This window comes from Hyalella azteca, unplaced genomic scaffold (assembly GCF_000764305.2).
Source record: "Hyalella azteca isolate HAZT.00-mixed unplaced genomic scaffold, Hazt_2.0.2 contig4943, whole genome shotgun sequence".
In the NCBI taxonomy this organism is placed as follows: Eukaryota; Metazoa; Arthropoda; class Malacostraca; order Amphipoda; family Hyalellidae; genus Hyalella; species Hyalella azteca.
This window is the reverse complement of record NW_025935151.1, coordinates 388,540-460,628: the sequence shown is the minus strand read 5'-3', so window position 1 is coordinate 460,628 and position 72,089 is coordinate 388,540. Positions and strand designations below refer to the sequence as shown.

At 37.4% G+C, this 72,089-nt stretch overlaps 1 protein-coding gene across 3 annotated transcripts; it reads left to right on the top strand.

Annotated features, from left to right (window-relative positions):
• The first annotated feature begins 32,782 nt into the window (after nt 1–32,782).
• LOC108680113 lies at nt 32,783–54,472 on the top strand. Of its 3 annotated transcripts, XM_018168870.2 has the most exons (5): nt 32,783–32,843; nt 33,480–33,736; nt 46,603–46,940; nt 49,630–49,907; nt 50,438–54,472. In XM_018168870.2, exons 2-5 carry the CDS (start codon nt 33,701–33,703, stop codon nt 52,147–52,149), a joined length of 2,364 nt encoding a protein of 787 aa, XP_018024359.1. In that variant the 5' UTR covers nt 32,783–32,843; nt 33,480–33,700; the 3' UTR covers nt 52,150–54,472. The 3 variants fall into 3 exon arrangements, with proteins under 3 accessions (XP_018024359.1, XP_047736150.1, XP_018024358.1); XM_047880194.1 differs by lacking the exon at nt 32,783–32,843 and having other exon boundaries at nt 33,308–33,736; nt 49,633–49,907; XM_018168869.2 differs by lacking the exon at nt 32,783–32,843 and having other exon boundaries at nt 33,308–33,736.
• The last annotated feature ends 17,617 nt before the right edge of the window (nt 54,473–72,089 follow it).

Here is a 72,089-nt window from a genome sequence, read left to right as displayed (position 1 = left end):
GATAATTCTCAGCAACGTTTTAACTTTACGGTAATTTTTTTCGGGAGTTTTAGAACGTGATTGTAAAGTAGTACGCGAAGCAATATTTTCCAGAAAGTTGTTTTGAGATTACATCTTCATAAACAAATTTGAGCGATGCATCAACAGAATGTGCTGGATGTTCTATCAAATTGTGAATAATAACAGCAAAGTTATTATGTCTCTCCGAAAGTCTGTTGTGCAATTTTTAATTAGATTATTGAAATAACATCTAATTTTATGTTCGTACAATTCATCGAATAATAAAACCTGCTCCATTATAATTAGGGATTAAACAGAATAGAAATGATTGCGTGCTCATTAATAGAATAAAAAAATCAATCATCATAGATGTATGAGAAATTATAATTTGCAGAATAAATTTGTACTGATTAATTTATACTGATATACTTCATTGAATGGACTTGCATCAATGGATATTATATTACTAAAAATCTAAAATTATACTTGAATCTGGGAAATATAATTGGAGGTACATACTGTGAACAAAGCCGTATTATTTCTTTGCTTGGATTTCCGAGAAAATAATTCAGCCCCTTAATTAGTTTCACTACATTTTTCAGGTTTGAATAATCAAATGAGTAATATTTATAATGATGGCGTGCGCAAACGAGCATTTTTATTCACTTGATCCAACACGTGTCAATTTGTATGGCTTAATTAGAGCGAACAGCAAAATATTCTCCTTAATATTCTATAAAATCAAAAATAGTTGTGTGCGGCCGGCCCAAAAATCGAAGAAAAGCAAGAAAACGAGTCCTTAAAAACAATGCACCATCGATAAAAATGTCCACACAATTTAGATCAAAACTAGATTGCATGATCTAACGAGTAGCATTGAAATTAAATTTGTTTTCATTTTTCATTTTGAGATCTGATTTATCTTGTCGGTTCGAAGAAAAATCGAGACAGACATAAAGGGAAGACGTAGCGCGGCCGAGATGGTTTGTTCCATTTAGAGCGAGAAGCTCGACGTTGCAGTAGCCTCGCCATTGTGCTGCTCTTAAAAGGAATTGACCTAAAACTCTGGTCTCTCAAGGAAATTGAACAAATGCGAGCCTGCAACAACTGGATAGCTCCCAGTCACTCGAGCTGCTCTGCCGCCATGACTTCGCTACAATAGGGAACCCGTTAAAAATTGTTGGCAGGTTTACCGCGGGCCTCCGAAATTTCCTCAGGATTTGGACCGGGAAGCGCTACATGCTCGAATGAAAGTCAATTATGGATCTCGACGTAAATGGACGGGGAAGATGATCCTGCTGGAAAAAAACTACGATTGGTGGCGTTATAAATGCCGGAAGAGCTAACTTTAACACTGGACAGTAGGAAATTAGAAGGAAAATATGGCAGGACCAGAATTTGAGGAATAGAGACATGGCAGGACAGTATAGCCTAGGTATCCTGGCAGTGTGACAAGGAGGTCGGGTTTGTGCGAGTGACTTCTAAATATTTCATAACGGTAAATAAATTGCTGGAAGAATAATTAAAAATAGTTTTTTATGGAATAATTTTATGGGGGAGAATTCATAACTTTAAAGCCTATATGTAAGAAGTGGCCTTATTTTTACAGTTGCATTAGTGAAGTTGCTTTTCCAACAAACCTTTTCCATTTTTCTTAATTCCTGCTGTTATGAAGTTGTAATTAGTGATAAAGGACAACATTAGAAATAATTTCAGTAAACCAGTTAACTATTGTATATTTTTCAGTTTAATATTCATTTTGTCCTAACTTTATTTTCGACAAATGACACGAAAATCGTTTCCAATTCAGAACTAGTTACCAGTGTACGAGTTCAGAAAATGAAAATAGTTAGCATGATCTAACAAGAAACGTGCAAATATACAGCGGAGTACACGTGGCAATTTCCTTACAGAGAATTCTATTGCCCGAGAATGAAGGCAGTATGGAAGCAGCTCATTGTGCACAACCACTTAGGAATTTCGTCGGAGCTTGGCTGCCATTTCATTTGTAGCTTCTCTTCCCGACTGCGATGGTCTTCCTATTGAGCTTCTCGTGCAACTGCCCACATTAAATTCTCCCAGAGATCTGGAAAAAATTCTGCCATCGCACCAAAATAGCCTATTATTCAGGGCGAAAGCCACTACCGCGAAGCTCTGGGTCGACCTCTGCATACTGATGTCCGCTTGGCCGTTCAGTCCGACATCTTTCCGCTTGAACTTTTCCGCGGATCCAATGCTGTTCCATATGAGCATCGTGATTCGTGAAAACCGGTCTGGATATAAGAGGAGTCTTATGCTTTTCATTACTAGCAGATGTGCTCTTCGATAAATCGCGTTTCGTTTCATACAGCAAACAAGCGAATAATTGTTAATAGGGAGAACTGAATGCTCAAAGAGTAAAACAATGTCTTGAAGTTTTGTGTTAACCGTAAAAGTTTAAAGTTTGTTTCTAGATCAAAACTGTGAGAGAACTGAGCTCTCAGTTAGACAATGTTATGGACTTCCACTTCATCACCGTTGTGTAATTCAACATTCGGAACCTCACGACAAGTTTCAATAGTGAGTTGTATTGATTCTGAAACCTAATTTAATTCTGAAAAGTAATTTTAGTCTTTTTAGGGAGTATATAATATTTTTATCTTATCTTATTGCAGAGAAATCGACAATGAAGACGATCCAAACTAACTGGAAATGCAAACATTTTGAATAGTTGTAAATTTGTATGCTGGTATATAGGCATAAATGCACGGCGATAGTGCAACCATCAGTTCCGGCGCTTCCTAACCAAATTTAATTGTTAACCAGAAGGGTTGAAATAGCTGCGGCAAACCGCAGGGAGAATGGGTTTTATTGCCATAGCTGCGGCTCCACGAGCCAAACTTGCCAGTTTAAAAACCGCAGACCGGAAAGCATAACCACGCCATGTTTTTGTTGTTTGGTCCGCAGCGCTTTACTTGTCCCCTAGAAAATAATTTTACACTGGATAGGGATTTTACCTTAGTGAATAATTTTTCCCTTGAAAATAATTGTACCCTAGGAAATGATTGAGTCCGGCAAATTATAGTCCCGTAGCAGTTAATTGTTCCCTAGCAATCATACTTAATAATCAGTTAAATGCTTAACATACTTAATATTATTTAACATACTTAATAATCAGTTTAAATGTTAAATCATACTAAAATAATTTTTTAAGTAAAAAATTATTTTAGCACATTTATGAGCTCGACGAACCAAACAGTACAATTTGGTAGTCATCTACAAGCAAGTGGAGCGCAATACCTTCACATGGATACTGATTGTGCCCACACGTATAGATTTTAATAACTGTCATTTCGTTGCATTTTTCTTATTTTCGTCGTGACGTCCGGGACCGAAAGAATCGCGGGCTGCAGGCGACCTGATTTCATGGGCATTGGGCGGCAGCGGCACGGACGACTGACTTCACCGGCCGAGCGGCGGAAAGAAAAATTCTAATAAAAACGTCCGTGAAATGCGATTGCTCGGTGGCTCGCCACGCTGCCCAGGAGGGCATTTTTGTGACTCGGTAGGTCTGCTCATTATTGAGACATTGCAGTTACGTCATCTGCGAGGGTAAATGGAGCTTTATGAGCCCTTTGTCGGTAGTAATTAATGCAGAATATAATCCAATTAACTATAATTAAATTGATATATTAACAAGATAATTAAGTGTATTATAACCGACTTTAAAGATGATAATTTAAGCGTCTTGCTACATCAGAAATCTATAGCAAGCAAAGGTTCAAAGACGAACTTCATTTTTTTACAACACTTCTCTTTAACTTCACTTCTTGTTTGTCTGTCTGTTTGTCTGTCTGTCTGCTACAAATCTTATAATTGATATTTAACACACTTCTACCTGTCCAATCAATTTGAAATTTGGCACATTTGCGTAAAGTTGGAGACAATGCATGAATCAATTGAAAGAATAAATAATTTTATAAAATTTTTTTTTCAGTATTAATAAAATTAAAAAAATAATTTCGTCTCTTACAAATCTTATAATCCATATATGACACAATTTGACCTGTCCAATTGATCCGAAATTTTGCACAATTGCATAAAGTCAGAGACAATGCATGAATCAATTGACAGAACAAATAATTTTTAAAATTTACAAAATTTTGAAATCTTGAAAAAAAAATTGAAGAATAATTTTTTTTAATATCTGAAAATGAAATTAGAAATTCATTATACATGTGTAACATCCAAGACACTGGATTGTTCAGAAGTGTTGTCTTTAAAAAGCAATTTTTAAACGCATATTATTCGAACTTAAGTAATTTTGATTAACACTTCAAGAAAATGTGTTCTAGGCGGACCCAAAAATTTGTCGCGACTGCAATAACTGATTCATAGTATTCTGTACTTTGTGCTTAATTGCACGAATGCGGATAAATTGAGTCACCATTGTTTTTACGTCTCGTTGAGAACTTCATGATTGAAGGCAACCAAATGTTCGCTTGATCATCATTATTTTGTATACTTATCCAAATACACATCGACATAAAGTTAACTTCGGACTTGAGAAACTTTGGACAATTGAACTTCATCGGATCCGTCCCAGATTGTATGGGCATATCAAGAAAGGTTCGCATAAAATGCGTGAAAATCTAATGAGCTGGCCGAGCCCTGAAACTCAAAGAGTAGCGTTTGCTTATTTTCATTTATAAATTTAGTTTGTTCGATTGTTCGTGATTAGGTGAATGTGATCGCGTCGCTGTTACAAAGAAAACGGGATGAATTTTTAATTAATTTTGAAAGAATTTAGATTCAAGATTTTCGTAGAAATTTAAAATATTCTATCTTGAGTTGAATGGCTAGAAATTAAATACACGGCAGTTTCTCGTCTGTTGTTGCGGTCTAGGCTCATTTTATTTTGTAAATTTTTGTTTTCAATTTTAAAACTCTAGCTTTAAGGTAGAAAATTACCTTCATGAATTTGTTTATACATTTTATTCGCAAATATGATTTGATACTTCATTCGATTGACTTCTTAATTTCATTTAAAAGCAATGCCTGTTGTGCTTTATATGAGCATGTCTGCTTTCTGTACTAGAAAGTATTTCTCTGGGCATGGAACGTCTTTTCTCTAATCTACCCGTCGAATATTAAAACAATTCATAGTATAGTTTACCGTACAGTCAATTACCGCTCAGCCACACAATTTATGTCCATATTAGAGCTCCAGATGCCTGATGAACCATGTTGTGACAATTGGATATCGCGTAGCTCAACTGCTCACTTCTCTGTACTTATAGTGCAGGCTCTTCATGATTGCTTGAACTTCGGTCACCGCAGGACGACATGAACTGCCCGTTTTATGGCCTGTCGAAGCCTGTGCTTCCCGCAGCGAACGGGTATGAGGCTTTCATGTGCCTCAACAGCGCGACTTTACGTTCCGGTCTCACAGCTAACGTGATGCGCGCGCTATATCTTGTGTTTGTGCTGTTTCCTATGTTGCTTGATGCCTTCACTCGGCTTTCTTTGTGTTGTTTGGCAATATTTTAAGAGAATTCTTAATCAGTTTTAGCATTATTCTATTAACGTTTTAGTAACTATTGGCCTTTCTGAGTCCAAAGACAATATCGTATATTTTGTTCAAAAATAAGGGTCAGTTGTATTTTTTTAATCGTTCATAGATTACTGTGAATCTCTTTTTAATCAATTATTCGGAATGCAAACCCGAATTTAATCAAAAAAATTAAAATTAATTTGTAAGTGTGATTTAATAATCTATTTAAACAATGTCCGTAATTTTTTAATCGAAAATTAGCGAAGAAAGCTGCATCGACTGTCTCTTTTTTTGTAGTACATGTTTCGCACACATAAAAAGTTGGATGCTCTAGTTTCTTAAGAGTTTTGGCTTCTAAAGCCACTTTCTCAGGATCCTGAAGTAAGGGCAATTCGAGGCAGAGGGGAGAGAGAAATCTTTTCTTTATCAAAGCCCTGGAGCGATGTGATGTCGTCTGGAATACCAATCAGATCGAGAACAAAATGCGGCGTGTCTATGCCGAAAAAGTTCTTCCATGTAAAAAGGATGTGAAGCGTTCTTCAACACTTCACTGCAGCATCTTCAGATAAGTTAATCAATACACACTTTGTGAACGCATTCGATTCAATTATGATAAGAATACATCAAAGATATGCCTGTCTCTGTGAGTCAATTTAGAGTAATCTCTTCTATTGGGCACTACATTTTGTCAAACTAACAAGTTTTATAACAATTGTGTATAAGAAAGCGTCCCGCAGGCTCATGTTATTACAATTTTCGTCATTCAACTAAGTTATTTCAATTAAAAGTAGGCTGTGATCCAGCCCATTGCATAAAATTTGTCACCCAAGAGTTTTCACACATGACAAAAAATGGAACAAAAGGCAGGATTACCAGACCATGGACGTTTATATTTTATGACCTTAAACAAACTATGGAGAAGAATAGCAGCCTCTACCGATGCCTCTCGTGTGGCTAAACTCACAGAAGCCCGCTTAACGCACCATACAAAACTAATTTGATCAACGTCGGTCCAGTAAAACAATTGAATAATTTTTTCGATGAAATTTGAACAAAAGGCGGCACTGCTATAGCTGAGGTGGCGAACCACTTATCTCCGAGACTATGAAATTTTTTTTAAAGAGTCCTTACTTCTGAAGTTTATGTGATGGCGTCTTGTGATCTTCTATAGTAATGTATTCTATTTTCCATTTGAAATATATGATAATACTTTGACCTAGATATTTTAAAAAATATTTATGAAGAAATTCATTGAACAGAAATATTGAGTCGAACGAAAGGCATTGCATCTAATACACATCAGCTAGGCTTACCATGCAGTTTAATGCCTGTAGAAGTTTGATATGCCGTTTGAAAAAGAAAATTTGAAAATTTAACGATGAAAAATGTATTTTATTAAATGTAACTGATTTATATTGCTATTGAAGACTAATGAGTAAACGGACAGTAAAATTTTTTGAGCAAATTTCCCTAAGACACATGCAGGAACCTTTTTTCACTAACCATTCTATAGCTAATGGCAAGAAACGAATATGAAAAAGTTTAATTTTCTGCAGCAACATCAAGTATTTCCTATGACCCAATTAGGCGGAAAATATGTTGGTGTTGTATGCAAGAGAGCTCTGAGCTCCATTTAGCTAAATAATAGTGGAACAATGTAAGAAATCATTCATTTGACGTGCCGAATCTTTATATCACTTCATATCTAGCTTCATCTTCGGCTTCGTGTATATTACTGAAGTCTGCGATAAATATGTCTTCAAAATTAAAACTTTTCTTTTTAACATTGGCACCTATCTCAAGCTAAAATATCAAGCCTTCTAAAAATCTCCGCCGATGTTACGATAAAGTTCGAGGATTTATCCGATTGCTAAAACTTCCCGTAAAAATAAACCCCTTAGAGGGTACAAGAAATCTCAGCGAACCATTACCCTCAGATCAATCCAGGGGCGTTGCGGGAATAACTTTTGAAAAATCGACGTCCCAAACTTCGACCATAAAGTAGCCATTGGTTAGCGGGAGTGAGCTCTCGGCTGGGCCTCGCTCGAAACATTCGGTGGCGCGTCTTTGAATTGAAAGCTGGCAGCGCGAGAAACTTTCCTCAGGTTCGTGGTTCGAAGTTCTAACCGCAAGCCAACGTTGCCGTAAACTTTTGCTTCTTCAGTTTTACTGAGCGGGAAAAAACCTGCAGATGTGAAAAGGCTGAGTTAGTCGTTGGGGTTATACCGATGCAAAATTCTTGTAAATAATTTATCTGAACCAAGTCACTTTTAGATTTTTTCCGACCACTTGCCAATGTGACCAATTAGACTATAGATGGTGGTATCAATAAAAGATTGCTGCTTAATAATGCGATATACTGAATTAGAAAAGCAGCTTATTTCAGTTATATCGTTTAATTAGGTTACACTGGAAGCGTAATTTCCTGTAATTGTCGCATTTTTACCTATTATTTGATGTCATGTATTCTTGCCGCTGTAAAATAAATACTCAGTCTGTCATTTATGCTGATCAACAAAAATATATTGAAAATGACCTAATTTTCTAATCGTAAATAACTGAAAGAAAACAATGACTTTGAACTGCCATAAATAAACTTGCATCGAGATCTTTACGTTGAGTAGTTAAAAGCAACAATGTCGCAATTTACATCAGTAAGTTATTAAGCTTCAAGTAACAGTCGCAGGCAACAAAATCATATGTAACAGTCACAATTACTTAAGTCGCAATTAGCAGTTATAAGAAATACATTCACACACAACAACTTCAAGTTCCTAAGAAACTTTTCAGTTATATCAAGACCAGAGGTCTGGCATGACTAACCCTGGTCCGCTGAGGTGGCCGGGACGACAGCCTGCATGCATCATGCCTATGAAGCCATCTCGAGGAACGGCCACCTTGGGAGCAGGAGGAAACATGGTGCAGGACTGCGAGCATTTCTGTAGGGACGCGTTTAAAACAATCCAATAGCCTACAAAGACGAACACCGCTGGACAAACATCTCACGTTATAGTCCATTGTTTGCAGCGCTGCAGGCAAGACTCGGATGAGAAAAGTTGAGAGATTTTTAGTGAGCATGAAATTAGAATTGAAGATGCGCAACCGCACGTATGCTTGGAAAAAAATTATAGAACGTGGCTTGTAAAATACGGGGATTGACTGCTGTTGCGCCAACGCGTTCACGCCACGGCATTAAGGCTTTTAGTCGATCTTAAGATTCAAACTAAAAAAATTACTTGATAAAAACTTATGAATACTCATTTCATTGACACTTGCTTCTCGGTCGCAGTCTGCAAGTAATACATATTCTTACTTATTACAAGATAATGAGTTACTTTTGTAAATTTAAAATCAAAGTAAAGAAGTACCTGAGCATGCCTGACAGATCTGTTCTGTATGAACGCGGCCATTGCTGCAGGAGCAATGGACGGGAATCAACGGCGGCTGATGAAATTCCTTGATGCGGATTATTCGGTGAGTAAGAAGAGTAGGTAATTATTCAGCGAGTCAGATGAGTGAGTAATTATTTGCTGAGTTAGTAGAACATGTAATTATTCGGTGAGTTGGTCTGTTGGGTAATTATTTTGTATGTCTGCAAAGTGGGTAATTATTCAATGAATCAGTATAGAGTGAGTGAATATTGGATGAGTCAGAAGAGTGGATAATTACTTAATGAGACAGTAGAGAAGGAATATATATTCGATGAGTAATTATAGTGAGTAATTATCCTATGAGTTAAAAGGGTAATCTCGCTCGCTATGAGTTAAAAGGGTAATCTTCAGCGAGCTCGTAGCAAACGCTATTTGTTTGTGGTTTTACACTATAACGCTGTTCAATTTATTGTTTGTTTTCTCTTCCATTCTGAACGATATTTTTTATCGTTTAACGTGAAAAAATCATTTTTGCACAATGCTAATATTATGAAAACAAAATTTGAAAAGATCGCTAACGAGTTTCCTATCGTTAAGCTAACATAAGGAATCATGATTCGAAATTTATGCATAACCTGTGGACTGTGGTATTGTATACGCGATTCACTCGACGGACAACCTTATATTGATGTTCTTGAATTTTGAATGCTATGTAAAAATTTTCTACATTTGGAAGAATTCGTAATTAAATTTTGTTAATTTTATTTATTGTTTGGATATTGGCTAAAGAGATAAACCTATATTAATTGATTCCCATAAAGTGGTGCATCCAAACCAACATACTCTGTCATAAGCTGCCTATTAATGTCTCAAGACATCGTGTGACGCTTTCAAAAGTCGGAAAGTAAGGGAAACTGATGAATAACCATAGAAATACACAGAAATTTTCTTTAAACAATTGAAAAATTCCAAGTAAAATGATGTTATGCAATACAATGTAGAAATTGAGAATTTTTGTTGGCACAAATTTCAAAATAATATGCGTTCATAAGGACAAAAATGAACTGTTAACCGTTTAACTAAAAGTCACTGTGAAGAAATCTGTTGATCGATGCATAATATCATCTTTTCGTTACTATAGACGAATAAGTATACGGGTGTATACCATATCTGACATTGAACTGTGGAGATACTTCTAAGTTATCACAAAAAAATTTAAAAACTTTCCGAGCCCTGCAATTATGATTTGCGTTGAGTTCGCTATGTGATCCCTGTGGGAAAACTTAATTGGAAATGAAAAACTGATTAACAAGTCAAATAAGTTTCAATTGTGAACCAAAAGCAGAAATTTTGACATCGAAGTAACTGTGAAGAAAATCTCGTCTTTTGTACTGAAAATATTTATTAAATTCGTTGTGTAGACATAACTTCTCGCTGTTACGCAAGAGTACTTCTTCAAAAGCTTCAATTACCCGCTAAAGAAACCAATATGTAAGCATAATTACTGGCCATTGTGATGCCACGAGCTTCCTTGTCGTTCACGACGACTACATCCTTTGAAGAAGACGATCGACTATCTCCCTTCAAAGGAAGACAACTTGGAACACATTCTTCCGAGCGACGACCATGAACCATGACTCAAAGACAAAATTATGGGTCAAAGACGCATATTCTTCGAGAAAAAGAGTGTTTTGGTGCGCCGAACTATAATCATAATGGATCACTGTCATTAGTCTGTCAATATCTAATTTAGGCCGACAATCCTTGCGAAGTGGTCGATTATCCTAGTGACAGGAGACCACTTCCCGCTGTTTAGGTTACGACTCAATCCACCTTCTCCCAACCAGCAGTTTAGAGGCAGCAAAAATCACCGTGTTTCATTGCCATTTATCTCATGTAATTTCCTTGTCGCGGTATTTTATTCTGGACATCCCGTACGCTTTATTTTGATTCTCTCGAGTATGATTGAGCCTAAAATGTGCGGCTGTTCCGGGACAATTATTTGCCGTCAAATTTCTTTGGGGCTTGAGGGCATAAAAAGATTCAGTTCTAAAGAAGCGAAAACCAGTTTTGCTGTAGAGAATCCAGGAGCAACTTCATGCTGCTTCCTTATGTTAGTCTGAAAACATATTATTTACGTCAACTCTTCGGTTTCAGGTGCACAGTAAGAAATCCAACAGAACTTGCTCCTTTCATTTAAAAGATTTTTCCATGAATCTTCCGCATTTCAACAGAGAAAGTAATTTAATATGTCGCATCACGCACTCAAGAATGTAGCAAAGTTTTACAAAAATTCGCTTTAGAACTCAACAAATTTGAGAAAAACATGTAAAGTATGAATGGGAAGCCGTTGTTGTGCAGTCAAACGTAAAAGGCACATCCGCTAGCTGCGAGAAGAGGAGCGTCGGTGGACAAGTCTATTTAGCGGGAACATTTTTCCTTGACAGCTCGGGTACCTGGGTAATTGTGGGGTAACACTCGCTCCTCCACTCGCCCGCTGCTGGACGTCCCGTCCAATATGCCAGGTTACACGCGGACCCCAGATTTTTTTCCCTAGGCGGGGATTTTGTTTCCCTAAAAATACTCGGCCCAGGTGATATTTTTCATTGATATTGAACATGCATAAACGGAAAGGTTTGTGATGTTGTTCCGTGAAATTAATTAGAACGCTGCTGGACGCCCTGCCCGATGCCAGGTTACACGGACTCCGGATTCATTTTTTCAGGTAAACAAAACGATTTTATTTACCTGAAAATACTTGGCCCAGGCGACTTATCTCTCTCATTGATATTGAACCTGCATCAACGGAAATACCTGCGATCTTTCACACAAAATTAGTCATGAGATGTCCTTAAACAGAAGAATTAATTTTAAAATTGGGAAGTATTTATGACTAGCGGTTGTTACATTATTGATGTTAATAGTATTTTTGCCGATACTGTTGATTATAGTTATCGCGTTAGGAAAAAAATTGGGAGATCGATGGTTGTTCTCAATCCTTGCAATAATCTAATTACATGTGACTTTAAAAGACTTTAGGAAAACAAAATATTTTTTACAGTCACAGCATCGATGCAATTTTTTCACAGCATCGATGAGTAGAAGCAATATTATAATTTCAAAACCTTTATTATAGAAACTGCAAACGCAAAATTTTTAATCACTCTTCTTTATATAGATCGCACACTCCGCTGAATCCTCCTAGCTGTTCTCAATTCAAAAACATTGGAAATTCAATTGTACATCTACATACTAACAATAATGAACTTATCCCATGCATACGTTAGAAAATAATTCCACCCTCCACTCCAGTTTTGTTGACGATACAATGTGTGAGAAGAGCCCGTTTTGCATTGAATGCTGATTTTTGGTTTAAGTTTATTGCTTAACATAATCTCGATTAAAGTTCAAAAATGGTCAAACATAAACCGTTTCCTCTTGTATTTTGTGAATTAAAAAACGTGCACAAATAATGTGATCACATATATGGTACAAAATATGGCACATGGCTGTCAGGGGATAATTTCTTGCTCGTAATTTCAATTCCAACTGAAGAAATGTCCGTCGAAAGAATCGCTAAGGACATCTTGCTGGCATTTGGTGCTTTTATAGCACAAGCACTCCATTTGATCTGTGGTGCTGGTGGTAATATCCTGGGATGTTTGAAGCCATCGTAGCGGCCCCCCGTTGGCAATTGAAACCTAAGGCCTTTAGAGAATGTTGTGAAGGCGCTAGTCCGTGGCTCCTTATCTTTATGAAACATCTGAAGGTCCACCCTCTCTCACATCAGGACCACAATAACGAGTACTTTACACTGACACTCTACGTGAATAATTGGCCTTCTTGCACGAACGTAAGGCGTAAGCTCTTGTGAAGTGTCTAGATCAAGGCAGTTCACGTATTAGGCTTCAAGAATTAATTGAAGTCCATGAAACATCAAAGAGATTTTGTATTAAATTATAAAGGGGTAATGCGAGGAAAGTTCGCAAGATTTGAATCCTTATGGAGCACGATTAAATTCAAAACCTGTGATCAAAATAGAATGACAAAGGAAAACTTCCGCGAACCATCGAATCGCTTAAAGAATTTGCGTACAGTCTTGAAAATACTCTTGGCTGTCTAAGGAATCTGATTAAACACTGAAAAAGTTCAGTCGAAAAGTGTAAAGGTATGAACATGTTTTCTGTGTACACTCAAACCGGATACATTCGCTCGAATTATTCTGATTAGCTACAACAATTCCGAGTATGGCATCGTAAAATGTATCTATAGTCACGTGCACAGTATCATTTCGAATTTCACGGTTACATCTTAGACATCCAAAAATGGGTAACATTTTGAAACTGAAAAAAATTGAAGCGGCCTAGTCACGTCCCCTCGGGTAAATTTGTACACGTCGCACGGCCTTGAAGAGTAGAAATTTTTAATGACATTGAATAGATAAAGTCGAAAAATGCGATCATTAAGCGAGCAAAGCGTCATTCTGTAAACAATGCAAGAAGCGATCTATCGACAAAAGATACCCTAAACCATCAAGTATCGCGAACAATGAACTTGACAGCGTAATTTGGACGAGCGTGAAGATGGGCTCAAACGTTGGTCACTGTGGACGTGGAGGCACTAGCCTGAAGTGTGCCATGAAGTCTGACTTGGCCTGCGCTGCAGGCGTTAGCCTGAAGTGTGTCATGAAGTTTGACTTGGCTTGCGCTGCAGGCGTTAGCCTGAAGTGCGTCATGAAGTCTGACTTGGCCTGCGCTGCAGGCGTTAGCCTGAAGTGTGTCATGAAGTCTGACTTGGCCTGCGCTGCAGGCGTTAGCCTGAAGTGCGTCATGAAGTCTGACTTGGCCTGCACTGCAAGCATTTGCTTGCCAGTTCGAGAGCAGAAATTTTGGACTGGCTTGTCCCTGTACACAAAAATCCTTGTAGTCTGCCATTAATCGCATACCTGCTCCACTTGACCAATAATTGTCTGCATGTGCAATTATCAGCATGTCTTCGTTTCCACTGAGCTGCAAATTTTTGGAAACAAGAGGACAATGTTTTCGAATTCTTGAAAATCTTTTTAATTACATTTGTTGGATATAAAGTTTAATATAAAGTTTTAAAAAGATAAATTAATTCTAAACGACAATCAAACCGGAGCTTATGAAGCCTTTCATAACGTTTGAACGTAATGTTCTGAAATAAACAAATTTAGCATAGAACAAGATACATCTGACTCATCACAGCGTTTACGTGCAGTCAATTACGAGAATTATTTGCTGGGTTAAAATCACCCCAAATAATGATTTGCACGGTACGCGTATTTTTTGAAGCCTAATTGTAACTGAAGCCGTAATGTAGAGATCCAGTATCCTGAGTAGGGCGACTCTGGGTTAAACGGTTATTAAGTTGTGGGATATTCGTGATACCCTTTTCAAGGGGATACATTGAACGCAATATTGCTCCCTCAAAACACTAATTTATAAACTATTTTCAGTTAACACATATCCTGTTCATACGAGTCAGGTTTTACCTAGAAGTCGAAAAATTCCGTAAATGTATAAAGCTTGGATGGTTATCCGATAGCGTATGAGTTAGACATTCATCCACTCGATCGTACGGTGAAAAATTTTAGGTTACGCAATATTTAAATCTTTTGTCCAATGTCCAGGCATATTAACCGTTGGACCATTCACTGGGACTCAACAGTACTTAAATTGCAAGTATCTAATTTCTCAACAGATAACCTATATACATTAAATTCAATTTAGGAAAAGGGTTTGTTCTAAAGGTTATCAATGTACTCATGCATGTGACTGAATATTCGACAATTTTCTTTAAATATACCGATCGACATTCCTTCAAATAAGAATTCAACTACAACATCGAAAGCTTAATTTGTACATCCAATTAAAAAGGTTATATGATATGAAGTGAAAAATAAAATTGTTTATCAGTGCACAGTTTCAATTATGGTGTGCTTTGCAGTTAAAGTTGTATTTTTCAGCTCTGGAACCGCATAGATCTCGCATAGTTAGATTCAACGTTTCTCTAGGAACATTCGTAATCTGCACAAAATCTTAAAGCTTGGAGCTTTAAGATAACAAGCCAACTTCAGGTCCAGAAAACCGCGTTTGTTTTCAGATCCTCAGCGTACAAAGAAAAACAGAACATGAACTCCGCTGGCAAAACCAAAATCCTTCGCGTCAACTCATGATGAGAAGCACAGTAATGGAGCAGTGACTGGCCCTTATATATACGGTGCTTTGTTACACCGATACATACCGTAATTACTACGTACTTGCACTGTAATTATAACTGGAAATAAGTTTAAAGTGTAGGTTAAATTAAATTAATTTTATTTGTTTAATTTTTTAATTGAATAAATATTTCGAATAAAACTATTCATTGATTTTTCTCGTCGAAGAAAAGCGAAGAGGACCATATGGGTCGAAATATTTCAGAGAACTTATTTTTTTATTCAATTTTTGAGTAGCTTTGTCTTTTTAACCAAACTATGCAAACGCTAAGCGGCAGAGCGTCAAAAATCGCGCCTTGTGCGCTATCTTCAGCCATGAATCCTAAGGGAATAACTGAAGTAATCTGGAGAGGAAGAAATTTGCACCAGATCTCGATTCGCTGAGCATAACCCGAACCTTGCTCATAAGATGCAAAAATATGCGCATACATCCTTCTCGGACATTTCGTCCGCGTAGGCCTATGTGGTACATATACTCCTCCGAGATCATCTCGTCTTATATACCTCCACATTTAAGGCCATTGCCTTTTTATATGCCTGTAAGTTAAGGCACACAGATCGCATAGTCCAAGTTGCCACTAGGCAAGTGGATTCCGGCCGGATATTTTACAGGAGAGATAAAAAGAAAAGCTCATTGCATTTGCTGGCGCTCGGTGATTTTTCTCGGTAAACAAGAAACTTTTGCTCGCTCACAAACAGGAAGCTTTTGTCCGAAATTATGAGGTGCATCGCACGTCCAAAATCAAACACTTCACCGAATAAATTTTTGTTAACAAAGAGGAAATGATGTCAAAAATGTAGTAGAAGTCACGGTAGCTCCGCTTTATTACATGAAAATCTTATAAACTAGGTTATATTAGTGTTTTTTCCACCGGTAAATAAAAAGTTATACTGAAATGTTAACCCATTATTCTTCGCCATTTAAAACTCTCATGGCACCCTAAATAACTTGGTTAAAAATGCTCCAGTACTGTAATTTTTATACACAACTCAAGTTATGAAGCATATTATAAAGCGAGAATATTATACTTTATGTAACTGAACTGGTTGCGATCGAGCTCCTTTATCGGATTTCGAACTACTACTTCAGTTGACCAGTTAATCAATCTATTTTTGTGTTATTATAATTTTACTCGCCTATATAATTGTGTCCATATTGCAATACATTTCATTGATTCAATTTACAGAACCGTAAATTTGATCAGCCAAGTAAAGATTCTATCTATTCAACTACATTCAACTTACTCAGTGAATATTATTCATTGATCATCAATAAATTAGGTATATTTTTATCGTATCAATTTAATTGATGATAATAACACAAGATTTTCTCAATATTCAGTTGTTCGATTCTGTCGGCTGAAACTTTGCTCGTGCCGTCGAAATTGCTTGAAAGAGCGTATAGAAAAGAAATAAGAAATCTCTCTTCTATCTCCAATGACGCCTGTTTGGTTATAATAACTCTTCGGTTTGGAAATAAATCTTTACCTCATTTGCAAACGATCATTTATTGTACGGAAAAATTATTTTTAAGAGAAGAAGAATTAGTAAAAAGGGAAGAGAAAATGGCAGTAGGGCAATCTATAGACCGTAATATTGCAAGACTTTAGAGGCAATAGTTCAAATGATATCGCTTGCAAAGTCTGGCATTCAGGTATGAACTTTTGCGTTGAATTTTATATGAAGTGATGGAGAAAAATAACTCTTTTGAAAATCGTATTGGAAATTTCGCAATGAAATTTGAACAGGTTGAGTGAGATGATAATTTATTATCAAATTATGTTATCGTGCAGTACTTTTATGAACTGATAGTTTACTAAATCTAACGTAAAGGCTGTCAAAACGGAAATACAAGATGTAGATACATGCTTGGCAAGGCTAATTTTTTTGAAGAAACATAATGATGATTTTTATCTTGGTGGCAGTTTGATGTAGGGATTGTACTTAAAATTATTTCCATGCCCAGCCATTTTTTAACATGAAGCTTAAAATTTCACTTTGTTTCATTTTGTCAGGCGAATTTATGAATGTTTCTCACGCAGCCGATTGAGATTGAGATAAGTTCTGGACGCACGAACTCGTCGTTTAGGGCTGTCACCATTCATCGTGCTGAGGTCGTTCATGCATACACTTGATAAATGTTCTTCAAGCATCCTTCTCATGTAAAAATTTTCTTCGATTACCTAAACTTGCAACATATTTCTATTAAATTTAACATGGAACTTGAATCGGACAATAGTTTGTCCTTTCTAGACTGCAATATTACTAAATCTAATGGCCGTTTACAAACATCTGTTTACAGAAAATCAACTTTCACCGGCTTAAGCACCAGCATTTTTAGTTTTTGTTCTTTTAGATTCAAGTTAAAAGGGCTTCAAACACTATTACACCGCGGCTTCAGTATATCTTCTCGCTTAATGGATTTCCTTCTGGCTTGGTGTTTACCCAGATTAAGAAATTCATGTGTAAGCGATACAGTGCAGTTGTTCCAGAGACTGATAGTAGAAACGTTGTTTACTGTTCTCTTCCATACTTTGGCCATGTGTCAGAAGTTATGTCAAGAGAAGTAAAAGATTTGTTTACGAAATACTTTCCGGACATTAATCTTCATATCTTACTTGTGAATAATTTCAAAAATATGTTTTTAGGTACGAAGATATCCTCCCTTCTCACATGCGATCGTCCCTAGTTTATAAATTTAGTTGTGCACGATGTGCATCTGCGTACGTTGGGATGACGGCACGCAACATTTACTCTAGGGTCGCTGAGCATAGAGGGGGGGGGGGGGTTATAGGACTGGGCCGTTACTATCGCGCCCTCCTCATTCGGCTGTGCGCACTCACGCCGAACAGTGCAACGTTCCAGTGTCCGACACTGACTTTAAGGTTTTAGCTTATAGTTTTGGTGCTTCCGATCTGCGTATTTTGGGATTATTGTATATTTTTAAAGAGAAGCCTAGTTTGAATGCTGCCTATAGTTCTTATCCAATAGAAATTGTAAATAGAAAGGTACTTACTCTATTATTCGGCCCTTTGTCTGTAAATTTAAGTTTTTAACTTCTGTGTTTTTATAATCCAAAATTTATTAATTTTCTGACTTTATTTGTGTTCTAGATTTATCGAACTACTGACGATGGAGATGGTCTCCGAAACATTTTCAGTAGAGATATGATGAATTTTTGTGGTGTTTTCTTCGCTTTTAAATTTCTAGTGAATCTGCGATTAAAGCAATCTAGTGACATTATTACCTGTGTACAACCAAACTTACGATGTGTCAAGCATCTTATGCTTGTTGTTAGTCATAGATAAAACTCTGACACTTGACGTATCTGAAATATTAAGAACTACGATTATGTGTTAAGATCTCTGGTCAAATAATATTTAAGATAATTGTTCGTTAAGAGTTGTCCTTTGGAAAGTGAATGAGTATGGGAAATTTTAACGCAGATTTCTTAAAGTTATTTTAAAAAATAAAACAGATGCGTATGTGTGAGGGTAAGAAAATATGTTTATCATATAATAAAATAGAAGGTAGATATCATTAATTAATATTATTTATACCAAGTCATAAGCATGAAAAATACTAAATATTCTTAGCCATAGTTACACAGGATAAGCTCTGAACTATAGCATCCATGACACAGGTATTGTTTTGAATGGGATGAAGTGTTGACAGCAGAGGAAAACACGGTCTGACGAAGGAATAAATTATCATTAAATTTGTTACATTAATTTTATTGGTTGCGTTCAAAGTATTTACAAATTACTTACAAGGATTGTTATAGAAATGCAGTGTAAAATCGCACAATAGATGACCATTACATATTCGTACAATTCATTAGATACATCCAGGCAAATGTTACACGATACATCCATAATAATAGCTTATCAAATATGCACTCGGACAAAAAATTTTATTTACGAGCAAATAACAAAATTTATTTTGCCGCCACTGCCGACAATTTAACATGACTCGCCAAACAGCAGAAACCACAAACTTCGTTATAAAAAAAATTGGAAGAGAATAAAAAGTGATAAAGGAAGATGGTAGCGTGCATGTTGCGTAGCTGCAAACCGCGTGCTCCAGAAATTTGTTCAAGCGTGCAGAAAAAAAAAAACATTCCCTACGGCTAACGCGAGTCTTGGTTGAGGAGCGTTTGTTTGGAGCAGTTCGAAGGGAACTTGCTAAAAAAATGTAAATATACCTTTGTTGTTTAAAATTGTAAAATATATAAGAAAGATAAATGTATAAACTTCCGTTTTCAAGAGTGCACGATTATTTTTGAACACGTATCGGAAAAATGTATAAAATGTGCAAAAATTGGAGCGGGCACAAATCTAACTTACAATGCGGTTGTTTTAGTAAGTTATCCATGAGTTGAATGAATTGTCCTCCATGAATATCGGAAAATACATAAGGCACTGAGCAATCACGATTCTGAAGGTACGATCGTTTCTTTCTTAGTCTACAGATCATAACCGTGAAAATTATCAATCTTGAATATTATTAATTTATTACATTATTAAGAAGTCCAGAAGAAGCGAATAGATGGGAGAAACTGGAAAAAATGTTGCTCTATACATTATATATAGAAAGAGAAAATGCAACAAAAATTTTGTCAGAAATTGAAGAAGAACAAAAAGAAATCACATATCTATATGGATTGCCTAGAAAAAAATTGAAAACATTCGAGACTTGAGTCATTAAGTTGTCATCATGCATATTATTTATTGAAAAAATGTTGACGAAAGCTCAAAAACAAAACGTGGAGAAATATCGTTAATGATTGTCTGTACAATGTAAGTTGCTAGAGCTCATTCCTGACGCGCTGCCGCTGACAAATGTCGCGATAGCCGCGGCCGTAATGAAGACGTGCGGACGTTAGGGAGCGATTACGGCACTCAGCAACCTGTGTTTATGGTAGCACTATTGGAGGCTAGCATGGTGCTAGTTACCCATCACCTAGCTACAGCCGACGGTCCAGGAAAGGATACAAACACACACTGTGGAAATGCCACCGTCTCCAATTATTTTCGTTATGTCAGGGAAATGTAACGGATGCAAAATGGTCGTTAGTCGAGAACGAAGGTTAAAAGTATATTGTGTGATTCGTAAGTGGGTTATTTAAGATGCTTATTTGCTAGATATCATTATAGTTTGAGAAGAGGGGTGAAATAATTAATCGTTTGCTTGGTTTATTTTAGTGCTATAATATATATCACTGCGCTTATGGTTTCAACTCCAGCATTTTTTGTGTTCGTGTGAAATGAAGGGGAAAGAGTGATTAACTTCAAACGTGTCGTGAATTTCTAATTGTATAATCTTTAATTTAGTAATGATGACTTGGCAAAGTTGGAGTGTTTTGTCTACCCATTCTTGATGACTCTGCAATTCTGCACAGGTCCCGAGGCAGGACTGTGTGTCGATAGAATTATTGTTGCCCATGTCATCTGGCCTGCGTTGAGATCAAGTCACTTCATCACAATGTGCTTTCATGCTTTTGTTTGTTCATTAGATAAGACTATACATAGGCTTATAATTATATTATAACGCTTAGCTGTTTATAACGCTTTGCTTGTCTTTAACGTTTAGCTTGTTTATAACGCTTAGCTAGTGCAATTCAGCTCATTTATTTTACTAACATCATACACATGCGATGAAAATTTTAGGTAAGAGCGTGATAATTCTTCACATCAATTTTGAGAGTTGAAAAATTTTATTTACATGAACGTAAAAATAGAATTAGTGCAAAATTACTATTAAAATGAATGCACACATAATGAATACGCTATCAAAATTGCACTAAGAACTAAAGAGAAAAGCAAAACATTGTCTACGACTTTTATCAGCTCTCCCTCCTCAGGCCAATATTTCATTTGGTCAAACACAAAACTTTTTCGAAATGGTTACTTTTCATACTAAAAGTTATCAAGCGGAAAAAATTAGCAGTCGGCCAAAAAATTAGCAGTTGTAATGGTTGAGGAATACAATCGTGCAAAGAGCAACAGTAGTTCTTGATCCCTTTGTCTGTTATGTGTGCTTATAGTCACAAAAATGGTTCACTGATGGTCCACTAAGCGCACGAGGTGAAAACTAAGGATCAATTTAGGCTCAATTTGTTGTAGCTCTGAGGCCCCGCAGCTATTGTCGGGTGGCGTCCATAATTATAAGGTATGCGGAATTTTTCAACTGTCGAACAACGCTTATTTATTTTTGAAATAAAAAACAAGAGCAGTGCAAAAATTTGCTGAACTAAAGCGAGTTTCCAACGTTTTCGGAAAATTTAAAGGCGAAAAATTTAAAAACAAACCGGGTTTGAAAATGTTTTTTTTTTGGTTACTTTGCCTCTATAGTTACAGAAACTTCATGATGGTGAAATTGACGAATAAGAATCGGTCGTCAAGAGGCAAAAATATCTTGGATCTTGAACCTGTTGTTTCTGCTTAAAATTTAGCTGGAACATCTATAGACATTCATCTTCGTTTATTTTCTTTGTCGAAATTTAGGCCGAATGTGTTTTTTGCCAGAGAAAAATTTGCAAAAGTCTTACATATAGAAACTGGAAGAAAGCAATATAATAAAGAAAAAAGTTTTATGATGATTTGATCTATTGAATTGTTTTCTATTCAATAATTTAAGAGCAATAAAAATGGCAAGAGAAGTAATGCTTTTTAAACCTAATGATGAGAATGTGATCATATTCATCATTTATTGTGAAAATATGGAAGTTTTTATTCCGCTTTTAAATAATATATGTAATCGAAAAACAATTTTTGTAATTTTTTATAAAGAAATAGCCATTATAAAATGCCGAGATCATTCATAGGATGTTCTTGGCTTGTAGCAAGCGCATTATCTTGTAGCAAGCCTATCCTCTTGCAGCAGTTGTAGGAGGATTGGATAAAGCCGTAGCTGGCTCTTTATGGCTTCATCGCCATCAATCTTTACTAAGCTAATATGGGCAAACCTGCGCAGCAATTGGTTCGGACGCTCGGATAAAATCGCATTCAACACCTACCATGAATGGGCGAAATCTAGAATTAAGCTTCCAGCATCGGTAGGACATGAATTTAAGATTGGCGAAGCTCTCTTACAATGGAGCGAACCTATTTTGAAGTTATGATCGCTTGGGTGTGAACTCAATCCTATCCTTGATACTAGCTTGGCGTATCATAATTAGAGCTTGATAAGTTATGAGTTATTATTGTAAATATACATGTCATTAATTATACGTAGCATGCACAGTGCGCACGAAGGACGACTGTCAAAAAATTCTCTAGCGATTTTCTTGTACTCGTATATCAAGTTAGTGCTGCGTAATAAATTTTTTTGTGGTGCAAATTCTGATTGACCTACCTAAGAATGGAAATTTGATATTGATTGGTTTGTATTGAAACGAATAGAACTTTTTTCAGGTCCTAGGGAAAAACATGACGAAAAACAGAATGCAAGAAATTTTTAATATTGTGAAGGTCTTCACATCTGTTTGCTGCATGTCTTTCAAAGTTTGAAAGACGGGCTCGAAATTTAAAAATATTTATATAGGACTGCCAAGTTTGTTCGATCGCCAGGGCTTAGTGAACCCATCTATTCTAGCCGTTATTGGTCGTTATGAAAGTACGATAGGGCTCTAGTAATAGCGGGTTTCGTTTTATTCTGGACAGTTTATAAGAGCTGGCAAGGATAGTGGTCGGTTATAAAAGTATACCGACGGCCATTACCGACCTCTTCTCTACACGTTGATTGCACAGTGGGAGAGTCTCGATGATCTTATCGCGCTGTAATAACGGTCGCTTCGGACGAGACATGCGGGTGAAGGTGGCGTCGGAAGACCGGAGATGTCATAATAATCACTGGATTGCGACGAATGACAAGTTTGTCACTTGATCTCGGCAAGCTATTTGTCTTGCGAATGCCACTCATTTCAGTGGGACACTAGCGCAGGATGATGTGACATTAGGAATCTGCAGTAGGCGTGAGTTAGAGCTGTGGTCTGAATAGTTTCCTCATTCGAACATAATTTGCGTGTGAAATGAAGAATACATTTTTAATTAGATAGTATCTAGTGATAATGTTATTGAAGTGGTTAAGAAATATGACGCATATTGCAAGTAATATTTAATTTACGTATTTTCAAAATACGTATTTACGTATTTTGATTTGCCAGCAAGTAATCGCTGAAATGAAATCTGAAAGTAATAAAATTATATCAATAATGTTATCATTTGTACCACCTAAATGGCAGGTTGCTAGTCTGTGTTGATAAATGCAGCATGCGATCTAAACTAGAGCATATGATGCAATAAAAATTAAAATAAAACGATGCAATCTCAAAATGATGAAACAATCTTGTCAATCTAAAAATGATGAAACAAACGACGTTATTTGAAGCAGATGAAGATCTCTGAGCTCGACGTTTTCGAAGCACATCCACTTAAATTAAAAGTACGACGCTTGGGCCCGCGAAGAATTAATAGTTTTCTGTTGATAATTAATTGTTGAAAGCATGTCTTTTTTGTTACGCAGATTAAAACATGTAACGAATGTTCGATTTTATAGAGAAAAACATTGATGCAGTTATATTATTTCATGTTATTTCTCAAGGAAGAGATGTATACACAATATAAATACATGGAGGGATGATTTTTTTCTTTTTGCGTGTGTATGCAATAATGATTGCTCCATCACGCAGCATCTGCAGCACACACGTGAACTCGTGTGGTCTCCTCGGCCTCCTCATCGTCGATGCACCGCGCACCACGGCAGAGCTGGGATGGGAGTTCTTGCCTGCTCCATCTTTACGACACGGGCGCGTGTCGGCGGTAAATCTTAGCACATGCCATCATAAATGCATGCTCACAAAATACCATCTCTACCCTCGGTGGCCTATGGATTTCGGTACAAAGACTATTTCTTATACAAGGAATTTTTTTGTGGCACATCATGATCGGCGGTCCTGCGTCTGTATGGGAGTCATTGGCAGGAAGATAAAATCACGAGGAAGATGCATGTTTAGCATGATTATATTGGTTAAATAAAGACTGCGAAGTTTTCAGTCCGGAGAAAATGTATTGCGCCGATCTGTATCGCTGACCTCAACATAGTTGCCGATTAAAATGAGCAATGATGGCCATTTCAAAAAATGATGCCAGTAGTAAGTCAGGACTTCAATTCTACCTCAATGTAGCGAAAATGAAACCATTTCAAATGCGAGTGGAATGGAACGTTTTAAAAGCCTGTATAATATTTCGGCACGTAAATACTTCTCTGGCAAAATCTGTCCATAAATCGCTAATCAATCAAGATTTATATATTTAAATGGACCAAAGCCGAAGAAGTTTAATCATGAGTGTGTATCAATAAGATAATGAAACGACCTTCTCTTTCAGCCTCCTTGTCGTTACACTATTCTGCTCATGTTCAAAGTTCAATTTCAAGAGCGAGGAAGTTAGTATGCTACGTGCGAGCTTTCATGTACTACATTCATCATTTTCAGTACACGAGAAATTCTAGTGGCCTTTGTCGATCGGCATTCAACGAGCATCGATAGGTCAGAGATGCTTTGTTCGGTCCTCTTGATGTTCCAATAGAGTCATACGATGAATAATTGTAGGACTTATTTATAGAAAAAACTCGTATCCACGCCACCCAGATCGACGTTCAAGCCACCAACTCGGCAGTCTCGGTGTCCATATAAGGAGGACCCGACGCTCAGGCTACCTTGGAGGTGCTTGCCTAACTCGCTTCCATGCCACCTCAATGGGCCGATGTCGTGTTTTGTTCAAGGCGCAACATCCGTGTGCCCCCCAACATGCTGCAATTTATCTCAGATTATCGCGTGGTCTGTGCATTGAGCAAGGGCTTGGTATACGGCCATCAAATCATCATATCGCTTTCCATATAATTACTTATACGAATAGTTTCAAATAATTATTTTTAAAATTCAAAGACGAGCAAAAATAGTTGCAAAATTAAAAATTGTATTGGTAAATTTTTCTTTAAGAATCTTCAGTAACTAATGGTTCGGAAAGAATCAATGTAATCTAGGCAATGTTGGAAAACTCAAACATCATTACTTAAAAAAAATTTGAGTCCACAACAAGCGTTTATTCATTATTTTTATCATTTTCATTAATTTTTTATCTATTTGTTAAACGCGGCCAATAATTGGCCTTTACATCAAATTCCCTGCCAGGGTTTCGGCCGTAAAGAACGTGCGCTTGCAACCTTCGCAAAGATTTCGAAAAACATACTCGAGTTTAATAATCGGTTGTGCGAAAAAGATGCTAAAGTTAACTGAAGTGTCGGCGTCCGAAGTCTGTTTTTGTCGACCTAGTGAGGTGCCATAAAGCAAGATGGCTATCTTCGGTAATCATCACTTGGGTCCGGCGATATTCTTGGTGCACATCTGCTTATCAGTCTTCAGCATCAACAACTCCATGGTTTTTAGGAGCACGCAAGGCCCTGTTGTGGGCCATTTGCGAGTTGTTAACGGACGCTGGTATAATTGAGTTGTCTTGACTGTAGGAGGCCAAGAAGAGCGGTGTTGTTGGGAGGTTTTAGTAGTAACTATTTTTCTTGTGCGAGGTTACAAAGGGCGGATAGGGTGGGAGACAACCTGTGGAGATCGCGCTCAAGATGAAGGCAATCGGATTGAGTTGAACAGCGGGAGAAGACATAGGGAGAAGATGCCCGTGAAGGTAGTGATGAGGGCTTAATTGTGGAGCAGGGAGGGGCTTGTCCGGCCAGGGGGGAACTTGCTGATCAGGTTTTGATGAAGACATCAAGCAAGGTGGGGGACCCACGAACGCAGGCACGCTGGATACTAACGAGTGCATTAAGTCTCGGCGCGTCCAAAGAAGAAGCGATGGAAGCAACTCCTTGCATTGGAACGCCTCGTTAAAAGGAGCAGTCGACGGGCCTCATTCTCGCGCCACTCTCTTGTGCCTTGATGGGAATTAACGACCAGCCCTGTCAACTATAACAAAACAAGTGAGGTCCAATGCTCGTGGGAATAGCACAGAAATAGATCGTCCGGCAAAGAAGTGGTTTGTGTCGTAGAAAATTGCCGGAGATGTGAGTGATTGTTTGCAGTTCAGTTTAGTGACAAATAATTTTATGCATTTCCATCCGAATTATTAAAAAATTTCCGTTGCATGACATTAGATTGATAAAAAAGTGTGTATGATTTTGTTCAATAGACAAACTCGCGTCTTGTCCACCGAGCTAGTAACCAAATATATACTTTCTATAATTTATTGTGAATACCAGATTGGGAAAGTCAGTGCTATTGTAACGTAAGAAATTCCGATAATAAAGACTCGCAACAATTCTAGTTTAATCTTTCTCAAAAAAAAAAAATGAGGAAGGGCGAGGTAATTTCCGCTAGAATATGAGTTACAAAGAATTATTGCATTGTCCTCAAAACCATTGCTATTGACAATACTATATATTTTTTTAAATTCATTGAGAATGGAACGATATTCTTATTTGATATTAAACATTTTGCTGCCATAAACTCCAAAAGAGAAATATTGCTGATTCAGCGCTGTAATGCATTGCGTTCAGGATCCGCAATTTTCGGGCGTAGCGAACGTGAAGATGAGCTCGAGATAACGAAAGATTGTATCAGCATTTCGAACGATTTTGTGTTGAATTCTTCTGGTGAAATTCAGGTGGAGTTACCGCAATCTTTGTAAGTCTTTGCTGTTCGCTGCGTAGTGTCTGAAATGCGAGTTATTTAGGGGGAGCGTCTAGGGTAAAATTTTGGATTTCAGCTTTTCCGGTTTTTAGTCTCATCTTAAAGCTGATATTCTGATCTATCCAACGGTACCAAAACCATCTCTGTACGTTGATTTATGCGTTCACGACAGATCATGAAAGGGAGGGGTAGTTCTTTAACAAATAGAATGGGAGGAAATTCGCTGCGAGCACTTTAAATAGAGTGTCTGCTTGAAGTGCACCTTAGTTACCCGCCTGGTGTCGTATGAGGAGGTGTGCATGCAGTCGCTCCCACCATCTTTGACTGGAATCAAGCTCCAGTAACGTTTAGTTTTGTATCCTTGCTACATTGAGTGCCTATTCCGATGCGCGCGGGACTTTGACGGGCTCTACTGAAAAGTTAACTTATTGTCACTGCAAACCTATCTCCTCCTAGAGTTTTTAAGCTACAACAATGAGACATATACCATTCGATGCGCAACAAAATTATCTAGAACGTAACACGGGCGTTTTTCTAATTTCGTTATAGTTTGGATTTTATTCCGCAAAAGGGGGGGTGGCGGGGGGGAAAATCGAAAAATTTTCGAAAAATTTACGAAAAATGCTCCCACACCCACAAAAATGAGAAATCCTAAAAAACCCTCGTGTTGCGTTTTAGATATGGTCTTTACGCATCAAATGATATGTGTCTCAATGTTGTAGCTTGAAAATCCTAGGAGGAGATAGATTTCTACGGTACCCCTTTTTTTGGCCGTTTTCTAAGAATTTCACGTTTTCTTTCATTTTTTTTCGAAAAATTTACACGAACAAAAATGTCTTAGAATTCTATTTTACATATGTGTACCAAGTTTCAGAGTGATCCGTTTGTAAATAGCCGAGATAAATTTTACCCTAGACGCTCCCCTTAAGAGAGGTTAATTAACATATAAAAATAATTTTATCATCGAAAATTTCCAACTCTCATCCGTATAAATAAATATAATATATATAATAAATATATAATAAATCATAAATAAGACAGATAAAAGCACACGGATTACATGTTAGAACAGTTATAAATCTTGCACACCAGAGTCAAGCCAATCTAGAGAACGGCTAATCAATCCTCGGAATTTCCGTACAATTTCCTTCCGGCGCTAATTTCATACCAACGGAGGAAATGAAGTTACAAAAAAAATTAAAGTTGCCGCTTGGCTATCAGAAGTAAATCTTTAAAACCAACGATTTCGGGTGAAATGAAAGGTGAGACCATCGGTCCACTCGTGGCAACCACCGGTCGCCTCACAGATGGACGATAAACAAGCAATAGGGAATTACTACATGATTCGAAGATGTGTATCAATAATTAGGAAGCTAATTCAGAGGTTCACTCACACTTGTATTGGTACAGGCGATCGACGCTTTGTGTGTCGCTTGAGTCCGTGATGTCATTACTGAGAGCGGATACCTGCGCATCTGGCGCGCTGGATTGTTGGTCCAAAAGTGTTTGGTGGTTTAGTAAATATCTGTTTTTTTCTTACAGGTTAGTTTTTTCTTACAGGTTAGGGAGCAAATTTAACGAAAGTTCATGCATCTGTTGCGTTTAATAATATATTATAGAAAACTTGTTGGTTTGCTGTCGTTCTATACATACATATATTGAGCTTTATAGACCAAAGGTTTGGGAGTCAAGCTAACATATGTGTTGATTCTGTTGGAATAATAATATATTATAGAAAGCTTGTTGCTTATGTTAAGAATAAGAGACTAAAGTTTATTTATTTTGCGAGGAATTTTAATAGGAAGCTGCATTACCCTCTTTATACCTATTTACATATTAAAGATAAAGCTTGAAGGAGATATATTTTTCTCCAGTTCCAGGTAAAACTACCGACTAAGAGATCAGTTGCTGATGAGATCTCGGTTAGTTTTAGTTACAATGAAGTTGTGCTGTAAGGTAAAGAAGGCAGCAGATGGCAGGCACGGACTTCATGCAGTTATCTCATCCAGTGATCGCGTGAACACATCACACGCAAATTACGCAGCAGATGTGTACGGTAACTAAACCTTCACTCAAACAATGACTGGGTCACATCGTCTAAATAGTGACACATTTCTTGCGGATAGAACAGATGCGCTTTTTCTAGTTTGGTCAGGATGGCCAAAACGAAGGGAAAAAGTGTGCCGAAATTTGGACTAAATCTTACCCATTTCTATGAGTGTTCAAAGAATACAAATTTTGTTGTCGTTCAGAAGCCCAATGTGAGTGTGTAATCTCTTAAGTATTCATTCAAATATATTCCGAATATACATCATTGATATTGTGAATGCAGAAGCATTATTGTGATTACAACGTTCCTCGTACGATGCCAACAGCAAACATCACATCCAAATCAACGTTCATCGCATCTTTTCCCTCTATGGAGTTTTTTTCAAGAATTATATTAAAGACTAAAGTTGGTTCCCAATTCCGCTGTCACCTTAATTATCGCAAAACATTAATTGAAATATTTACTTATACAAGCAATAATTATTATACCATGAATATTTTCTTGATGGTCAGATCTCAATATATACATACATTCTATTCAATGATAAAAGTTGCTTTCACAAATGCGTAAGCTTGGATTATTCCCATTAATCTTTAGTCAATATAAAAAGCCGTTCAAATCTTGCATGAGCATATGCTAAATGAGCACAGCCGCTAAATGATCATTCACGCCGCTTCACGATATCAAAATGCTCTACGTACGTAAAGAAATGCCCATCATACACACTATTACTTTATTAGATTCCATTCAATAATTCTATTCCACTCGATTTCAACTTGTGTCATCGAGCTAGACCCTTGAGTTCTAGAGTGCTAATGCGCATTCTTTATTGAGATAAGTTAGAGTTTTTGTGATCAAGTTTTTGTGATAGAGTTGCTGCAACAAACCAAGAACACGATCGCGCCGTCGCAGATAAATCCCGACGCAGTTTAGATGCGAGAATTTAGGACCCGTCGCACATGTGGCATAGCAATGCAAGGAGGAAGGGGGAGCTTCGGTGACGAACTTAGAAAATGCGACCCAGAAAAAGCACTTTGAAAAGTCGCCTTAAGTTATAAAACGAAACCCAAAAATGATACCCTCATTTATAAAATGGAACCCAATGCAGGATTCTAAACATCACCCCAACTTGCCAAACGGACCCAAAAATCTGAACACAAAATCTTAAAAAGGGACACCAAAACCACAGAAATAACGGAAAATACAAATACCTCGAACTTTGGCAATCCAGAATTAAACAAAGAAAAACCATGAGATTCCCTGATATAAAATAACCGAGATTGTCTGCCTTTTTTAGTGTATTATAGCACTCGGAAAGCGTGCGTTGAGTTAAATATTTAGGATCTAGTTAATCATTAAGTTTTTCCATCCACATAATGTGCTTGTGAATGCTATCTTTAGCTGTTGCATCATATATCGTCTACTGCTCGGACTTTCGTGTGTCTCCCTAGCATCCGCGTTGCAATACGCGCAGAAGCAATGAAAGACTAATGATAATGTTTGAAGTTGTCTACTGATATTAAAATTGCAAGCACAAAGCAATAGTATGAGTAATGCCATGGTTATATAATAATTAGTGCAGAGAAACAAGCATGCAACCAAGGAGCTTGGATGCTCTAAATTATTGTGACATAAGTAAAGGAATAGTGTGATTAATTGGTAAGTAAAACGAGTATTATACCGCAGGAACAATAAGCGAACGTTAACTTATCAGTAATAGAAATGTGGTTAATTGAGCAAGTCAATTAATTGAGCGTGGTATATATATTTCAGATCGACGAACTTGAATTGCGTGGAACATTTTTGAACCTCAGTCAACAACTCTGTGCACCAAAATCAACTCGCCTAAAATTATTATCAACTAAATGAGTATGAAACCGATATGTTTACCCTAAATTGAGTCGTGATAACTATTTCCATTGTAAAGAAGAAAAATATTAACATGTTAAAATTGTGTATAAATTTTTATTGGATGATTCATCTTATTGAAAATAACCCTGTCACAATACCATAATGATATAGATTATATTTCAAATTATTAGTATTTTTATAGTTTTTTCAAATTATATTATTAAATGTTAATTAAATAAATTACTTAAGTAAATATTTTTATTAATAATATTTACATATATTATCATTTCTATACACATCTATACAAATATTTGTATAAACATATATCCTTGGCAGTATTACACAAGCCTTGATCAACAGCTGCGGTTTATAACTGCAGGTAATTGACCAAGTAAAAGAATAAATTCGATCACGATGGCCCTTTTCTTATCCTAGAAAAGTTCATCGTGCACTAATTGCGGCAGATATTTTACGCCGTACTTGCGGCCGGGGAAACAGACTTTTACTTGAGGTGAAATTTACGGCAGGAATGAATGACACTCTAAGTTTTCCGAAGCCTTTTTCGTGCTACAGAAGATATTTACTTTGTTGTGAAAATGACAACTGCATTATAGTGGAAGCGATAGAGTAAGGGTGCAGCACTCAAATTTCAGTACATTTTTAATTTAAATTTCGATTAAATTCGAACATTTAAAATTTCCAGTAAAGTAGTGTATTATTTTGTTATTTAATATACAAGGAAACAAATTTTGTATGAGTAAAAACAAAATTTCAAAATTGACTTCTTTGATAAGTTGCATGAACTTTGGATTGGAAATTGCGTTTATTGTTATTTTCTTCTGGCTGCAGCTGGAGCGCGTATAAATGAATCTTCATTCAATTTTTTAGGCCAAGCGTAGTTAAGCAAACCTAAATTTTATTCCCGTGAAAAGTTTAGTCTTTTTGACTTCAGGATTATGTTTCTACTTTCGCAACCGAACAATTACCGTTCTGGAATGGATGTTAGAATGTTTTTGTAAGACTCAGTAAAAATAATGAAGTTTTTTTAGTAAGTTTATAACAGCACAGGTCCTCCAACTACTGAGATGTGATGGAAGGATGCAATCAAAATTATTCATCTCAATCACATACATAACTTTAATCCAATAAATGTATTAATCGTCAGCGCGAGTAAGAACTTAATTTCATTTAGTTACGCGTGAAAATATTCGTCTTCTAATGATATACTAAAGCTGTAATTTTAATTACTTCAGAATAACTTTGGTTTTCGGCGTGTAAATAATGCATACTCGTATAACTAAATCTACCCGCTAAGCATTCGTTTGTGTGAATAACTGCCGAGAAACGTCGCAACTTGAGCGAGACCTCCTATTGTTAGCAATTAACTCTCGGTCTGTTTCATTAGGATTAGAAACAGAGCTGCGCGAGTAGATCCTTTGAGGTAGATCATGGCGGTCACTTGCTCCCATGTCTCTGAAGGAATTACTTAAAGGCAACTGATTAATTAAATAGCAATATTAAGAAATTCAATAATAATTTTTCCATAAATTTATCGCGGGAAAAACTACTCCGTCAAGGAAAGGAAGCATTCGTTGAAAACCTGATAGGCATGCCGACGTGCGCACTAGTGTTTTTCACGGTAATGTGATATTATCTGAAGGAAGTAAGAATCACTTGAAAGTAATAGAGTAATTAAAAAGTGATCTTAGATGATTAAACGATAGAACAATTTTTCTTTGATTTTATGCAGGGAAACAATGATTCACGAAGGAAAGATTCGTGGAAAATTTAGGGACACACGTATCACAACGTGTGTCCCTTATATATATATATTTTTGGTAATGTGGTAATAGCAATTATCCATTGTTACCGTTTCACTTTTCAAGAAATTAATTAAAAAAATGGTACTTGGCAACGATGTTCTAACCGCTTCTCGTAATTGCTTTCTGGCAACAACTGACTCGGACGTGAGAGATTCTGAGTTTCAGAGCAGACAGGCAGAACTGGCAGATGAAGATTCAGTTGCTCTGTGGCTCTCATCGTGTGAGGGTGTGCGACATTGGTCGGCGGAACCAAGCCTTCTCTCCACATAGCCTGTCAGCTCAGTGAGATACAGTGTTGAAAAATAAATTTCGGAGCACAGAAGTTCAATGTGTGAATACCACATACCTTATTAAAATTTAACAGCATTTTTATTTTCTTGAATATGGAAAAATATGCATACCCTAGGCCTAGGTGAAAACAAATTTTATGATAGCCTAGAATTGAATTGATAACTCCCGACTTACTGTTGAAATTCACATCTCTATCCTGCTGCTGTTCCTATATTTCCGTGACATTTGTTTTTATAGTATTAGTTTTTTCATGACGGTCAAGATTTGTAACAGAATCTTTCAACAAATTCTTATTCTAGGATACTAGGAGTAGGAACTATGTAAAAGGTTCAACTTGCAGTATATTTGAAGTTGTAGCAACTAGCAAGGTCTTCCCTCTGAAGTGTACCAAACCCGACAATTTGACGAAACTTCCGACGTTTAGAAGATGCAACTGGTAATGATGAAAATTATTTCTGTAATGAGTGAAAATCTCAATTTCAGATTCTTTTATAGTCAATCAATTTAAATTGACGCAGAATTGGTAGCACATCTGTTGAAGGTGTTCAACATCATCGATTAATGTCCAGAATCTCTACATTGTCGAGCTCACCGAATGTTTTTTATTTTGTATTGCAGAATGAAATGTCAGTTGTATAGAGAATTTGTAATCTTCGCAATAAAGTTTAGCAAGTAGCAACTGACCAGTAAAACGAGTGGAAAGAATTAATGCTGGCTCAGCAGTGAAGTGAAGCAAGGTTTTATGAACGCTGCTGAACTATCTTACTGAATTACAAATAAAAATATGTCAGCAAAGTGCTTGAGAAACTGGAGTGGTAGTTACAGAGCATGACGGTTTGATGTTCGTGCATGTTGGAAAAACATACTATGCACTGGTAAGTACATACTTTTAACATTTCCCCAGCCTAGTGAATAATTTTTTAATATGAGATTTCGAGCTCCATTATAAGTATTCACTTCGTAGTTATATCGAAGTTAATTCAACTCCAAATGCGTATACTTAAATGCCCCATACCGTACTTTAATTTCACCCCCCAGACCAGGTGTCTGTGCAACTACCTATTAATAGTACTCAATGTTTCGTTATCTTACAATATTCTCATTATAAACCATAATACGAACAGTGTAAAAAACTAATTTTAAGAATAATTTTTGTAAGAATATTATTTCCGAAACTAATTTTTTATCGATTAAGATGCTGTTTAGATTATGAACGTGTCTATGAAGATTTCTGTACAAGTGTGTTGGTGTTAAATTTCAACATTTCCGTTCGGTGTAGTACTTGGCATAATAAAATTCTCTGTTATTAATTTACATTTTTGCGCCCAATTATCCCAAGTGACCGGACAGGCATGTATAATTATATCAGATAAAGCCTTGAGTGGGTCTGATGTCAGTTCGGGCCATAATGTACTTAATTAGGTTCACAAATTGTTCGATGTAATTATAATACTCGGTGAAAATGTTCACTTATTGCTAATACGGAAGCAAATCTCAATTCCTCAAGAACTGATAATTTCATGGGGGCATAGGAATAGCTCGGGAGAAGTCTTTGAATTATAATAATGGAAAAGTTGGAATCTCAAATTGTGAATTGTCAGTTTAACACGAATTTAACTTTACCTAGAGAAATTGTCATATTGTCTCCATGAGCTTATTTACGTTCGTTTGATATAGAAGGCAATCCAAATGACAACATTTTGCAAAGCCTCAAATGTTCACAATCTTAAATGCTCTTCCTTAATTTTGCCGATCTTGTGTATGAAAATCCATCCCATCTGTTGCTGTTATCTGGAAATTTGCGATTGACTTGGTTAGGAAAAACCCACATGAATGAGCCCTGTTAAGTCGTATTTTGCCCTTGTCGCTTGCTGGAAATCAGTCAAGTTTACCCCGGTAGGCGCGGCTTTGTTCGCCACGTCGATCTCTACAAACGACGAGGGGCGAACAGAAACTGAGGGGACAATTTAAATCAATTTAAGGCCATTTCAAATGAATAGTACATTTTTTTATTCGAAGCTGACCACGCGTTTCGCCTTCGTAAGTGCTTTAATACTTTCTCTTCACGCACCTAAAAACCCAAAAATCAGCGGGTTACTATGCGTCATTCCGTACATGAAGTTTTACCTGAAAATGATTTGTGTGTCGACTTCGGCCCGTGAATTACACAGAGAACCTCGCCCAGCACTATTCCCAGGCGTCGCACAACTTGGTTAGACGCATTCGCTTGTAACCTTTTCTGCGCGCGTCAGAATTGTAACGCGTGTTATTGCTGCCCAGCACGCGAGCTTGGCGCCGCTCTTCTCGACCTGGCGGTGCAATTCCAGACTTGGCGAGAAATGGTATCACCTTCAGCGATATCCTGTGTCTGCTTTTGTTTTCAATGAGCTTCTTTTGTTCTCAATGAGCTTCTTTTGTTTTACTCTTTTATTTCTGGATACTTTAACTATCCTCAATGCTATTCGTACCCGAAGTTAGTTACCATTGTCAATGCTATTCTACTCAACATTAGTTGACAAAGGGTTATATTCGTGAAGCTGTTTAATAATTTTTTATTAATTTGATTCGGTAATACATTCACGGTTTTTAATTGGCCTGAATCTGAAGTAAGAAAACCAATCTATTTAACTTAATGCATCGAATGCTTGCAATCAAGAAGAATGTACCCACTAGGCAAGTAATGTTGAAAAACGCATAATCGACGCAAATTCAACATCACAACGTCAATTCTACGTTTATTCAACGTCATAACATATATTCTACGTTTATTCAGCGTCAGATGCATAGTGGGTAGTATAAACTGTTTACCATATGCCATAATCGTTTCAATGAAATTGCATTTATTTTATTGTGTCGCTGTCAAATGACTCAATAAGTGCATACATATATATATATATATACCTGATATATATTATTATACCTGATGACATTTAAATTTAATTGATCAGGACTGTCGCTCGGTCGAGTATTACCTCTTACTAACCAATGGTTATGTCTAAAGCCATGCTTGAAGTTCCTCGCTTGATAGGAAAGTATTAAATGTAAGGGATTTAATTTGCTCCTAGCCACTTTGTACGAACGCTGCAATCTTGCCAGAGCCTCAGCAAATCCCTCTGATGTCCGGCCACAGACGCTTTGGCCTTTGATGCGTACGTTCCCAGTCACATTGCAGCTACGATCATACTCCATGTATGAGTTAGTCGTGTCGTTACATAATTCTAGTTTATTTTTATAAGCATTTTACAGGTTAGAAACCATCTTTAACGATTCTCTTAGAGGTATTCTGCTTCTGAAGAGATGGGGGCAAACGGTATTTATTATTGTATAACATTTTTAGAGCGACAAAATATTAAAGTCGTACAATTTGAACGCTACGCCTGTATGAACCGAATTAGCATCAAATTTTACTGCCACCTTACTCTATGTATTTAGAAATTTACAGCAATTATTCTCTTGCAAATTCGGCTGTGGCAATTATTCAACAGACACATTGAGGGGTTAAGAGCCATGACTCCTGATCTTTCTTATTCAATCACCGCAAGAGTTGAGGTTGAGTCTTTCGATACTTGTGAAAAGTTACCTCTCTACTGAACATTCAACGTCACATTTTTTTATATTTATCAATAATTTTATATCCTTTAATACTTTCGAAGTCAGAGATGGATAGTTGCAATAGCCTCTTTATTTCCACCATTTCGTTGTACGCCGACGAAGGACATACGCGCACCGTGGCCACTGGCCATCCATCTTTGCTATGGTTTCGGGACTTCGCTCCTTCCCGCCTAATTTTTTATCAGTATTTTTTATCTCTCTGTTGAGAGTGTGGCTGAGCATTCGCTGAACCATTTCCTCGTGCGCTGCACTTCTTGGGACTCGTTACTCCTTAGGATATAATAACCACTTAGAAAATCTATTTGTGAAATGTCGTCTGACTGTGATGATATCGAGTTGATTATCGGATCTTAACTTCATGTACATTGTACAGTTAATCATTAATTTAGAGATTCCCTGTGTGATTGGCTGAGATCCTGTCTGTTTACCAGGCAATATTTGAGAACTTTGATTTAGAATTTTTTTATTTCGAATGAAGGTAAAATGTGTAGTGCGCGTGTACTTATGTTTGGAGCGCGTTGAAACTAAAACCAGCATTTATTTATAAATTACATCTTTTCCTGCGACCATATGTTGGCCAGCCGCAAACCAACAGTGAATTTACATCGGCTAATATTGCGAGATAATATGACAAATTATTTCGGTAGTTGGTGTTTATAATTATGTGAATATTCCGTCAACGTGTGAATTTCTTTTCATCGTAATTAATGTATTTTTTTCGTGGGGTGAGGATTTTATAAGCAAATATTTTCCAATCCTATGATAACCCCTAGGTATCAATTTACCATTTATAAATGTAGTGATTTTTTTCGTTGAAGAAAGTAACTCAAATGTTTTAAAAATTTGTTGCGACTTGACTTTTACCGCGTCTTATTTAAATTATTCTAAAATTTCAATTAAAGTTTACTATGGATCCGTTCAGGCTTCAGAATTCCCTTAGGGACCAACGTTTCGAAATTTCTTCTTTTCTTTCCGCGGATAATTGCGATACAAAATTTTATTTCAGCTTAACATGACCGAAATTTGAAGAAACATCGCAATATGAAGGATTCAAACGAAACTAAACTAGCATAAAATTTCGCCATCGTGTTTGCACTTCGTTTTGGTTGTAAAATCTGCAGAATATTTTATGTTCGGAGTTGAATTACTTCGAGCGCTATCGCTCAGTATGATAACTGAAACCAGTGAGCTCTAAAGCTTGCAGATGTCGGTAATTTTCTGTCGCTAATTTTCTGTCGGTAAATTTCTGTAAATTTTTTTGGCAGTTCTTCTAGCAGCTGTCAGTCCTCCAGCTCCAGTGATTAATTTCTTATCAAACTTCTGCTCAGAAGTTTGATGTCTGATTTTTCAAGTGCGTTTAATTATCTTGGAAGCTTCCAATTTGAATTTCCTGCCTTGCCTCTTGCTGTAGAGCTAATAGTAAGTTGATGCTATACGAGTTCTCCATTACCTGCAAAGTTTCTCTGGCAGTCAAATCTGAGGCAAACTTGAGATGTATTCCTCGTATTCTGAAGATTAAAGCTAATTAATTTCTCAGATTATTTTCCCCAAGAATTTGCTGTGAAATTGTGGAAGTTCTTCTTGTTCTAAACTCCCAGAATTGAAATATTCTCGAATTATTTAAAGCTCGGTAGCAAAAATTGATGCTACGGGGGATATCCTGTTCTTGCTAAGTCTGTCACGATGAATATTTAGAGAAGATTGTAATTTTATTGTTAATAATTTCTTATTTATTATTTGATCCATACCCAATATGGCATTTCACCCTATTTTATTTGAAGCCATTTCGGCGGCAGACCTGTAATCTATTCCTCACATTTCTACGATAGGAGGTCCATGTCTGCGCCTGACGTGCGATAAGCGGCCTTTTATGAAAGAATAGCCCCGCCATCTGACACTTTGGAGATTCTCTCGAGTGTGCAATTGATGTTTAGCTCCTAGGGATTGAGTCCGTTGAGTACCACTATCTTATACGCACGGAGTAGACTATGTAGAAGTAGACTATACGTATATACTGAATTGAACCTGTGCCTGTATGCGTTAGCAAATAATATGAATGCAGTTAACTTGACGTATATCGTATCGTTAATCGTGGATTACCCCATGCAAACTAAAATTGACATTTTAATTTGCTATTGATTTGCGCTCAGTGACATTTCCTCTGTCTTGAATGGTGCTCTTAATTTTCTGGATAGCGCGAATAAATGTCGAGAATCCGTAAGGTGGTTGTTCATTTCTCTAAAGAGTTTGTTTCTGCGCTCGTCTGGACTTCACCTCTCGAACTTTGCTGTCGTTCTCGTTGGTCCGATGGATTGTCTAATTTCTCACGTCCAAGCGTCTCCAAAGTAAGTTTTTTTTACAGAGCAAGCTTTTCTTGCTGTAGCAACAACCGGCAATCGTTCCTCCGCAGCTCTTCCCCTTCCTCACTCCGTTTTCTGGCGAATTTTCGAACCTTCGTGGAAAATTGGAGGGAATAGGGTTAGCTTGAAAGCTATTTAGGAGACGAGAGACTCCCGGTGCTGGAACTAGTTCACAAATTGGCTGTGCCGTTGCAGCACCGAAATTGTTACATCTTACCTGCGATCGCGAATGCATGTGTCTGCAACAGATGTTACAAACTCCTTATAGTGATTCTTCAAAAGTAGATTGAGATTTGCTTATAATTTTGTAGCGTACCAAATGCTAAAAATTATTAGTCCCACAAAAAACCTGCTTATCTTTTGGAATATGTTGTGTTGAATTCATGCACTTTTAACTGGTTTCAGATAGAACAAGAGTTTAATTCATATGACATAGAGCCTTGATCGGTCATTCTTTCCGCATACTTCTTGAAAATGTATTATTTAAATGTATTTCGAGGCCTTGGCTATATTCTTCTATCCGCTTTTGGCATTGAGGAAAAATGTAATATATTAGTTGCTAGTTTGGGTGTATATTCTACCAAAATGTTCGAACAAATTCTTGCCTCTTGCGTATGTGAGCTACCCACTCCCCTCTCCTCTAGAGACGGCATAGGCGCTAAGGGTCTCTTTAGATCTTGAGAAAAGGCGCAATTTTGTGTCATGAGCTGCCTTTTGCTTCAGTTGCTTTTCTTCATTGCGGTTTTATTGAGGAAAAATGAGGCCAGCGATGCCACTGAACTCTGAGGTTTTATGCGTTCGCGATGTATGTAGTTTCTTTGCTGATGACTTTTTAAGCTGCTATGAATTTAACAAATAAATAACTTGGTAAAGTAAGAATTGAATGGATACCTAGCTTTGCATTGAGCTCAAACAAGTCTTAGTGCCTGTTTATTGAGGATTTTTTGTGTCTTTATTATTCTGAACTTTTATGCTTTAATTTTGTATTAAGTGACATTAAGTATAATATATTTCCACTGTAGGTCATATTTTTATCGCAGATAATCGTCTATTTTTTGTATTCATATGGCGACCTTTTGTAGGTGCATGATTATTTCCTTCATATGTAAAAGAGTTTGCCATAACGGCCCTTTTGTTATTGTTATACAGGCCCTAGAAAGCGTTCACTTTATTGTAACTTGTGATTCATGCCAAATTATATCCGCTTCAATCCGCACTTCATTGCTTCTAGTACCATGTTTTTTTATCAAAGAAACGTATTTCTATAGAGGCACCTGGCAGCACAAAAACTTTTACTCCTTTCAATTTCACTGAAATGTTTCAGTTCATTGAACAGGATACGTTCTGATCATTCTAGTCATGATGCTGATAAAGAACTTGCACAAAGACTTAAATATTACTGATAAAATCACGCACTCGGACCATTGTTCTTCCCGTGAAATTGAGAAATTATCAGTCGTTTCAATCTGGTGTTTCAATCTCTCATTGTTTCTGCACGAATGCGTCGAATGAACGATCGTACAATCCTGTAAAAAGTCGAATTCCGGCAAATATGGTCGGGAAATTCGTGACGTAACCGCCGTTGTTTTTCAGTGGCTTCTCTCATGCTGGTCGATGTGATCTTTCAAAATTTGAACTGTGGGGCAATATCGGCGAATTTAATTTTTAATTTTACCATAAAATCTTTTTCTCACGCTCAGTTCATTATCTAGAATAGGAGAATTAAACGAATAGGATAGAATAGGAAAAGCCAAGCCGGTAAATAAAATCAAATGATTTTCACTCTAGAGATATTTTAAATTTTACCTCCTGTGATCATTTTAATTAGTGTTGATTATTTTCAAGAAATAATTTCCAAATATTTTCATTAAAACATTTATTAAGCACCTTTTGGCGTTTTGTCATTTCAAGAGAAAATTGATTTAATAGTTGGGTTTCATTTTGTTTTACTTCAATATACATTCCCTATAAAGATAATTCCTATAGTTCGTGATAAAGAAAATTGATATCTCCTAAAGACTTCGTTAGTGTTCGCACAAGACTTCGTTAGTGTTGGAAGTATATAAGATTTTCTGAAGCCATAGAGAAACCTTACGTAATATCGTGATATGCAATGGTGCGGACTCGTATATACAACGTAAGAAAGTCGTTCCTTTTGACGTTGTTACAAAATTTTGCCCTGGGAAGAAAACGTGTCTGTTTTTCTTGCGAATGAAGACCTTGCGGCGGTTTTCCTCATAAGCATTTCTCGGAAGAGCTCGAGTTCGTGTCGAAAATTTTTGCCTGTTGTGTTACTCCTGCAACTGCAGCTGTGAAGTTGACGAACAATTTACGCCGTTTTCTTCCGTTATATGTTTATTTTGTGTGCTTGGAAGTGAGCAGTTGGGAGATTCATTTGTGCCGATTTTCATCTCGAAATTTCAATTTTCAGCAAATCTTAAATGTGATCAAACTCATAAGCCGAGCCTCTTGCTGTGTCACCGACGCTTTACCAATACACTAAGAAATAAAATAAAACATTTTTGCTCATTTTGTGGGTCGTTTTGACCCAGTTTGGCTCAGAAAAAGAGCGAATGAGTGCTACCTTCGCTCTCTGTTCGTGCTGCTGGTAAGGAAGCGTGTCAAGATTTGGACAATTTAACTCGTTAATTTTTCTGCGTGTAATCCTCGCAGTTCCATAAGACCTCCCATGAATCGCCGTGGCTTGAGCTGCATGGCCCTGGTCTGCAGGACTGCATGGCCCTGGTCTGCAGGGCTGCATGGCCCTGGTCTGCAGGACTGCATGGCTCTGGTCTGCAGGGCTGCATGGCCCTGGTCTGCTTGCCGCACTCACCTCGTCTGCAGCTGCGGGCTGACCTGCAATGTTCACTAAGAAAACTCAGCGTGTCTTATTGTCCTAATATTGACACAGTTTCTTCATACAGCTCGACCAGAAAGCGGACGTAGCGTTGATACGCCCTTGTGCCGGGTCAAGCAGGGTCAGGATGACACAAAGACAGAAGTGCATCGGTTTTTGTACAAAATATCAATCATTTTTCTGAGTGACTGGAGTGCCTAGGCTCATAGCATCGCCACGCAGCCGAACTTTATGTTTACTAGGACTATAATTGAACATAATTTGATTAAAATATACATTTTTATTTAATTATGTAGATAATTAATTCATAATTGACTTTGGTCTAACCGGTTTTATCATTCAACTTGCAGAATTTTGTAGTGTCGGAAATTAATCTCACTGTAAGAAAAGTTTCTGAATTTGTATAAAATCCTTTCGAACACAATGGTGAAATTATTAGTTCACGATTAGAAATGATTAAGTCACTATAGATATTTGCTTATGCCCAATGTTGGCTATATATGCACGGTCTATAATTCATAGCAACCTCGATGGAATGCAGTAGCGGCCGCATATTACTGTATACTCGTATGCAACCGCTATAAAATGCAGTGTAATGCCGCGCGTTATACTCGAACGCAACCGCCATCTATAGAATGCTGTAACCTGTTATATATAGAATGCTGTACCGGTCATATACAGAATTCTGTGCCTGCGTGTCATCACGCATGCTGTATGTTTGTATCACTACGTGCCGCACCATAATTCAGTACGTAATCACATAGGATCTTCGTTATCTAAACGTCCACTAATTCCCTTATGACTAGAGCAGATTTCTCCACTTGATCCAGGTTATTCTGCATGGGCCTTAATTCCTTTTTGTCATTCAGCCGTAAATGGTGAATAAATAATAAAAATAAAATAATACTCTGTATTAACCGAATAGATTGCCTGCATATAGTAACGATGATGCCTGCATATAGTAAACGAATAGATTGCCTGCATATAGTAACGATATACGACACAGACCGAAGGCATTGTTATCCCGTATTGTTTATCTATGATTATAACTTGTTGACTCTTCACGTAAGCTTTTACAATTGCTCAGAACTTTCTGCTGAGGTCCAAACATAGATTAATGATATTTGCTGCCATATTTACTTAGCTGTTCATTTATTCAGGGAATGAATGTGTGTATAAATAGGGATTCAATGATAGCAACAATGTATTAAATTACTTGAAAGTGTCGGAGAACATGATTATGACGAGCAGTTGTTTTCTCACCTGGGCGCACTGCGACCTTCAAATCGTGGCCCGGCGCTGGCGACGTTCAAGGGCACTTTAGTTGTGGGCCACCCAGGCTTGTGAATAAGCCAGCATCCTCGTAACCGAGTCAACATTCATGAGCCTCATGTTTACTATTCCAATTGTATGCCATTCCAATTAAAATTTGTTTTCACGGAGGGTCCCGCATTCTTTTGTGGGTAAATTGCAACGGACCAGATAACGAGCGTAGGTTTTAGCGTCGAAATGTTGTGTCCCTTTAGGCTTACTAGATGTTAAATGTAGAATTTTTGTGCCATGTTGTTTTAAATTCTTTCGTTATCTTTTTGTGGTCAATATGTTTCATGACCTGACATTTTATCATCAGATATTCATGTCGAATAAAAAAATATTAATGATAAGGGACTGTCTCTGTGAAAAAAGTCGAAGAGAAAATGTGCAAAGAAAATGTCATGAGAATCTAACATAAAATAACTTTTTATTGTGCGCTTGCACACAATAAAAACTTTTCTTAAACCGTAATCAAGATGCATTACACGCGCTATAGAGGCTTCAGTAAGTATAAGCAGAAATGCTTTGTTATTGCTGTACACTGTAGAGTGAACAGTCATCATCTTTGTGCTGGTGCTGTGTGCACATTTTCTTCTCTTTCTTTTGTCTGAGTTTGAGAGTCTTAACACAGGTTTGTGGTTAATCCAGACTCTGATTGCAGCTTGCATTTTTATACTCTTATTTTTCAAGTATTTTTGATGATGTCAGGCTGTGGCAGCATTGATGTACAGTCTTGAATTAAACTTTAATCCGGTCGACTTGAATATGAATATGGCATTAAAAAATGTATGTGAATTCGTTGCAACTGATGTTCGCAATGGCATATTATAAATATGCATATGACAAACGCAATAATATGCATGTATATAGGTTTTGTTTTTTAGTCGGCCAAAAGACTTCTGTAAAAATTATGTATGCATTAATCTTGAATAAATAGTTATCTAACTAATTAAGACGAACAAGCCTGATCAGTTAAGTTTGAGGCACCGATATTTTAGCTGTGATCAGCGACGCATGTCTTCTCGTGCCAGCCTGCGCGAAGTTTAAGTATCAAAAGCGGTATGCTGCGCCCACCTACCTTGTGGTTTGACACCACAGGCTCGTGGGAGCTTTTGTTCTCTGCTCTGCGTACGAAGTCGTTACATACCACCGGCTCTTAGAGCAGATCTTGGACTCGGAGCAAGTCTTGTGAGCCACTGAACAGGAGGCAGCAGCCATGTCTTCGAGTTAGGCCTAAGATGTCTCAATTTATATTCAAACCCGATTTCGGCTCTTATCTTGGTAGTGCTTGTTGGCGGTGGATGTTGTCGTAACCTGTGGATAGCAAGGGTGTAATTTGAAACGTCCTGGCTCCTCCAGATTTAATGGTAGTCTTCGCTGTAATTGTCATCTGAGCTGTGATTTTTATCATGTTGTGGTTTAACCTGCTGAGGAATGATGATCGTGGCTGACGACCATTTACTGAGTTACATGTATTAAGTGCATCTACTCAGTTACTTTTATTTGTTCGTGCCCGCGATTAAACTTGTATCTTACGGATTACTTGGTTTTAATGTACATACAATTGTTTCTCGGACTGATGAAACGTGCACAAATTATCGAAAAAGTAAGTGAAATTGAATGCTTCATTTTCGTTCTACGTGTAGTGTGGTCTCTGACTCTCTTGAACACGAAAATTATATTTATCGATAACGATAGTTTTTTCTGTCAACAACTGTTCCAATCTTTAATTTTTTCTGAACACTAATATAGTTAACAAATGTGGAAGGCTTGTTTTTTACTTGTAATTTCTGACTAGAGCAGCAGTTGACACCTGTTGATCATGAGGCTGTGTTGTAAGAGATACGAACGTAGAGTGAAACAATGCGCAACATCTGGTCGAACTAGGACAGAACGTAAAATTTGAACATTACTTGATTCGCCCTGTGTATCTCTAGGTTATCTACATGATTATTGATAATTATCGAAGTTATCTAAATTAAAATAGTATAATTTCGAAGCATGGGAACGACTCATCTTCCCATTGGAGTTGAATGCATCATGACCTTAATACTTACGACGTTTTTATTGCGTCAGCTGCTTTTTTTCGAAGCCGCGCCGTGCAAAGCTGTAACTTTTTCTGATGCAATTATGGGCTTCTTTTCATAGCTCTTCGCGCTACGCCAGAAATTTTTTGTTGTTTCCGAAGATGCGAAAATTTCATCTGAGCGAAATATTTGTCACGCACTTTCTGCCAGCCGTTTAGTCAACAGTCGCCCTCGCAATTACTGATGCTCCATGTTGGAGAGATATTTTTTGCTGCCGCGTAGTTTTAATTAGAAAACGTTTTACATGTAAAATCAATGCAAACGCTTGGACTCCAGCTATAAAACTCCTTTTATTGGTTCACGCCCAAAGTAATGGCGCAACTAAGAACCAAATGATGTAGCTTTTAGCGGTTAATTGTTGGGAGGACGTGTTCTTGGTGAGAGGGAGTGTCGTCCACGCGAATAGTACAGGCATAGGATAGTCAAGTCAGCAAACAATTTGCAATAATACATGTACATACAATAATACAATAATCGTATCTGCACGATAATACATATATCGCAGCTCCGCAATAATACCTGCATATTGTATCGTAATCCCGCAGTAATGCATCTTGTAGCGTGGCTCCGTAATAATGCATCATGTTTCGCAGCTTCGCAATAATACAACTTATACATTGTAGCTGAAGTGAAAAACTCAGTCGAATTGCAGGTGATCTGTTTCTGAATTTAGGACTTTTCTAAGTTTTAAAGATATAAATTTCATTGCGTATTGGTGATTTGTACAAAATTATTCAACTTGACAGTTTTCTTCCCATTAGCGGGTAATGATAACCTACTTAATTATAAATTCGACAATATCTGGCAAGACCTAATAGCTAATGCTTGGCCAAACTGTCGAAAGTAGTAGGTTCTTTTTTTCTTTGGCGGCTGGAAATTGGGAAAATAAGAGAACAAGAAAATTTTTTTTGTTCTTATGATGTATTTTTGCACTAGCCAACCATTTCATGCCTGCGAGTGCCAAAAGTTGCTTGGAAATGTACTCCTATTGGGAACCAGCAAAGTAAATTTTTGAGTTACATCATATTTGTAAACGAATTAACTTGAATGGTTTTTGTCCTATGCGTTAGCAACGCTCGATCCTGGCACCATTGCGGGCGATAAGCTTTCATGTATCCACGATACGGAGTTACGGGATAATTAGATCACTACACGTTGGAGCTTCCCGCTTGTTTTAGATTTTTCTCGATATGATCATCTTTTTCTAAAACTAATCTGACCCGCTGAAAATTACTTGAAATCGCCTTTCAAGAAATTGGCTCTGAATGTTTGAAAGTCGAATATAAACTGCAAAAAAGAAACGATTTGATTTAGAATAATTTATATTTCCAATAATTGGAGTCATTGAAGGTTAGAAATTCCTTATCGGCGTAACTTCAACATTTCCTGCGTTTATCTTTCATTATTTTTTTTCGAAAGTGATCTAATAATTAAACTCGATGAGCTCCCTCTTCTAGTGCATAAAACATTTTCGATTCTTTAATAACTTTAATCACTTTTTGCCCCGACAGGAGGCTAAGACCATGGCCACCGACGATTTTCTCCCGGGCCCACCGTCCTGGGATTGCGACTGCTACAGCGGCGGACCACCAGAACCTCCGCCTCTGTTCCACCTTCCGCCGCCTCCTAAACCCCCCGGCATCAACGGTCCTCTGGAACACAGTCTCGCGGATGACTGCAACGGGCCTTGGACGTGTCCGGCGCTGGCCCTCGAAGCCGGCACCAGCTTTGGATCCTCGCAAGATGGAAGTCTGCCTCGTGCGTCACCGGAAGTGTCCATGCCTGCTATAATCATCAGCGCATCGGTGCTGGGGCTCTTCTTCTTCATAGCCGCGGTCATATTCGTCAGGTGAGCGAGATTTGTGATAAGTTATTTTGAATATCGTTGCTTACAGTCTGCTTTCATTGGTTGTAAAGATTCTGTATGTAGAATATTTTTTATAATTTAGGATTCGCTTCGAAAACTTAATATTTGTAACATCTTCGTGACACTGATTTTATAAAATGTATCCAGGATTTCATGAACGCATGTCAATGTTATCTGCGTATGGCGGTGATATTTTAATCAGCTGCGGAAGTTATGCTTTGAGAATCTCAACTGGACTTATCTCATTGCTTGTCATGTAAGATGTAACAAATATTTTGCTTCTTCAATTATTATTCAATCAGTGGCTGGAGATTAGTTGTTAGTTCTTAAGTTTTTGGATTCATGTGCTGTCACGAGAGGAAGTGTCCTATTTTCCTGCTTATTATTAAATATATTCTTCTATACGGTTTTTAGATTATCTTACCCAAGTACCCAATCTTCAGAGAAAACACACTCCCAGAAATCCGAGTGTAAGATTTGTGGAACCGAATTTTGTGCGGGCAAATATTTATCATGTGTTTGTGCTCGTGGCCGCTTTGTTCAAAGCAAATCACTGTCGCACTTAACTCATTCAAAGACCTGCGAACTCCTGGTGCTGTTCTCTGTCGCGTGGGATATGCTTGTTGTTTCGTCAGTGCGTGCCTAGGATGAATGCCATGAACTTCTGTTGTTTTGGTTTGTCGCTCGTGCCTAAGGATCCTTTCATCACCGACTTCTTACCTGCACCGTTCATAATTGTTTTTATGGCGATGAACGTTCGGACGCCTACCTGTATAGGCTTTTGAACATTCCGATCCGCATTTTATGTTTCTACGATTTGTCACTAAGCGAAGTGATCTCAAAGTGAAATTTTTTTCGTCTTATATTAAGCTAGAGATAATTAGTTATGGTGTTAGAAAAAGGAATCTAATAAGCTTAGATAATTCACAAAGTCTAACGTGATCTGAAACAAAGATTAGTTTCCGATAGGTTTCAACCAAAACCTCGGAAAACGTGATATAGGCTTACATGCATGAATCCAGGGCGCTGTATGTGATTGTTTATAGGTGATCAGTGGTATACCTGCCGTCCACGATGAATATGCGATTCTTCTCAGTGTCAGCTTTGAAAATGTTAATGCTCATCTCTCATGGTTGTCTACCACCGACCTGCATTGTTCCTGGTCCGCGCTTTTTGTTCCTTTTGTTTTGAGCGGTCGCAGCTTAGACCATGATTTCTAGGCTTCGATGAAAGCAATGCCGAGAAACAAAAGGGGATGACAGACGCACATTGGGCCACACGCCGACGCCCCGAGGCACATTCTCCTAACTTCGGGTGGTTGTCACTCCGGAGATGACCGCGCGCCGCTGCGCTTAGTATGCACCTAGGCTCTCCCACGGGACTCGTCTCCAGCTTTACGGCTATAGTTCAATGTTTCTCCAAATCTATTGGCGTTGAACCTTAGTTCGATGTATTTTGATCGGCTCTATGAACATTTTTGGCCATGTATCTGATGCCAATAATTCTTAATCATCCGATGTCTTTATACACAGATTTTTTTGCCAGTCTTCCTTGTTGTTGCGTTTGATGGGTTCTTTAATTATTCATCCATCATTGCACGAGAAGTCGTTGATCTTTAATTATAGCGTAGCCTTCGCTTACACAAAATTCCCTCCTTGCATAGAAGTCTCCCATTTCGTGTCTGTTGCTCATTCAAACGGCATTTATAAGATGGAGCTCCCGTGAAGAGAAGACTCATGCACAGTTTCATATTTCGATTCAACTTGACATCAGACTCTTTATTACCTCACGGCTGAAGAAATTTTATTACTGCTATTTTTTCTGCTGACCGAATTTTCAAACCAGTTTTATTCAGGTCTTCAAACCGGTTTTAAACCACATATTTCAAGTATAAATTGCTGAAGATTACAAGAAAACGTTGTCAGAATGAATGACATCATTGCATGGGTCAGCCATCGTGGCTTTTTAGCGAAGTGTTCGTGGCGTGCATGAGGAGTGTCAAGGAGTTTGAAAATTTCTACCTGGGCTTGATTTCTCCCTCGCCGTTCTTCTGCACTTTCGTATTATTGCTTCGCTGAATTGTTGGCTAAACTTATTACGAACGTGCACTGATCAGTTATTATGGAAGAAAATTTTCTGTAAAGAATTTTCAACGTTCCAACAATGAAATGATTGTAAAATTTCTGATTAAGGTAACTGGATTTTATAAGAAATATGGGACGTTAACGCAAATACTAAGCTGTTTAGCATCCAGTGCTCTGTCAATTTTCAAACTTCCAAGAAAAACTTCACTTAGGATCCATTAGCCGCATAACATTTTTATTCCTGCACTGCCATGCGCAGTATAAATTAAATTTTTACTTATATCTTTCATGGGCATATGTTTGTGCTAAGAAATATTTGATCATTTCCATAATTGATAATTTTCAAATTTCTCCTTTATTTTCGATGTTATTTCAATTGCTAATTCCCCCAGCGTTTCAACAAAGTATATTGCACTTTGTTACTGTGAATTTCCTCCAGGCAACAATAATAGACCACCTGAGGCATCAAAACCTTTATAAAAACGGTTTGCATATTTTCCGTGATTGGCTCGGTGATGTCATTCGTTGCGCGCTTCATGTTAACAGGATAAGCCTATCTCAACGATTTTTGTGCTTGGTTTCTCCAGCAGAATGTGGCGGTCCTACAAAGCTGCCTCCAAAAAAGCGAGCTGTGACCTCGACGCTGCAGATCTTTACGAAGATTTGCCTGTTGCACCGCCCCTGCTTCCGGGACCTCTTCACATGGCGCACAATAATTGTCCTCAAGCGTTGCGGATTAAGAACGATGGCTTCGGCCATCACATGGGAGCACTTCCGCAGCTTCCTGATAACCAGACGCACGTGTATTCTCCGGAACCACGGACTGAAACCCCGTCAGATCATCTTTATCATCATATTTCATCAGGTCCGTTCGCACAAATTGTGAATTTTTAGGCTAAATTTCCATAGCAATATTGGTTGCTTATATTTAAGCGGGAAATGATTCAAAACAGACTGAAATTTTATTCTATGAAAAAATTTCAAATGAAGCTTACGGCATTGGCGTCATTAGACCCAATTAAAATAGAGCTTAAGCCTCCCTATATATATTTAAAAATGCCGGTTAATTCAATACAACATAACCTGAATATGAATTAATATAAATAATGATATAACCCGTCATTATTAACTTGAATTAGTTGAATATGATCATAAATCTCAGGAGCTTAGCCCCATCTGTCCTTAAGCGTAATTACTGCCCTAGCTTACGGTATTAAACTTGGTTTCATGCGGGTTATGGAAGAAAATGTTCCTGTTATAAGAAATTGCAATACACTAAGATATTTCAAGAAACTCGCGCTGCTTTTGAACCTGTAAAATTTAAAGCCCATTAATCTCTGTAAACTATGTTTCATCATAAGTTAGTACTCACGTAAATATTATTTCTGTCATCAGGGAGCGAAACTTTCAGCTTCAGCACCGGCGAGGCGCCTAGCAACGCTCTTCTCCCTCAAAACCTTCATCTCATTCACAACGAGGAAGACGAGGTTTGCTGCTCGTCCTCTGCCCACAGCTACAACAGCAGCGCAACGGGCACCCCAACCTCCTCCCCAACTCCTGCCCACTCGCAGAACCCCAGCGGTCGGTTTGTGCGCGGCGTCAACTTGAACGGACCTCCCATCGTGTCCATGTTACCTGGCTTCCCCTCCGGCCACTGCAGTGGGACTCGGCACAAACATGTCAACGGCGGAGGCCATCATGTCGCTTCGCTGCTGCCATCCTCTGTTTATTCTATCAATCATTGTCTAGACAATCAGCAACACAATCCTGCTGCCAACAAACATTCCGACAATATGGTTCCGCTGGCACAAATTTATTCTCCCGGCAGCCACTTGTACGAAGCTGCAACGCTCATAAGACCCAGCGGTGATCATACGGCTTCCAATTGCTCCATGGTGCATTGGGGCAACGTGCCAGCTCCGTATGTTGATGCTCCCTATCTAGCAAAGCCCACGAAGCATTCCAATAATAAGCGCGACAACAAAAATGTTCCGTTTGTACATAATACTATGGCGCATCCACTTGAATATGGGGCAAAGAACGTCGCTGTTCACCATGGGTGCCCTATGAGGCAGTACTCGCCTCAACATGGCCCTGGTGTAATTCAGTTCCATCCATTAATGGTGCACGCACATCAAACGCATGTTCATGAGTTTCCCCAACAATATTATCTCCAGCACTCCAATCATTTACCTTTGCCGCTGAATTCATCCACCCTTATGCCTAATGCAAAGTTGGCTAAATCTATGTACGATATGGCGAGGTCCAAGGATATTACGCCTACCAACTCTGATCCAATCGACTCTCTTTATAATACGAGCCCTCACTCCGATCTCGACCTAATCGCGACAACATGCTTTTCGACACAAGCATCTTTACCCAATCAAAATGAATACCAGACAGCATTAGACGCTTATAACCTTAATGTTTTGCCTGGCCAGAGGCATCGCCTTCCTGAAGACTCTCTGCATGGGATGGGCGTGAGTGACTCTTCCGGTTCGTCTCATCCCTCGAGTTCTAATGACGGAGCCGCCGTGACCGAGTCTAGTAGCCTCAATTCCTCTGGCACGTCGTCATCCACGCTTCCTTTATCAACTCCTCTTAATAATACCATGCGTAGAGACTTGCCTCCACTGCCGTCTAGAGCCGACAGGTACAGAATTTATGCCCAGAATAACGAGGCAGGCTTCGCGAATAGATCGAATACGTGTAGAAGATCGGCGAATAACAATAGTGGCGATTCTACTGCTAGTGATAGTTCTAGAAATTTTAAAAGTTGTGATGACCTGAAAAATGTCTCGACTGTTGACAATTCTCGTGTGAGTCTTCGTCAAAATGGGAATGAATGCGGAAGACGAGGTATGGATGACCCTAACGTAGCAAACAATAATTTAGTGAGTGATGGCGCCGTACAAATCGATGCATCTGACAACTGTTCTCTAGACGAGATGGAACCAGAAATTGTTCGATCTTCTCGAGCAGGATTTTTAAAATCTTCAAATAATTCTAGGAAATCGACCCCTAAAAAGAAGCGGCGTGGTCATGTCGATGAAGTTTCTGAAGAATACGAGGAGGATGTGCTTTATGATCATTGTGGTGACACTTGATTATAGGTGAACATAAGAACGAAAATTCTTGATTAAGTGTTCTATCTACTCTTTCTGCTCACTCAGTGTTAATCAAATTGCAATGTCAAAGTGTTGAATGTAGCTCCATGTTAGTGTTGGAAATCATGGTATTTTAAAATTTAATTCTGTCATGTACTGATTACTAAAAGAAAACCTATAGTCAACATATCACTAGGCTGTAGTTGACTCTTGCGAGACCGAAAATAGGAGTGTATGTATATTCTCAAATTGCACATTTTCTTAGTAAATACTTGTACCATTTGTTTGCGAGCCTTACGTTTTCTTGTGGGAACCGTATCATTTATTTGGGCTTCATTTGAAATTTTTACATTATTTAAAATTCGCGTTCTCCTTTCAAGGTTAAAAAATGGTTACGAAGTAACTATTTATTCAACATTATCTGGCAAATTTGAAATAAATTGTTTTCGTCTTCGTCATTTTCCGTCTGCGGTAATTTTTTTTCTGCGGGGAAGTTATTTTTTTTTTGTTTTAGCGGATATACTTTCATAACTTTTTGACTTCACTGTTTCGTTGCCAGCCCACGCAATTTGATAAATTTATCAGATATATTGCGTTGGACCGAAAATGGTGAGAATATTTGTGGTTTGAATTTTAATGTTTGTCTTGAAACGTTTTTCTTTACTCTAGTATGTTACGTTCGACGTTATTTGAGGGTTGTGTATTGCTGTTGTTGTTGCTAGTCACTAGTTTGCTTGTTGGATACTTCCAAAATTTTTTATATTTTCTGCAGGTGACCATCTAATTCACAGAACGTGGTTCTGTGATTTTCGATCACACTGTAAAAAATATTCGTATGTGACTACTTTCGGTGAGAGGTTCTCATCCGGCTTTCTAATATAACCTTAAACTTTTAGCTTCAACTAAACGATCGTCATTTATGAAACTGATGATCACGGAACTTCAAATCTTTTTTTTTTGACATCTTATTTTCCTGGCTTTGTTTTCCATGGATATCAGCTCTTGGTAGTATTTTTTACCCGTCCAATTGATCGGCCTTATGCCCATTTGCTTGAGAAATTTTTCAAACTCTCGCTTGATTTTTGATCTCAGTTTCGTGCCCTAAGTAAGTTCACGATTTGTGTCTACAAGTGATCGTTGCATTACAATGTTATCTGTGTATTTCATTCAAGTATTCAGCAATTGGATTTTTTTTCGCGGAAAAAGCTATTTTTGTGAGAAATATTGAACGGTGAAATAGGAAGATTGTTCTTGAATTCTAGAATGTCCACCGTGCCGTTTTTTCAAATATTTATTTTTTACAAATTGGCGCTTGATGGAATTATTTGTATTAGTTCAGACTTAATTCTTTTTGAACATTTTTTCTTGGGTTCCTTCTGTAATTTACGTAGTTCTTGAAAATTTGTAGTTGTTAGGTTTTTATGGGCCATATTTACGAATGATATTAAGATATGACAAGTGAAAATAAAAAAAACGTTCATTTCCGGAAATTATCATTTTATTTTTTATATCCATTGGAGAATTATAAATATTACTTAAAGAGGCATTAGTTGTGTGACCTGACTTTTACATTGATCTTTTGAACATAGGTATTCGTATAGCTGTTCGCAGTTCATCCCAGTCATCTGTGAGTGATGAATAATTTGTATAATAAGTTCATCCTTCTACTTGTTCTTGTTCTACTTGGATATATTTTTCTTTGACATCCATATTAATCTCCTCACTCACGCACTTCTTTTAGATATGCCAAAAATTAGCCGATGCTGATTTAGTGAAATTCAAAATTAATGATTTCATGATAGATTCCCAGGAAAGTTATTTAAGTCCAGTAGACGTACTTTTATGAAGAATTTTGTTCCCAGGACGGACAAGTTCTCATCCTTGATTTTGGCAAATATTATGTCCAAGTCGCGCATTTCATGCGTTGGGCTAGAATTTAGCGGCTACTTTATTAATTTAATTGAAGTACCTATGTAAATTGTAATACGTCATTTAATGCCACGCCAATGTCCATTGTTTCTGTAAGGAATTTTATCTACTGAATTGTATTTGTGGGATGTGTCCATGTAGGGAAATATCAACCAAGTTTTTGTCTGTGATTCCCGCTTGGTTGACGCTTGGCTTGAGTGCGCGAAGTTCGTCCGTTTTTAGCAACCAATTGCCAACCATGTTAATCCGATCCGTTTTCCGCATCAAAGTTCATATAGACAAGTTCCCATGAATTTTAAGGTAATGTGTTATATTTTATTTTTGTTCTGTGATATTTGTAAATTTACATACTTTTCTAATATTTTAATACATATACAAGTCTTACGTGCTCATTTGAATGTCTTTGTTTTTCTCCTTATACACTCGCGGCGTACAGTCCAACGTGACTTCAGAGGATCTCCATCCCAACACAAAACCTTTCAAAATTCTTGAGACCGTGAAAACCTTCTTTCTTGAAGTTGCATTTAAATTCTTGTAACAAACGTCCAGATATAAAAAAACGCAGCTCAGTTTTCGGAAGCACGAATGTTGGAACAAATCTTCCTAAGTTCCCTAATCGTGATTTACTATTATTTTTATTTATATTATTGCAAATAATCGTGTTGAAGTTAGAAGTTGAAAACAAAATTTCACCGTTATACAGTTCTAAGCTGAAGACTTTCACATAAAGGCAGCATGTACAGTAACATTCACAAAGTCGATCTATCTATTACTGAAGCTCAGGATTAGGAGACTGAATAAGTAATGAATTTATAACGAACTACGCGCTCATCCTCCCTCACTCGACCATAATTCCCTTCTTTCCGCCTGTTCTATGAATGACAAAGTTCGCTGATAACCGAGGCTGCTGGTGTATTTCCGTGTCGTATTTCAACAAGCGGCCAACAGACGTCAGTGGTGTGGTGGCCGATGTGTCGTCAGTGTGATTGAAACTTAACTTTGGATATTAAGGAAGTTTGGCCAGCTGAAGTCCTCGATTGGAGCCGCTCCATCATTGGATTATGGCGCTTGTCGCACTCGTCAAGAAGTTGCACGGACCAAAGATGGCTCAGAACTTGATTTATCGAACGGGCGAGTTAGTCCAAATACAATCATTTGACTGAATAATATTTATGACCTTTCGGAAGCTTCTTCAAAAAGTTTGGGGGGTTGTGATGATTGATTAATTTTAAATGACATTCGACTCATGTTTTCTATTTTGTCATTTGACAAGGTAATTAAGATAGAATTTCAGTAATAGATAAGATTTATACAGATATAAAAATTAACTAGAAGTCTAAGAGAGAAAAAGATAAAAATTAATCGGCTTTGTTACTGACGAAAATGAGGCTAGCATGAACTTTGTGAAATTTCACGTTAAATGAATCGTAGGTTTTCTATGTTTAACCAAGACATATATACCTTGAAACTGAGTAACACATATTGAGTAATGAAAGTATTCGCTCCATACTAAGTTTGGCCAGTTCATTTGCAACAACATGAATCACCGTTCTAGTATCTGCAGAAAAGGTTCGTCGGTTCAATACAGAAATTTTACGACAAAATAAATCACTGCTCGAGTAGTTGCGGAAAAGATCCCCGTTTCAGTACATAAAATTCGAAATTATTAATCACCCCTCGCGTAGCTGCAGAAAAAATCACCGTTCAGCGCAATCTCCCCTCGTTCGCATTGGCGCGAATTCCCTCACCAGCGCCGACGACCGAAGTTCCAATCAGTCGTCCTGGCGGCGTTGGGAGCCGACACCAAGCAAGGTCTCCTTGGAGAGTCGGTATTCCGCGCCTTCATTACTTCGCTATTCATGAGTTAACTTGCGTAACTGCATTAGTTGTGTCGTCAACCCCGGCAATGTGGAGTGAAAACATGGACAAAGATTTGTCGTCGAGTTCCTTTCAAAAACTTCATTTATTATTATTTTTCTGTAGAATCTATCACGTTTGTGTTTGTTTCAGAACCTCCGACTATTATCAGAGGTTCTATAGATATTATATAACTAGGGAATGTAATTGATAATATTATCTATTGTTTTCTCCATTACTCTCTATTAGATTTGTTCATCTAGATCTACTATGATTCATTTAATTTTAGGGAGCATCCTATAAGTATTACTTGCATCTAAAATAGTTTTTCCGTAGTTTCTCGCGATCATTGCTCACAGTAATTTCCAAAATGGTGAGGTTTTGCAATTTTTTTCTCTAAATTAAAAATTTCATGCTCGCCCTAAGGAGTTTCAACGATGATTCTTTTTAAAGAGAAGTTCATGACTGTACATTTCATTTTTTCTAATACTGAGCATATTCAACTCTAAACGTAACTTGTTTTTGTAAACTGCTTCAATGTCCCTAAGAATTCGTTTCACTCTTTTTCGCGTTCCAATCTTCCATTTATTCCAAAAGATTTACGCAAACCACTAAAATTCACTTTATTTCCCAAAAATACTTAAATGTGGATTACTGAATCACGCCAAGACCCTGTGACTGCCAACAACGTTTCCTTACGGATTTCCAGCGCCGATCGCGACAAACAACCAACTGAAATAAATTGAACCGCGATATTGTGTCTTGTACAAAGTCTTATCACACTCCGCGCACCAGCTGCCCGGCGGTCTAATCTGACTTCATTGGGTGGTTTTAGGAGCGAAATTCATTTGCTAGGCCATAGTCATTCGAAATTTCAGCCGCTGCAGAGATGCTCGTGTTCAAGACTCTCGGGGCTGCCGCTCGGCTGCCATAAACTGCGCCTGCGCTCGACACCAACGGCTACTTTGCGCAAAATTTCCCCCGGGAGGGTGATTAGAAGCCTCCGTTAACAATGGACCAAACAAAGCCCTACGATCTGCTCTGGAATTACTAGAGCTAAGGATGAACTCGAAACTCAACCCAACTTTGGGATGACTTTCGAAAATCCCGGACAAATAAATACGTTACTCGAAAATATACAAACATTTGTGGTTAGGCCAATTTCACTAAGAGGCGTTAAGTATTCGTAAATCTATATTCGAAAGTTATTTTTGTTTTGCGAAAGGCATTCATTGTCGTAGAAATTTACGCTTTCGTGACAGAACTAAACCATTTAATTAATTCATCCACTCCATTACATCACAATATTGAAAAAACTAATGTCTCTATTATCACTCCAAAATTTTCAAATCAATTATATTTGCCATTATGGTTCTAAGATGCTAAGATAAAACCGTTATTCACGTCTAAATGCGATTACAAAATACGTGAGCAAGATTGTTCAGGTGACAAACCTCGCCAATAGTTTTCCGTGCATGAATGAGAAGTGATGGCGCCGGACTCCCTCGTAATCTCGCCAGTAAAGCATCGTAAAGACGCCACATTATTCCGTAATCACGAAGCCCCAGCATTACCTGAACCAAACTTCCTCACCAGAAAAACGTCTGTGGTTCGAAGTTTTGTAGATAAACGGCGGCAAAAGTTGCCTTCAGTCTGGTAGGTAACGCTTTGCAGCTCAGCAAGTTGCTAAGGAGAACTTATCGCACCTGAGAAACTTTGAGGCAGTTTAACTAATTACTTTCGTGGCTTTATAGTGGTTCTTTCTGAAGCGATATTGCTGAGGCCCTCCGTTTAACGTGCTGAGCGGTTTACGGCTCCATCCACTCTTTCTTGCTAAAAGATGGTGATGCATAAATTGTTTATTCCAGCGTTGATAAAGAATAGGCCATAAAGTCCTCCGACCTTCTAAAGCGGTTCGGAAACGCTTAGCGTTTTACTCGCTACCGGAAAGTCTTTGTGAAAATTCCCAGCCACATGCACCCGCCTCAATTTTATCGCCGTTTCTTTGAAATGCTCGAGCATGAAAGACAAGCTGAGGTAAGGGAACAAGTCAGACTTTGCATTCTAATTACGCCTTGTTTTTAGAATTGTAATTCTTAATGTTATTTAAGAAATAATCGGGTTAACGTAGTCAATATTATTTCAAACATCCTCGAAACGTGGAACGAATTTTCTCCCCGGGTTCTGGGAAATGAGTGTGAAATTACGCGAGTCCTATTATGACAATTAAGGCTGACGCACGCCATGCTGAAACTACGTTTTGCAAAGGAAGCCAATTCTCTGCTAAATGATAGAAACTTGGGATAAGTTTCCCAAATATTGGTTTCGAATTACAGGTTCCTAATAGGTTCAGAATACGTCTGTGCAATTATTAACTAGAATTGATGCACAAGTACGTTAACTTGTTCGCATTATTAGTTTACGAATAAAGCAGCTATGGTTCAGCAACAGCGATTTCTGACCAAAGCCAATATTGTTCGTACTTGATAAATGATAAAAAATGTACTTGATAAAACTAGCGCTCAATAATTCAAGAAGTGGAATAAAACTAAGAAGAATGCGCAGGAGGTTGAAATTTTAATTCCATTTCACTTTTTTATTTTGGACTATTCATATAAATTAAATGAAGTTTTGAAGAAAAACATTGTTTGTGTGATTTCGAGCAGCATTTATTTTTATTTTTAAAATTTAGAAGTTTTCACTCATGTCATTCAGAAATTTATTCACGTAAACTTCCTAGTTTCACATAACTGAAACATATCATACTGTTACTTACAAATCTCTTTGCAAGAGAGGATTTGTATGTCTTATGTATTTTATTTGACAATTTCTTAGCGCTCTCGGAGACGGAAATTCCTGTTTTCATGCGTACTTTTTCAACGAAAAATTTTCTCAGTGGGAATTTGAGTGGAGTGTTTTGTGGCCCAGAGAACGTCGTGCAGTAACCCAATCATGCGGAGTTTACACCAGAAGAAAGCGCGCGCAGGATACCCTTTTTTGACACCTCAAGTTTCCTATGGCCGAGGTTCTCCCACGCCGGTAGGTCCTGCGGCTCCCTGTCAACGGATGAGCTTTTGGCATCCAAGCGAAGAAAGTATCCGAATCTGCGGTTGTAGTGTCAAGACTCTTAGCGTTCATGGGATGCAAGGGACTGCAATTAAAGTCAATGGCGCGGATATTTCTAATACTAATATATGAAAAATAATTCTCTTGATTCGCTTTAGATGTTGATTGAACAATTATTGTTTCATATAGTTTATGGGTTCTATACGATTAGAATATGAGACGAGGAAAAGGAAAGCCAATGCGGAAATTGCGCGATTTTACGTAAGCGGGCAAACATTATAAAAATGTATTAGAGATTATTCATTATGAGATTGAATGCTAAACATTCACACACATATTCACATACTAGTACACAAGCCTCCGTGTCACAGTTCGTTCGAGGCTTTCCTGTAAGGGATATATTTTTGGGAATCAAAGATTTATATGTGTTTATTAACATAGGCGTATTTGTTTTTCACTATCACAAATTATTTTAAATTTGCGTTCATGAATCTATTATAGCTAATATCTCTCAAATAATAACAGCAGTCAAAGGATTTTAATTCCTCGATGACATCGAAATGAGTAAAATCGGCGTTGAAAAATTCTCATTCGCTAATTTTCTCTTTATTTTCAGTATGTTTCTCGATGTACACATCCCGTTCAGCAATAACCGTTTCTCAGACATCGACACCTCTTCGTGAGTGCCCTCATTCTTCCTCATTCCTGCGAGGGACTTAGGGTCGGAACCGCTGACCATGAGGAATGCTCCCGCGCAAAACCGATGATCTATGGCAAAAATACTTCACACTCAGCTGCCTTGAGAGGAGGAAGAGGCTTCGCTAACTCCGTTAGGTTTCCCTAGAACAATCTGCTTCTCGTCGTCGACATGCCAAGCGTTGTTGTTTTTTCCCACAAGCCAAGAACTTGCGCGCTTCGGTTGTGAACGGAATTCCGGGAAATTCTTGTTGACGTAAAGTTCAAATTGGTTCAGGGTTTTTTTCGTGTGTGGTTTGAAGAAAATTCTTGCAGTTTTTGTGAATAAGTACATATTCATGGTGAAAACGATGTCGTGTGTTTGAAATAAGTGTTTATGAGTGATCTAAATAATAATACATATTCGAATTTCTCTTTTCCCCGAATGAAAATTTATGCATTTTGAAGGGTATTTAATTTCTACCTGTTAAATTTGGCTCCATTGTGAAAAAATGACTTAATTTTTTACGAATAAGCAAACATGAGTGTACATTGCTACTAATTTATAAATTGTTAATTATTTTATGCCGTTTTCTAAACTTTTCAAACTGGAACTGTCGCTGTGATTGAGTTTTACATGCGTTACTTCCCATTTATTTATTTTCTTTCTTCCTTTCCATCGACTATTATTTGGTCTCATTCCACAGGACATAACTTTGTCCTTTTCCACCGTTCATCCCTTGGTCTGCTCATTCTTCGGTCGCCGTCTATATGGTAATTTCATAGTTCAATAATATCTTCACCGGTTTACCATAGATTTTTCCGAGTCATTCCTCAGTGGCTTCGCAAACAATTTTTTTGAATATAATTTTTCTACAATTTTCAGAGCTACTCAAGTTTTATGAATGATCGAGTCATTATAACTACAAAGTTGTGATTGACATCGGTATCTGTGTATAGGGTTCGACGCGGTTGCGACCTTTTCTTATAGTGTAACTTGGGAAGAGACGATTAAGAGTGGCCGTGGGCTGTGCTACGTCACTTGTAAGGGTCTTTAGACCAAACGAAAATTTTAAAATTGACTTTAGGATTACTAATTTTTTATGGGATTACTGTACAAAATTGCCCCGTAGTGATTATTTTATTTTGTGCTGTCCTAAAATAAATTATTTTCTATAATACAAATTCTCCTCCCTCATTTAGGGTAAAATATGAGTTAACTTGTCATGCACCTACTATCTCCAATAAACCTGCGACTTTCAACATGGTAATATCGAGGCCCCTATTCAGGGACAAATTTTCAGTGAAAATTTGACATTTTTAATTCTGCTTTTTCAGTCCTGGATTCTGTCTCTTTTTATTTTATCATGTGCAACAATTTTACTTCTACAGGTAGTCGATATTTACTCATTTCTTCTTGGGAACCAGGAGAATAACGATTTAATAAGTGAACATTTAAATTTCAATTCGTAAGTTGAGTTTCACAGCCCCTTCGTTTTGGTCGTGCACTTACTTGTGTAGCGATTATTAAATTAAATTATCTTAGGTTTCTTCATGCAGTGTAGTATTAGTCGGATTATGTTTAGTTTCATATAATGAATTATTATTTTGTTATCAGAGGCATGCTTCAGTGATTTAGTTTGGAACCAGCGTAATTTCAGTGATTTAGTTTGGAACCAGCGAGTACCAGCGGCTGTCATAAGTTGTCCAATTTCAGTAACATGTTGGTAGCAAATGTCAAGCTAAGTCCAAACTTGTCACCAGAAATTCATAGTTTGATATGGCACAATATCAAGGTCCTTCCCTTGCAGGCAGTGATGCTAATCTGACTTTACTGACGACGGGAGTTTTGATTATATTTTGAATTCAGACTTGAAGCTAGAAATTCTAGTATATTTTGAGGCCTGAATATACGCTATGGGTTTTATACACACAATGCATATTTTGTCACCGAAACGTATTAACAGGTGACACCGAAACGTTTAACGTATTAATCAGACAGGATAAACTTCGAATCCATTTTATTTTATTTCAGTAATCAACATCAAAATCGGGTGATTTGTTTCAAACTCAATCAAGTTATATCGTTAACATATTTATTACTTTATTATTGCGACTCGGATTCGCATTGCGTTACATTTTCAACACAAGTTAAATTATCATCACATTTAGTTATGAGTTATTTTGTCATTATATTCATCTCATTGCACTTGTAAAAATTACGATTTTGTTGCCAATAATAACGTAATTTAGTATGGAACCACATCCATATTGATCGGGTCTACGCAGCCGACAACCTGTGAGCGACTCATGCCACGAGCGCTGCCTACAGATTCACCAAGACGTTCATGGGAACGTTTTTTCCCTCCGTGCTGAGCTCTCTTCTTAGCTCTGACTTATGTGTCTCTAATGGGTCTAGAGGCGAGAAAAACTCGAACGGTTTTAGAAATAGGGCTTGAGAGGTGGCATTACTTTCTGCAGAAAACCTTCACTTTTACGTTCTTGTCACACTTACAGTGAAGTTTGCTGAATAATTCCTAGTAGTTAAAATCCTGCTTCGAATAAAGCGTGAGTAATTTTTAGGTAAATAAATAGATGTTAGTGTTGAATGGCAATACGCTTTAAAATAATTTATCAATATTGTTTAGCAAACAATAATTTAGTTAGCAGCACATTATCGGTAAAATAAGCTAAGGCTTATCAATACGCTAAAGCCGTATATAGTTCATTCAGCCTCTATAATTGATAATATTTTTTTTCAGAATGTTAATCCCTGTTCAAATCTTGGATTTTAAAAATTATTCATATCTGGGATGATAATATGCCATTAATCGCGAAATTCAAACTGCAAATCTTGCTTAATCAACGCATGCCATAATATTTTATCGATATTACATTATTACAAATCGATGTTGGCCATGCGAAGGTTTTGCACATTTCCGGAATATACCGCTGCTTTCACCGCCCGGAGCTTCATCCGCATCAACCGCCAGGCCGGCTGCCTGCAACGTCTGTGTTTGATCCCGATGAAGAGAGGCTAAAGGATCGTGCAAAGTTTTGTTAGTGCCTCTAACGTATTTACTTAGCAAGAGCGGCAATTGTTGGATCCTTCGAGGCATTGTTTGCTGACGCTGGAAGCTGTTTATCTTCGGCGGTAATAGTTTTCTTGTCGGGGTTTGATCTCGTGCGCAAATTTCAGAGAATTTGTATAGTGTTCCTTCGTGCACACAGAAAGAAAACACAAGTGTCCGTATTTTATTTTTACGAATGAGTGCGTCAAGCCTATAATTTAATGTTGTGTTGAATTTTTTCTGCTTCTAGCCTGGCCTAATTTTGGGAGAGGTGTTGTAATATTGAAATCGTAGTTTGTGTACGCTAGGCATTGAATGAACAAATAATTGTTATTGGCAATTAATGAGAAACAAGTATCATAGATAAAGATCACAATTCACTTGTATTATTAACAAAACTTATTAGCGATTTATTCTGCTCTAATTGCCTCATTTGACCGTGGGTGTTGGGGAGAGAATCCAATCCTTAATTACATTTTGCCCTGAGAATATACTATTGACTTGATTATAATCTTTAGGAGCCATTCATTGTTAACAGTTCGTACTCCTATCCATTGTAACGCAGTGGTATTTAAATCAACTATTTCCAAATTTGGTTGAAATTGTTCTCATAAATAGCTGCATTAGTAGGCGTTTCAACATAAATAAAGTTTGTCACAGGCATTGCTTGCTACAATATATATAATAAAAAGAATAATTCGAATGAGTCTCCTGTTGTTCAAAGCGTTTTTAGATTGGTTTAGGCTCTGTACAAGCCGTGCAAAGTCATTTAAATAAAAAAAAATTTCCGAGTCAGTTGAGCTTGGGAAGGCAATTATGATAAAAAATTTACGGATATATGAGACTTAAATGTTCATAGACGAATTTCACGATATAAATAACGTATTATGCGTGAAATTCATTCGTATATGCATGTATTGATCCTTGGTTAGTTATTTGTGTCATGGTACTATTTACACGGAATTTATGAGCTACTCGCGAAATTTATAGTCGATTTTTCTTCATTTCTTTCACAAAATAGTTATGTTTGATTGAATAAAACACGATTAGAAATCAAACGAACGAGTCATTCAATTTTGTAAGTTTTTACAATATAGAAATAAACTATTTCAAATGTTAAAATATGTCAATCTTATCAAACTTATCAAACTTATCTTACTTACAAACTTATTTTATTTAAATCAAACTTATTTTACTGTACATTTCACTGATTTTAATCAACGAATAAAAGCATTCGATTAACTTACTTTGATGCAGAATGTGAGTTAATTTTCTTTGAAGTGTAATTAATAAAAATGGAAATTAAATATAATGGTAGAATTTATTTATAATAAAATTTGTGGATGAGGATGAGTTTCATTCAACCATTTCCATCAATTCTATTCTACAGTATGCAAGTAAAAAAGTAGTATCCAACGAAAATCTGAATTCGTCCTCACATTGAATTCTACTGACGGTTTTGCAGCAGTTACTCCGTCAACGGATTTTAAATCCCAAAATCCTTCCGGTTTTTAGGAACCCCGTAAAAATTGAAAATAACGATAAGCGGCGGAAAAAAAACACTGAAATTGGCTGGGAGCCGCGAGCTAGACGGTCACGCTCGTCTTAAAATCGCGTTATAAGCTAACGATGGAATCACGTTAAAGGTATAACGATGAAATCATGTCAGCGTGATGCGTCTGAGGCTCACCGCGATGCCCCTGGTAGTTTATACATGGAGTGTTAAGCAGTTGGCTATTAGCGCTGCCGACAAACAGGATTGCCTTGTGATCCGATTAGCTGCAGCCTCCAGTTGCTCTCCTAGTTGGTCGACGAGAGCGAGAGGAAATAGCTTAAATCTGAAGGAAAATGAGTTTTAAATGGTGAGGAAAGTTCAAAATAAAGCTTAAGTGGCAAAATTGAAAAATGTAAAGTGATTACTAATTTGAAATATTGAATATTGAGTTCGAAATATTGAATGAAAAGTTCTAAATACAAGGAAATTCTCCAATTGATGGAAGGAGTCAAGGAAAAAATTCGCAAATTAAGATAATAATCAAGAGAAGTATATATGAATGATGTCATCCCGACTGATCGAGATGAGTGAACGGCGAAAAGATCCTGACTAAATTTAAAAGCAGGTTTTGAATCAAGATCGGAGATATGCTTTGAATAGGATTTGGTTTTATTGAAAAAAATAGGATTTGGTTTTATTGATTTGGTTGAAAAAAAAAATTATTGAAATGAAAAAGCTCGGGGGCTTTCCATGAAAGGAAACGAGAAGTTCTAAATGGAAGTTGAACGGCACAGAGAAAAAAAATGCAATGAAAGCAGCCTTGAGATCATCTTTACTGATTGAATAGAGATCTCTGTTCGATTCTAAAGTGTGGAAATTATTTAAATGACAAATAAATTTGATTTTGAATTTTTGGAAATATTTTTGATGCGATGAAGAAGGGCACAGAATTTACTCTGCAATATTGGCTCAGATGGCAATTGGAATCAGGGTAATTCAGAGCTGAGTGAATACAAACATGTTTGGACTCTATTGGTTGATATATAGGCCTAATGGATTCAGAATCAAGTATTTACAAATAGTTTCGGAGTATAGTGTGGTCTGGTATAGAGTGGTCTGGTATAGAGTGGTCTGGTATAGAGTGGTCTGGTATAGAGTGGTCTGGTATAGAGTGGTCTGGTATAGAGGGGTCTGGTATAGAGTGGTCTGGTATAGAGTGGTCTGGTATAGAGAGAACTGTATAGAGTGATCAGTAACTATTACAGAGTTAAAATTCTTTCAGGAAACTCTATAATTTAATATCAAGTAGGAACAAAACGGAGTTTCAGAATAATATTCAATTACGTACAAAGCGTGAGGAATCAAGAACAGAAGATCAAGAAGAACGCTAAGATAATAAATATGTAACGGGTTCTCCTTGTGCTAATAATAAACACTTTTAGACTCGCACTAGGCAGCTTACTTGAGTGTAAGATGCTCCGTACCAGGCGCATTATCCAAGCTACCTCTCAATCACTTGGAAATTTAGTTATAGCTACGAGACCAGGTCGTGATTTGTACAAATAATTATGTTTTTGTGTTGTCCTGTATTGTTCCTAAGCTGCATTAACCTTATATATGTTTCCTCGGCGAAAACCTTTTGAAAGTGCAGCAGACTCAATTATTTACCTGAAATAAGACTATTTGATTACATTAAGTTTTCTTATTAGATATACAGTATAGCTGTATAAAGGGTGCGTGACACGAATAAATTTAATGCAAGTTCAAAACAATTAGCATTTAGGGGAACCTCATGCGTAAATATCCCAAATCCCAAGTTTATGAAAATTTGTAATTTCGAATAATTTACAATAGGAACAATTAAGCCAGACTACCCCTGTCACCAGGCGTTGCCGAGACCGTACACGTGGCTTGCCTGACGAAGTGTCCGCTTGTCGCTCCGGCCTACAAATTCAGATTCAGTGTCGTGTTTACATTTGAATGTCACCCCTTAATCTGGTTTTGATATCGCGGAACGACAGCGCAGGAATTGAAAAGCATCGACATGGCGCCCTGAAGACATGAATGCATCAAGCTCACGTAACGAATGTAAGATTTAATTGAAGGTGCAGTGAATTAAGTGAGCGCCATGAATGTGTGCTCTTATTGTACGCGCAGCAAATTAACTGAGCGCAATGAATGTATGCTCATATTGTACGCGCAGCAAATTAACTGAGTGCAATGAATGTGTGCTCTGATTATATGGGCAGTGAATTAAACTGAGCGCAATGAATGTGTGCACTTATTGTATGCGCAGTGAATTAACTGAGTGCAATGAATGTGTGCTCTGATTATATGGGCAGTGAATTAACTGAGTGCAATGAATGTGTGCTCTGATTATATGGGCAGTGAATTAACTGAGCGCAATGAATGTGCGCTCATATTGCATTCTCAGTAAATTAACTAAGCGCAATGAATGTGCGCTCTTATTGAATGCGCGGTTTTGAGGGATTTTGAGGGATTACACCGAGCATAAGTCCTTGTCTGCTACGCGATGAGTGAATGAAATGTAAGTAAGAATGCATTTGAAGAACATTTAAAAATGTTCTAATGATTTTCGAGGGAGGAATGAATTAATTTACATGTAAGACGAAGGCGGTGGATGGATGATACGTTCATTGTTTTGATTTGGCTGCATTTTTTCTCCGCAGAAGTTTGCTATTCCGCTTAATGAACAGCGTTGACTTCCACGCAAAACTCTTTCAACTAAATTTATCTAGTAATGTTTAGTTAGTTCTGAAAATCAATGTGCATGAACTGAAATTTATTCGGAATATTTAAATACGTTTAATTTTTTATGAGGAAATTCGTTTTTGTTTAATCGTGAGCCATTCCTAGTTACTGCTGGATACCATACACGAAGCTGGAGGATAATTAATGAGTTTACTTCGGCAACGTCACGGGACTTACACTCTCTGCTAAAAAATCTTAAACCGATTATCGACTACTGACTGCTAACTACATTAGACGTCTCTAAAAATCCATGCCAGAGCTTTCGAATTGCGCGGTTGAACAGAACGGACTCAACGCGTTCTACAGTGTCTGAATAAACCTATTGTTAACGAATCATTATGCATGCAGGTTGCGATGAAGTTCTGCAGGTCTCTGGCAGGCCATATTTTTTGGAGCTGCACAGCGGACTGATGAATATCTTCCGTTGATTAGCAACTTGTTCACTAAGTTTGTTGATTAATAGGCGACCATGCAAACTTTACTTGAAACGTATTATTAATCAAAGGTTTTTAGGGGCCAAGTTTAAATTGTTTGTCGCAAAGTTGCGCTCAAGGAATGAATGATTTTAATATTTATGAATGCGCTTCGTAATGAACCTTTCCGGGACTCGAGTAATGCAATGGATTTGTTTTTTTCTTTCGCAACGGACGCCAGGGTTGGAACTTTCAGATTTGTTCCAATGCTTAAATTTAAACGCACGTAAGGAAATTGGTACTAATGTTTTCCGATTTTAAGTAAAAAATGAAATTTGGGCAGCTCGTATAGCAGTCTTTTATTTCCAGTTGGATGATTGTGATTGATAAAAATACAAATTAAAAATTTATTGATAAGTAAAATGAAGTGCATAGAGAAACTGAAATGGTACGGGTATTAATTATTATCAACTTTTTTTTATATGAAGTAATCATGACATGCTTGGCCAGAAATTACGTTCAATAATTAGGAAGTTTTAATTGCTTGTTTTGCACTTTTAATATTGCCTTTATCTTGATGTGAAAGTTATAATGACTTAACTAATTAACGCTTGCTGTTTGTATAATTATCCCAAGGAAAAATAACTCAAGACTTGCATCAGCATACATTTTTTGAGGATATTTATGGATTTTAAAGCAGCCTCTTGGTCTGTTGTCGGCGGTAATGGCGGTCGTCTAGGCCGTGTTCCATGAGACGCATTGCCTCGATTTAGATGAGCTTCTCAGTGTAGGTTGAAATGAGACTCGAAATGAGAACTCTTCACTCTGGCCACGCACACGCTAATGCGCCATCTGCCGAGGGCACGAGCATGCTCAGCTCCAACACACAGGAATGCAATGCTAATAATTCGTCTTGGTGCGTCCAGGAAACACGTGTGCTTTGTCATGTTCTTCCGTGTTCTCTGTGGGAGGAGTTGAGTTAATTTGCCGAAAATTTTAGATGAGAAACGGAAAGTCCAGGAGAAGAGTCACTGCTTAGCCATTACGTAAAAATTATCTCGGAGGAAAACGCGTTTTTCGGACAACCGAATTTCAGTTTACCTTGAGATAACTGCTGTAACGCTAAAACCTTGATCACTATTTTGGCACACAACGCCTGTTGATTGAACATAGTATACAGATTTATTATGTTCAACATGCTAAACATTCCGTCGAATGTTGTGTCTTTTATATTATCGTTCTTGGCTCCAATATGCACTGGAAATACAATCTAATGTTTTCATCTTTACTCGTAAAATTCATTTATACTCGAAGGGTGACAACTCAGTTGTCACGATGAGAGTGACAACTCAGTTAAAAACGAAAAAGAACACAATAATCAAATGGCCGACCGAAAGAATTCTCATATGGCTGACCCATTGAGACCTCAAAATGGCTTCATATCCCTATCTACTAACGAAGTAAGAGAACAGGTTGAGTTGTTTTTAATTCTCATACCAATTTCACAATTACTGCCAATGAAACTAATGCAGTCAGTTGAATGTAAGCAACTTTTTTCTGTTGATGAATAATTACTTGACTCCCATCAGATCAAGAACATTTACCATTACTTTTGTTTGGTTTGGATTGGTTGTTATAAAAATTTAAAAAAATTTCTTGTGTACCTTTAGTGATAAAATGCACATTTTTAATAATGACGCGACGATTTTTCAGTGTCAGCATGATTCCTGCTGCTGACAGGATGAATGCATCTGATCTCTTGACTTTCCCATGCATAAGTACGAGTACTTAACCGGTCATGCCGGGGTCGCCCTCTGTTGACGTACTTCGTAGCTTCAAAAAGATCAGGAACTTGGAATCACCGAGCTTTATTTTGCCCCCAAACAGCATCCACCGCAAGCTGTGTTTGCGAATTCGAAAATTGCTTAGACGCTTCAAAGCTTTTGGAAAAGCTGAAATGACAGTTTCAAGTTCACTGAGTCGATCAAACAAATCTCAATGATCTACGGATCGTGAGAATCCTGTATTTAGAATGATACAGTCTCTCATAACGATGAATTGGCTGACAAGTGAACTTTGATTGTGTTGTAATTATATTTTGCTTCGATGAGACTTTTAATGTACAATTGTTGTCGATAGATCACCCCATTTGCTAACAGCAGGTTGATGGCCTTCTTGGCGTCATGTTTCAAATGGTTGTTAATAGGTCAACTATCATTAATATAATTCAATCTCTGCAACTTAACCTTATACTAATGTTATATAAATTCAATTAAGGAGCATGTAATTCATAAATAACTCAACCATACGTTCATACCACATCCCTTATGATACATGCAACAAACCATATAAAAATTTCTTTACGTTTTAGCGAAAAAAGTTACTTTTTAGGAGATTTCAGAAAGAACTGTGTACACATAAAGAACATGATATATATTGAAATGATGAAAGTTTCAATGAAAGGAAGTGGTAGAAAAGTGCGCAATTGATAATTACCAGCAGACTGTGTAGACATGACTACGAAACTTGTCGTGTCGTTCTGTAAAATTCTGCGCATCCTTGCGTGGCTACTTTTCAGTCAGGGGGTATTTTTGAACAGTATCGAATATCCTCTATAATCTATAGCTACAGAGACTTATCGTTTCGTTCTATAACATTCGCGTATCTTTCTTGGCCATCTTTCAATCAGTGAGGATTTATGAACGGTATCGAATATCCTCTATAACCTATACTATAGCTACAGTCAGTTAAGTTGTTTACTCTCATGCAGCCCGCCTCCTCACAGCGCATGCCTTCACCCATGGCAGGTGCTACGACACGTTCACGCTTGGCAAGCATCGACACGCACGGCAACATTTTATTGCGCGTTCACTGACATTTTTATTTGAGTACACACGAGTGATGACAGCTGGCATGCACGCACTGTACCAGTACATAAATAGTGTGCAAGGGATTTGCTTTTTCTTCTCTTACTTTTTCATATTTTATCTATTCCATATTTAGCTGTTTCATTTATATTTTATCTAAGCTCATATTCAGACTCCAATTATTTTACGAACGTTCATACAGAATTAGAAGTTTAATGTGTAAAGAAATCATACAGTAGCCTAACTGTTTTATTATAACAATCACCCAAGCGAGGACATTAATTTTAGCTTATGCATTACATCCACATTATTTATTCATAACTAAAACGCTTTGAAACCTCGGAAATAAATATTATTTTTTATTCTTTTAGATGCACGAAGTGACAATGAATTATTTATATTCCAGTACTTTTATATCATCAAAATATCTCTTTTATTTCCACATGAGTGGACCTAGGACAGTTGCATGTACATCCTGCCTGTTAATTTGGTCGTTTTAGAGCGCGACGGGTGCGTGCGCATGGCGTGACGCCTGTGACATGCGCACTCCCAACTTTATGACTCAATTCATTCCCCTCCAATAATTACGGAAGCTACAGGAAATGTCTCCATTGGACCGTTGCTACTACTGCTGCGTCTGCTCCAGTCGCCGATGCATCGTTTTGGCTTAGAGACAAAATGAACGAACAAAATTATGCCGATTAGCTGACGAATATTTAAAGAGGTTTGAATTTTATAACAAATTTGAATATTTGGACGGAGATTACGAGAGATTCGGAAGTTCTCGCACGGTCACAATATTAAGAATCATTTCCTTTATTTATGTTATATTCAATATTTCTAGGATTTGTAAACTTGATGTAAACTGAATTGGTATTTTTCGGTGATAAGCAACATTTAGTTCGTGCCACCGTCTACCGGCAGCTCAGCAACCATGGATGGGTTCAAACCTGTAATTGTAAGGTCCGGTTGTCGTCACGTGATGGCTCACTCAGCTCTCCGAATTCTCACCCTTCTAAGTAAATTACATATAAGTTTAAGGGAAACGAAACATTAACCAATTCTGTGCTTTCGCTAAATTGCGAAAATTCTTTGCTAAGCATTCCATTTATATCATGCTGAATAGTGGTAAAATCGATGTTTTTTTTACTGAATTTACCACGCTTTTTAATTGTTTTGATTTAATTTGAAATTATCATAAAAGTTTGCATCGAAGTTTAAAAATATCCAAAATATTGCGATTCTTGCGAAACAGTAGGACTCCGACAAACTGCGTCATGAGACTAAAGTTGTATCGGTATACTGGAATGCTTATTAAAATGATTGCGCTTAGCGTGACAACTTATATAAATGTTAGCTAAATATTATTATCAATCAATTTTGACACTTCATTCCTACAGTCACGGTCGTTTGCCTATATTTCAAGTAATATAGAGGATTGGATTTTATAAATAAAATCCAACTACAACATCAAACTAGTTTATTGCCTTAATGTGAATACATGTGCTGGATGTACAGTCTTTTAAAAACGCTGCTGATAACTTCCTAGAATATTATGTTCTAAAAATTCCAAGATTTGCTCGTTAAAAATTACATATTAATGCTATGAAAACCTTGCAAGGTTTTCTTCTTTAACTCAAAGTGGCTTTAGTTAACGTCAATCTTCAACAAAGTCCTAAAACACGTTGCAGACATCATTCTCAGAAGACTGTAAAACTGAGGATTTTCTCTGTCCACGAAGATAGACTTCACTAGACATTAATTTTATATTCAACCTCTCACTCAATTTCACCGA

Coding starts and splice junctions, on each gene's coding strand:
- LOC108680113 (XM_018168870.2), top strand. CDS start 33,701: ATGTTCGTGCATGTTGGAAAAACATACTATGCACTG. Junction 33,737..46,602: donor GAAAAACATACTATGCACTG/GTAAGTACATAC, acceptor TTGCCCCGACAG/GAGGCTAAGACCATGGCCAC. Junction 46,941..49,629: donor GCCGCGGTCATATTCGTCAG/GTGAGCGAGATT, acceptor TGGTTTCTCCAG/CAGAATGTGGCGGTCCTACA.